Raw genomic sequence first — 72,089 nt, forward strand, 5'->3', positions numbered from 1 at the left:
TCTTCGTTCATTGGTAACTTTACTTGGAGCTATATTTTTATTCGCTACATGATATGTGTTTTGCTTGGAGCGTCGTGTATTATATTAGTGTTTGCTTTTTAGTTTGCCACAACCATCCTTGTTGTACACACCTTTTGGGAGAAGCCTATTTGATTAGAATTTTCTAGAATACTCTATGTGTTTCACTTATATCTTTTGAGCTTGAAAGTTTTTGCTCTAGTGCTTCACTTATATCTTTTACAGCAAGGCGGTGGAATAATTTTGAAGAAATTGCTAGTCTCTCATGCTTCACTTATATTATTTTGAGAGTCTTTTAGAACAGCATGGTATTTGCTATGGTTACATAGTTGGTCTTAGAATGATGAGCATCCAAGTTGGGTATAATAAAAACTATCATAGAAAAAGAATTTGATGCTATGATCAACTTGATGCTTGATAATTGTTTTGAGATATAAAGGTAGTAATGTTAGGGTCATGCTAGTGCGTAATTCTGAAATTGAGAAATACTTTTGTTGAAGTTGGCAAGTCCCGTGGCATGCACGTATGGTAAAAGTTGTGTGACAAATTTGTTGCATGAGGTGTTCTTTTGATTGTCTTCCTTATGAGTGGCAGTCGGGGACGAGCGATGATCTTTTCCTACCAATCTATCCCTCTTGGGGCATGCGTAGTAGTACTTTGCTTCGAGGGCGAAGTAGACTTTTGCAATAAATATATGAGTTCTTTTTGACTAATGTGAGTCCATGGACATATGCACATTCATCCTTTTACTTTCCTAGCCTTTATTATTACCATGCAACTTTTGCCGGTATCATAAACCCTTTATTTACCTTCCTCAAAACAGCCACCATACCTACCTATTATGGCATTTCCATAGCCATTCCGAGATATATTGCCATGCAACTTTCCACCATTCCGTTCATATGACACACATTACTTTTGTCATATTGCTCTTTGCATGATCATGTAGTTGACATCGTATTTGTGGCAAGGCCACCTTCATAATTTTCATACATGTCACTCTTGATTCATTGCATATCCCGGTACACCGCCGGAGGCATTCATATAGAGTCATATCTTGTTCTAGCTTTGAGTTGTAATTCTTGAGTTGTAAATCCATAAAAGTGTGATGATATTCATTATTAGAGCATTGTCCTAGTGAGGAAAGGATGATGAAGGCTATGATTCCCCCACAAGCCGGGATGAGACTTCGGACTTTACAAAAAGAAAAAAATGAGAAAAGAAAAAAAAGAAAGGCCAAAAAGAAAAAAAAAAGAGGCCAAAGAAAAGAAGAAGAAAAAAGAGAAAAACAAAAAGAAAAAAATAAAATGAGAGAAAAAGAGAGAAGGGACAATGCTACTATCTCTTTTTCCACGCTTGTGCTTCAAAATAGCACCATGATCTTCATGATAGAGAGTCTCCTATGTCGTCATTTTCATATACTAAGTTGGAACTTTTCATTATAGAACTTGGCTGGTATATTCCAATGATGGGCTTCCTCAAAATGCTCTAGGTCTTCGTGAGCAAGCAAGTTGGATGCACACCCACTTAGTTTCTTTTGTTGAGCTTTCATATATTTATAGCTCTAGTGCATCCATTGCATGGCAATCCCTACTCACTCACATTGATATCTATTAATGGGCATCTCCTTATAGCCCGTTAGTACGCCTAGTTGATGTGAGACTATCTTCTCCCTCTTTTTGTCCTCACAACCACCATATACCACCATAGTGTTATGTCCATGGTTTACGCTCATGTATTGTGTAAGAGTTGAAAAAGCTAAAGCGCGTTAAAAATTATGAAACAATTGCTCGGCTCGTCATCGGGGTTGTGCATGAAGGGAGTATTTTGTGTAATGAAAATGAAGCATGGCCTAAATATATGATTTTGTAGGGATAAGCTTTCTTTGGCTATGCTATTTTGATAGGACATGATTATTTGTTAGTATGCTTTGAAGCATTATTATTTTTATGTTTTATAAGCTTTTATTTTGAATCATTTGGATCTGAACATTCATGCCACAATAAAGAAAATCACATTATGAATTATGCTAGGTAGCATTCCACATCAAAAATTTCTTTTTTATCATTTACCTACTTGAGGACGAGCAGGAATTAAGCTTGGGGATGCTTGATACATCTCCAACGTATCTATAATTTTTTATTGTTCCATGCTATTATATTACCCCTTTTGGATGTTTATGGGCTTTATTTTACACTTTTATATCATTTTTGGGACTAACCTACTAACCGGAGGCCCAGCCCGTATTGCTTTTTTTGCCTATTTCAGTATTTCGAAGAAAAGGAATATCAAATGGAGTCCAAACAGAATGAAACCTTCGGGGGCGTGCTTTTTGGAACTAACATGATCCGGAGAGCTAGGAGTGCAAGTCAAGAAGCTTCCGAGGGCCCCACGAGATAGGGGGACGCGCCCCCCTTTAGGGCACGCCCCCCTGTCTCGTGGGCCCCTCGGGCGGCCACCGACGTACTTCTTCCTCCTATATATACCTACGGACCCCGAAAACATCCAGGAGCACCACGAAACATAATTTGCACTGCCGTAACCTCCTGTATCCGCGACATCCCATCTTGGAGCCATCATCGGCACTCTGCCGGAGGGGGAATCAACCACGGAGGGCTTATACATCAACATCCTTGCCCCTCCGATGAGTTGTGAGTAGTTTACCACAGACCTACGGGTCCATAGTTATTAGCTAGATGGCTTCTTCTCTCTTTTTGGATCTCCATACAATGTTCTCCCCCTCTCTTGTGGAGATCTATTCGATGTAATCTCTTTTTGCGGTGTGTTTATCGAGATCCAATGAATTGTGGGTTTATGATCAAGTTTATCTATGAATAGTATTTGAATCTTCTCTGAATTCTTTTATGTATGATTGAGTTATCTTTGCAAGTCTCTTTGAATTATCAGTTTGGTTTGGCCTACTAGATTGCTCTTTCTTGCCATGGGAGAAGTGCTTAGCTTTGGGTTCAATCTTGCGGTGTTCTTACCCAGTGACAGAAAGGGTTGCAAGACATGTATTGTATTGTTGCCATCGAGGATAACAAGATGGGGTTTATATCATATTGCATGAGTTTATCCCTCTACATCATGTCATATTGCTTAATGCGTTACTCTGTTCTTATGAAATTAATACTCTAGATGCAGGCAGGAGTCGGTCGATGTGTGGAGTAATAGTAGTAGATGCAGGCAGGAGTCGGTCTACTTGTTATGGACGTGATGCCTATATACATGATCATGCCTAGATAATCTCATAACTATGCGCTTTTCTATCAATTGCTCGACAGTAATTTGTTCACCCACCGTAGTACTTATGCTATCTCGAGAGAAGCCTCTAGTGAAACCTATGGCCCCGGGGTCTATCTCTTATCGTATTTGCTTTCAATCTACTTTTATTTGCATCTTTACTTTTTTGCATCTATATTACAAAATACCAAAAATATATTACTATCTCTATTAGATCTCACTTTTGTAAGTGGTCGTGAAGGGATTGACAACCCCTTTATTGCGTTGGTTGCGAGTTCTCAGTTTGTTTGTGTAGGTGCATGGGACTTTTTAGGAGCCTCCTACTAGATTGATACCTTGGTTCTCAAAACTGAGGGAAATACTTACGCTACACTTGCTGCATCACCCTCTCCTCTTCGGGGAAAACCAATGCTAGCTCAAGACGTAGCAGAGCTCCCTTGCGGCTCACGTCCTGGCCCAAGAAGGGCCTGAACTGGTCGTCGCCCGACGAGTTGTCGGTGCTCCAGACACGCGTCAAGGATATGGAAGACAAGAATATCAAACTTGTCAATGTAGTCCAGGTGATGTTAGTTTGCCGGATTCTCCCTTGTCAACACAGGGCCTGCAATTTATGGGAATTCGACCTGGCCAAGCACCAGACCCTACTAGGGTTCTTTGGCTCATCACACAAAGACATCTGGAAGGTGCTCTTTAACTCCAGCAAATCGTGGCCGGACTCAACCGAGGACCATGGGTATCAATTGTCCCACCCTGCAAGTTCGGTAAGTCATTGTACGTTGGCAAGTCATACGTTTTATTTGCATAATCCATGGGAAATGCTTAATGTGTTTTTCCATAACTCTCCTAGGGCTAGACGAAGAAGGCAGGGCGGATCTACTATCCGGCCCCACTGCCAGAAGAACCAGCCGGCCCACTTCTGACGAAGATGCTGGTCCCGACGCCTTATAAGGTGCCTAAGAAGAAAGCCGAGAAGGAGGCCAAAGAGACCTGGGGCGGCCTTCGTTGCCGCGGCACTTCGGCCATAATATCTGAAGACTCCGATACCCGCTCTTCCTCCAAGGAGGACGAGGAAGAGGAGGAAAACCAATCCTCCCCAGCGGGGGGAGAAAAGAAAAGGACGGCCTCCACACACTTGGAGGCCGAGTCACCTAAGAAGGGAAGAACTCCCCTCCCGGAGGAATGCGCCACCGCTACCAACAGCAGCCCGGAGTCGGATCCCAGGGTCCTTCCCCTGGTGAATTCGTGAGTATATAAAATCCGAACACACTTGCGCATCCAGACTCACTATTGTATGATGTTTTAATCATTGAGCCACACTTTTTTGCAGTCCGGCGAGGTCCCGCACCGAACAATCCTCATCGGAGGATTTACTGGGCTCGGATGCCATGGACATCGGGACACCCCCGAAGGCCCCCTCCCCAAAACATGTGAATGACACCGAGGCATCGTCCCAGGGGGACCGAGGCCGAGGAGGGGGTGAAACCTCGGTGGCCGGACACACGGGAGAAAAGTCTCCCATGGACATCGACGACGAGGGCTATCTCAAATTCGGCCCCCAGCCAGACACAATTCTGGAACCAATACGGCTCCGGAATCAGGCAGGTAGCCTCCCTCGATAGGAGGGGGTGCGCATGTTCCACCGGAAACCTCTGCCCAACCATGGGTGCCAGATACCTTATTAGCGGCACTAAAGAGCGCCTCCATCATTGAAGAACACTGTGCCCTTATGGGTGTGGTGATTGAGAAGATTCACTCCACTGAGAGCGGGTTGAATGAAGCTTGCATCAGCCTTATAACGGGCTTTGAGGTATGTTGTGAGGTTTCAAAGAGTGTTACAGTATAGGTAGTAGCCCCTGATACACTGTTCGGTGTTCGAAAGAAAGAACCGGACAGAGGATCAAATACATGTTCGCAGGAGACTCACCTTGTGGCACCTCTCCCTTGTTTTCTATAAGCAGGCGTCTGTAGCGACTACTGCCTCTCACACTACGGAAGTCTCTGGACTAAAGCAGAGTCTGGAGCGGGCCGAAGAAGAACTCGACCGGGTATAGAAGCAGTTGGAGGATAACCAAGGTATGTAAAAAACCTTGCTCACGTTCAGCGCAATTGAAGAATTCAGTATCATAAAAATATGTTCATGGTGTGCTCTAGGGGCGATGACCGAAGTCGAGGATCTTAAGAAGGACGAGGCCGAGGCCGAGTAAATGGAAGCCGCAGAGCAGGCTCTTCGTGAGAAGCACGAGGCCAGGGTTATGGAAGCTGAGCAAGAGCTCCAAGAGGCTGTGAACAAATGCGAGACCTTGGAGCAGAGTTTAACGGAGAAAGAATCCGAACTCACCAAGGCTCGTCAGGCCGCACGCGATGCCCGAGGGGAAGCCCAAGGCGCCCTGCAGGAAATCCAGGAGGCGAGGAAGATCGCGGCGGGCAAGGCTTTTTCTATACAAAGCAATTATTTGAGGAGAAAATCACATTGCTAATTTGAATTCAGATTTCTCCAGAGATATTTGCGGAGCTGCCACGTAGCATATCTGATGCCGCACAATTCTATTGAGCCGAAGAAAGGAGCACTGCGGAGAAGCTCTTCTGGTCGTAGTATCTGGCGCCGCAATATCCAGTGCCCTTTGCTGATCAACTGAAATAGCTAATCGAACTGCGTAAGGCGGCCAAACTAGCCATGAAGGATTTAGTTATCCGGCTATGGCCTGCCGAGCCGATTCCCAGTAGTTACTTCAGGCTCGTAAAGCGGCTTGTGAGTGCCTGCCCTCGACTTGAAGTCATCAAGCGGTTGGTCTGTATGGAGGGTGCGCGAATGGCCTTCGCTTGCGCGAAGGTGCACTGGGCGAAGATGGATGCTGAAAAGCTGATGACCGAAGGACCGCCGGAGAAGGAGCACTGCAAGCCCGAGTTATATTATGATAGTGTCCTTAAAGGATCCTGCCTTGTGGCGGAGAAATGCACCAAGGACATTATATTTCCATGCATACAGTCATGTTGTCCTTTGTAAAGTTAAACAAGGTCATTTCTACTATTTATTGCCTGTTATTTGAAAGTTTTTCCTCCTGTGTGGTTGTTTTATATATTAATCCTGAGAGTTGGCCAGTCGTTGGCTTCTGCCCCCATGTAGGAAGTACGGGGGTGTTCGGGATAAACCTGAGCACTCTTTACCCCAATTTTGGGTCCTTGAAGGAGGTGTTCAGCACAACGAACCAGGCAATCAGACTATAAGGCTTTATCACTCTCATTTAGCCATAGGAGTGTGACAAAAGAAAGGTAGACGCAGCCCCTGGTGTTCGGAAGACCACACTAGGGGCTCTTTACACACCTGGTCGGAAGAAAAGCCGATCCATCGCATGCTGCATTAGTTATCGCATAATGTGGAAGAAATTCTTAAAGATTTTTCAACCTCTCGAATAGCTGACCAGCTCTCGCCGTATCATGATAGTCAGTTTTTTGCTTTCTCTACCGAGGTGCTCGTCCGGAAGAACCGGGACACAATCGCAGTAGTTCTCCCTTTACTACCCTAGCCGATATAGCGGAACGTAGGGTAGCAAGCACAGGAGCCGGGTAACCCAACTATTGACCCAAGACATGATTCAGAGCCGATGCATATAACGCTATAAGTTCGGGGTGTCGAACGACCATGAAGGTATTCGGACTTTATTGTCATATTATGGGTACAACGAGGCCCCTGGCATATTAAGGCATATCGCGGTGTACGGATGCCATTTAACAGAGAGTGACCATAAGAAACAACAGCAGATAAGTGTCATATAAAGCTACATGTTGTAATTGAATAACACATCGATGCGTACGAGTACAGGTAATGTGATAAAAAGGAATATGACTTCGGAACCTGCTGAGACCAGGCGGGGGTAGGCTGTGTGCGAATCTGGATTGTAATCGGATTGTCATCAAGGGAAATATCTAAGGATTCCCTTATGCGTTCAAGTTGTTTCCCTTCTTGGTATATTTGTCCATTCATGGGTCAGATCTCCATGTCGCCAGTCCTGGCCTACACAAAAGTGGGCCTGCATAGAAAATGTAAATACGTTTGTGTTCCACGGAGCGGTTAAGCCGCATTGTGTGGCCTAGCTTTGTCTCCGTTTACTGCCAGAGTGTTTTAATTGAGTTCCTAACGAGCCGGGCTATCCTGCCGCGAAGTAGTTCAGACTCCTTTGATGGTGTCCGGAAGCTTGGTCGTCGACTCAGGGTTCGATTGAAAGATGCCCCTCGTTGCTTCTACTGTGAAGGCGGCGGTGTGCTCTTCAGCATAGAGGGAGCGTTCGGCCTTGCCATTAACTGTTATGATGCCACGCGGACCAGGCATCTTGAGCTTAAGGTAGGCATAATGTGGCACCAGTTGAATCGAGCAAATGCAGTTCGTCCGAGCAGTGCACGATAGTTACTACGAAAAGGGACGATGTCGAAGATTAACTCTTCGGTACGGTAATTATTCGGTGGTCCAAAGACTACCTCCAGAGTGATGGAGCCTGTACAACGGGCCTCCACACCTGGTATAACACCCTTAAAGCTGGTTTTAGTGGGTTTGATCATTGAAGGATCGATACCCATCTTACGCATTGTGTCCTGATATAGCAGGTTCAGACTGCTACCTCCGTCCATAAGGACTCGTGTGAGGTGGAATCCGTCAATTATTGGGTCCAGGACTAGTGCGGCCGAATTGCCTTGACTAGCATTGGCCGGGCGATCCTTATTGTCAAAGGTGATCGGGCCGGACAACCATAGGTTGTATTTTGGGGCAACTGGCTCAGTTGCGTCGCCATCCCTGAGAGTGCACATCCGCTCCCACTTGGGAATATGGGTGGCGTTTATCATGTTCACTGTTTTGATTTGCGAGGGAAATTTCTTTTGTCCTCCTGTGTTCGGTGGTCGGGGCTCTTCGTCATCGTCAATGCTTTGTGACCCCTTCTCCTTGTTTTCTGCACCTGACCTGCCGGCTTGTTTGAAGACCCAGCATTCTCTGTTAGTATGATTGGCTGGTGTTCCTGGGGTGCCATGAATTTGGCATGGACGATCGAGTATACGGTCCAGACTGGACTTGCCCAGACTGTTTCTTTTAAATGGCTTCTTCTGTTGACCGGGCTTGGAGCCACTGAATCCATCATTAACGGCCGTGTCTTCGGTGTTATCGCTGTTATTCCGCCGCTCATGTTTGCTGCGTTGGGGCTTGCTGTTGCTTCTTGCTTCAGAAGCCCCCAGTTTGCTTGAGGTGTTGTTGTTACGAGCCAACCAGCTATCTTCACCCACACAAAATCGGGTCATGGGTGTCGTGAGGGCTGCCATAGATTTCGGCTTCTCTTGGCCGAGGTGTCGGGCAAGCCATTCATCGCGGGATGTTATGCTTAAAGGCCGCTAGGGCTTCGCCATCCGGACAATCGACAATTTGGTTCTTTTTAGTTAGGAACGAAGTCCAGAATTTCCTAGGTGACTCTCTAGGCGGTTGGGTTATATGACTTAAATCATTAGCATCTGGTGGCCGCACACAAGTGCCCTGGAAGTAATCCAGGAATGCGTCTTCCAGGTTCTCCCAACTTCCAATAGAGTTTGCCAGCAAACTATTCAGCCAATGCCGAACTGGTCCTTTGAGTTTTAGTGGGAGGTACTTGATGGCATGCAGATCATCGCCGCGAGCCATGTGAATGTGGAGAAGAAATCTTCTATCCATACCGCGGGGTCTGTAGTCCCATCGTAGGGCTCGATATTCACGGGCTTAAACCCTTCTGGGAATTCATGCTCCATTACTTCGTCAGTGAAGCATACGGGGTCTGCGGCGCCTCTATGCCGGGCTATATCAAGATGCATTTCAGATGAGTCTGGTCTTTTGTATTCGGCCCGGCCAGATTTATATTTAGTGTATCCGGCATGGCGGTCATCGTCACGTGTTGTGGCGCGCCCCCGTGATCCGTAGATCGATCTTGACTATCCTGCTTTGTTTTCCAGTCGTCTCGTAGGTCATGCGTGTAGCCCCGGGCCTTCATGTTTTTATTTGTTTGGCGACGGGGTGCGGGTTGGTGTTCGGGCTGATACGCTGCTTTGTCTTGTCCACGAGGTGGCCGGTCAGCCGCATCCTGCGCTGGTAGTGTAGGCTCTAGTGACCCCTCCTCGAATTGAGGTAACAACCTGCGCTTCGGGTAACTTTTGGTTGGGCGCTCGAGTCTGTATTCCTCGGCTGCCAAGACTTCAGTCCGTCTATCAGTTAGCAGATCTTGATCAGCTTGAAGCTACTGTTGTTTTTTCTTTAGGCTTTTTGCAGTGGCTATAAGCCGGCGTTTGAAGCGCTCCTGCTCGACGGGATCCTCTGGCACGATAAATTCTTCATCGCCGAGGCTCACCTCGTCTTCGGAGAGAGGCATGTAATTGTCATCCTCCGAGTCTCCATCCACTGCCTGTTCGTCAGGTCTAGCTTGCCCCTCCTCCCGTCCGGCTTGCTCCAAGCTTGGCTGGGCGGGATTGTTTTCGTCTTTGGCATCATCCGAAGTGCTATTGTCTCTTGTGTCGGTATCACTATTCTTGCTATGGCGGGGCTTAGAGTGGCGCCGCTGACACCGGCGCTTAGATTGCTTTTCGAGGGGATTATCCTCCGTTGCCTCGTCGCCATTGCTTTCTTTGGGTGTGTCCACCATATATATATATATATATATATATATATATATATATATATATATATATATATATCATATGACGAGGTGGCTGTCCAGCGCCCTGCGGGCGGTGGTTCCTATTCTTCTCCGGCATCGTCGTCCATACCGTGGATGTCTTCGGAGTCGAAATCAAGCACGTCGGTTAAGTCGTCGACAGTGGCTATTAAGTGGGTGGTGGGTGGGTAACAAATTTCTTCGTCGTCCACTTCCCACTCAAGCCGGACATAGTTCGGCCAAGAGTCTCCTGATAGGGAGAGAGATTTTAACGAGTTCAGCATGTCGCCCAAGGGCGAGTGCCGAAAAATATCCGCGGAGGTAAACTCCATGATCGGTGCCCAATCAGGTTTGATAGGCACGGATGTGCGCGGTTCGGAGCCTATGGCCGGAGACGAGTTTGAGGGTCCGATGACACAGACCTCATTGGAGGCAAAGTCTGTGTTCGTCTCTATCGCCAATGAGTATGCGGCCTCCGTGGCGGGGTCCATCCACCCATCCTCGGATGGCACGATCTGCTCCGGATTTAGAGTCGGGGCAGCTGCAGGTGTGATCTCCTGAACACCGTTCGATGGCAGATCTAAGTCATGCTCATCGTGACTGTACGGCGCACCTGCTATGGGCTCGAATCCGTCAAAGATCAAGTCTTCGCGGATATCGGCAGTGTAGTTCAGACTACCATACCTGATCTGATGGCCAGGGGCATAGCTATCGATCTGCTCCAGATGGCCAAGCGAGTTGGCCCGCAGTGCAAAGCCGCCGAATACGAAGATCTGTCCGGGGAGGAAGACCTCACCCTGGATTGCATCGCTGCGGATGATTGAAGGAGCCATCAAGCCTTACCGTGACGTCACAGTGGAACTCTCAATGAAAGCACCAATGTCGGTGTCAAAACCGGCGAATCTCGGGTAGGGGGTCCCGAACTGTTTGTCTAAGGCTAATGGTAACATGAGGCGGGGGACACAATGTTTACCCAGGTTCGGGCCCTCTCTATGGAGGTAATACCCTACTTCCTGCTTGATTGATCTTGATGATATGAGTATTACAAGAGTTGATCTACCACGAGATCGTAGAGGCTAAACCCTAGAAGCTAGCCTATGATTATGATTGTTGTTGTCCTACGAACTAAACCCTTCGATTTATAAAGACACCGGAGGGGGTTAGGGTTACACAGAGTCGGTTACAGAGAAGGAAATCTACATATCCGAATTGCCAAGCTTGCCTTCCACGCAAAGGAGAGTCCCACCCGGACACGGGACGAAGTCTTCAATCTTGTATCTTCATAGTCCAACAGTCCGGCATAAGCATATAGTCCGGCTATCCGAGGACCCCCTAATCCAGGACTCCCTCACTCGTGGAGCTCATCCCAAGAGGAGATCGACCCCACCAGAAGGTTTAGGAGCCAAGAGTGTGCACCGTCCTTGAGGGCCATGGGGAACCAGTTCGAAATGACTTTGTCATTGGCGTTCGCCGCCTTGATACTCAGCTCATAGAGCTGGAGGAACTCAGCGGGGTCGGGGGTGCCGTCGTAGCGCGGGGGCAAATCTGGCTTGAACTTGTCGGGCCAGATGACGATGCGCAGCTCTAGGGTGAAAGCACGGCAACCTGCCGCGCTCACTGGAGCCAACTGCGGGGGAGGATCCTGATCTTGATGTACGCACGTCGCCGCCTCCAGCGGCACGTGATCTTGACGCGGTGGCGCTGGAAGCGCATGCGCTTCTCCTCTGGGTCGCTGCACCACCTGGCAGCTTGCTTCATCACGCGTTGGCGCCCTGCATGGTGAGTCATGTTGGGATGCTTCATCCTGGGGCTTGGGGACGACGTCGCACCGAGGAGGTGGAGGAAGCGCGCCGTGGGCCACCTCGCCCTCCTGGGATGGGTGAGGCAGAGGAGAGACGGCGCAGGGGCCTCCCTAGCGGCGCTGATGAGCTCAGCGATCGGTCGAGCCAATCCTCGTAGAGGTCGTCAGCCGGGCGATAGCGCAGAAGCTCACGCGCCATGAGCAGCGCCGCCTGCGTGTTCGCTAGCTCGTGATGAGCATGAGAAGACAATGCAGCGACTGATGTAAGCGACAGAGTTGTGGTGCAACCATCATGTTGCACGGAAGGTGGCATCGATGAGTCCTGCTGCTCATGTGCAGCGGGACCGGTGGTGGTGTTGGCCACGGGAGAAGGGGAGCGGTGAGGGGCGTCGTTGCCCGCGGGCGCCGTCTGAGTGACGCGAGCGGCGAGAGCTGCCCGGCACTCGGCATGAACACGGGGAGCATCGGCCACCGGATTGACGGACCGGGAGCTGAGCGAATCATGGAGAAGAGGCGTCGACACGTCCCTACCCGATGCGCCAAATGTCGGATCCAGGGCTCCGCAGACCTAAGAAAAGGTTTGAACTCCGGGGCGTGTGCGAAGAACTCAACTCCTTCAGCCAACCAGTTCATCGCCCCCACGGCCTAGCTCGATGAACAAGGAAGAAGATGGACACATCAGTTTACCCAGGTTCAGGCCACCTTGCGGTTTAAAACCCCACTCCTGCTTTGTGGTGGATTAGCCTCGCAAGGGGCTAAGGATGAACTAGTACAAGGGAAGAACAACCTCAGGAGGTCTGTACTAGTGTGGGTGTGAGACGAAGGGATCCGAATGGTCTCCCTTTGCTATGGTGGTGGCTAACCTATATTTATAGTGGCCTTGGTCCTCTTCCCCCAAAACATAGGTGGGAAGGGATCCCAAAGTGGCCAATTTGAAAGGGAACAAGTAGTACATCTTATCTTGACAAAAGGTGGTCTTCTCCTGCAAAGCTCCTGGTCGTGATGTTGTGGTGGGCTCGGCGATGACATCCGTCCTGCTGTCCTGGCGGTCTTGATCTTGTTGCACGGGAATGGAAACCCTTAGGCGATTCCTCGGGGCCCCGCGCCTGCGCTTGCCTCCTTAGCACAAAAGAGGAAACCTGCCGCTCTGCGCCCGCTGGCGCCCGCCTGGCCTTGGTCGTCATGGCTTGCATCACCGGAACATCATGATGTTGAGAACCAGCATAGAAATCTCCACTCCTTAGGAGGCAGCCTAGGAAGGCCGCTCCCTCTGGAGGTCTTGATGTTACCCACCTCGCGAGGCTTGGCCCCTCGTGAGGGTCTCGTCTTGTTGGTCTTGTAGATGGGTTGTACCATATCGTTGATGGAGCCACGCCGTGGGCCGCAGGTAGGCAAGTCTGAGTACCCTGGTTCCTAGAACGCCGACAACAATGATCTCCAATTTTAACTAAGACAACAGGCATGCCAACAACAGGTCTATGTTTATCTTTTTCATCAGGCTTTAGCAATTCTAGCAGCTTCATCATAGAAGTAAATAACATGCCCATTAATATTTTCTACCAGGAGATCTTTAACCATAGCAACACTGGGTTCCACTTTAACTTGTTCAGCAGGTTTAGGTGCTCTAATATTACTTTTGCGAACCACGGTTAAAACTTTAGCATGTTCCTTTATCCTAACAGGGAAAGTTGGTTTTTCAATATAAGTAGTAGGAACAACCAGGTCAATATTGTAAATAATAGTTTCATCTTTACCTATGATCGGTTCTTTAGTTTCTTATTTAATAGGTGGGTGATATTTGAGCCACTTCTACTTAGGGAGATCAACGCGAGTAGCAAATGATTCACAGAAATAGGCTACTATCTCAAAGTCATGTCCATATTTAGTGCTAAATTTCTGAAAAGCATCGGTATTCATAAAAGATTTAACACAATCAAACTTAAGCTTGACACCTGACTCTTTACCTTCATCGAGTTCCCAATCTTTAGAGTTGCGTTTAATTCTTTCTAAAAGATCCCACTTGAATTCAATAGTCTTCTTCATAAAAGAAATAGTACAAGAAGTATCGAGCATGGATTGATCATCAGGAGAAAGCCGAGCATAAAAATTCTAAATGTTAATTTCTCTCAAGAGCTCATGATTGGGGCATGAATATAACATTGACTTAAGCCTCCCCCAAGCTAGAGCGATACTTTCTCCTTCACGAGGCCAAAAATTATATATATAATTTCGATTATGATGAACTAGATGCATAGGCTAATTTTTTTTGTGAAACTCCAATTTCAATCGATTCCAGTTCCAAGATCCAATACCATCGCATAGCCTATACCATGCAAATGCTTTTCCCTTCAAATATAAAGGGAAAACTTTCTTCTTGGCTTCATCTCTGGGCAATCCTGCAAGCTTAAATAATCCACAAATTTCATCCACATATATCAAATACATATCAGGATGTTCAGTTCCATCTCCTGCATAAGGATTAGCTAGCAGTTGTTCTATCATACCCGAAGGAATTTCATAACCAATATTTTCAGTAGGTGCAGTAGGTTGAGGGTCAACTAATTGTGGTTCCGGTCAAGGTGAAGATACCCTGAACAAACCCCTCAAAGGATGATTCTCCATAGCAACAAGTGACAATAAATTTCAGCACGTAGTAATAATTTTTCCTTACCAATTTCCACTTACCAATAGTGCTTCACTCCCCGACAATGGCACCAAAAAAGAGCCTTGATGACCCACAAGTATTGGGGATCAACTGTAGTCCTTTCAATAAGTAAGATATCGAACCCAACGAGTTGTAGAAGGAAATGACAAGTGGTTTTCAGCAAGGTATTTTCTGCAAGCACTGAAATAGTCGGTAACAGGTAGTTTGGTAGCAAGATAATTTGTAACGAGCAAGTGACGGTAAAGATAAATAAAGTGCAGCAAGGTATCCCAATCCTTTTGGGGCAAAGGACAGGCCAAAGCGGTCTCTTATAATAAGAAAAGCGTTCTTGAGGGTACACGGGAATTTCACCATGCTACTTTCATCATGTTGGTTTAATTCGTGTTCGCTACTCTGACAATTTGATATGTGGGTGGACCGGTGCTTAGGTGTTGTTCTTACTTAAACAAATCTCCTACTTATTATTAACCCCCTCGCAAGCATCCGCAACTACGAGAAAAGTATTAAGATAAATTGAACCATAGCATTAAACTTTTCGATCCAAATTGTTCCCTTACGAAGTGTGCATAAACTAGGGTTTAAGCTTCTGTCACTCTAGCAACCCATCATCTAATAACTACTCCACAATGCATTCCCTTAGGCCCAAATATGGTGAAGTGTCATGTAGTCGATGTTCACATGACACCACTAAGGGAATCACAACATACATATCATCAAAATATCGAACACATATCAAGTTCACATGATTACTTGCAACATGACTTCTCCTGTGACCTCAAGAACAATAGTAACTACTCCCAAATAATAATCATGCTCAAGATCAGAGGGGTATTAAATATCATAATCAATTTGAACATAGAATCTTTCACCAAATAAACCATATAGTAATCAACTACAAGATGTAATCAACACTACTAGTCACCCACAAGCACCAATCTAGGGTTCCAGTATAAAGATTGAACACAAGAAATGAACTAGGATTTGATAGAAGATGGTGTTGTTGAAGATGCTGATGGAGATGGCCCATGGGAGAGTTGTTGGTGATGACAATGACGATGACGATGATCCCCCCCCCTCGGGAGGGAAGTTTCCCCAACAGAATCGTTTTGCCGGAGGGCAAAACTGCTTTTCCCAAGTTCCGCCTCAAGACGGTGGTGTTTCATCCCGAAAGTCCTCTCTTATTTTTTTCTAGGTCACAATGACTTATATAGCAGAAGAGGGGCACCAGAGGTGGGCCGAGGAGGGTACAACCCACCAGGGCACGCCTGGGCTCGCTGGCGTGCCCAGGTGGGTTCTGCCCACCTGGTGGGCCCCCTCTGGTAGTTATTTGCTCCAATATTCTTCATATATTGCAAAACAGTTCTCCATAAATTTTCAGATCATTTGGAGATTTGCAGAATAGGTAACTCTGATGTAGCTTTTTCAAGTCCAGAATTCCAGCTGCCGATATTCTCCCTCTTTGTGCAAACCTTGCATATTATGATAGAAAAGGCATTAGAATTACTCCCAAAAGCATTATTATGCATAAAAACTTTATAAATAACAGTAGGAAATCATGATGCAAAATGGACATATCAGAGGTGACAACGGAGCTCGGGGAGGTGGCGGTGGCGAATAAGATGTCGCGCAACCAAGAGGGAGGCAGCAACGGAGCTCGGGGAGGCGGCGGTGTTGGACGAGGAAGACATCCGAAGGCATGAAGGGCGGTCGTGGCCCGCGTGTGCACCATTGACGGTGCCGGGGAGGTAGCGCGGGGCTTGACCGTCAGCCGCGACCTTGAGCTCGAGGAAGGAGGTGGTTGCGGCCCGAACAAGCAGCGAGAAAGGCCTGAATCGGGAGCGACAATGGTGACAATGGACGCGCAGCGGGGTGGGATAGAGCTCGGGGCGGCGGTGGCGGGTTTTATAGCCGGAGCGAAGCGAATCAGTCGGCACCTCGGTTGCCATGCCATGAATGCGGGAGGGGCAGACTCCCCATTTTAGTGTCTACTTCTCTCGAAACAGGCTTGTGCCCCGCTATATTAATATAACAAACACTCGATACAGCCAACAATAGGTGTTGGGGCAATATCAACACAATCACGCCCAAAAGAAAACAAAGAGAAAATACAAAAGAAACAAATGCCGACAACGGCGGATGAACAAAAACGAAGAAGCCCCGCGACCGCTGCGCCCACTGGATATCTCCCACGAAGCTCCTAGACTCCAAAGTGCCGATACCAAACAACACCTCCAAGAAGGGACATGACGATGACGATACTGCTGCCAAGGGTTTCCCCCGATATGCAGCGAGGAGAGAGGAAGGGTAGCACCCGACGCCCTTCAGGAAGGCTCGACGGCACCCTTAGGCGCCACTACGTCGGTGTCGTACATGCCGATAGGGATTTCTCCCGATCCCAACCATCACATCATGCGCTCCGAAGCACTACACCATACCGCCCGCCACCCTGCGCCAGCACGACCTTGAAGCCACCCACGCTATCTCACCACGACACCGAGAAGTGGGGCCTGCACAACAAGAAGAAGAGCCAGCACTAGGGGGCAGCAGCACCACCGACATGCGGGAGGGGACGACCTCCACCGTCAACGACGGTAGTCGACCGGACACAACCGAGGGAGCACACCAGGCCTGCGGGCCCACAGGTCCGCCCAGGCCTGAAATGCATGTAAAGCTCTCGCCGTTATGCTGCACAAGGCATGCCATTGGCGTCTCTGCCCCCATCCAAGATGTCCCTCCTCTTCACCGCGTAGAGAGAAGCGAGGCCACACCAGAGCCGGCCTGCCTAGATCCAGATGGGGTCCTAAGAGCCCAGATCTGGGTCGAGGCGCACCGACGGCCAGCCCCGCGCCACCAGGCCACCCCACCAACAAGAGGCGGCACCACCATCGCTCTAGCCGCCTACCATTGCCTCCAGGCCACCGACCGTCTCCTGCCGAGCCGCCCCGCCGCCGACCTCCTGCCCCGAGAAGATCCCGTTGCCACCGAGACCACCCGGGCCCAGACGAAATTGACACTCTTTGGCAAGAGGATTGTAATGAACACCTTGATTGAAAAAATGAACCACCTTGGTTGAAATGAAATTAATATTTTTCTCCCAAAAACCGAATAAATTGGTCGTCATGTGCCCCACGCCCCAGGGTTACATTGCGTTCGTATATGAGTGGCTTCCGAGTGAGGGCGCGAAATCAAGTTGATCAACTTGCGACGCAACCGTGGATAATGGCACTGAAAGCTGCGAGACGACAATACTCACAAATTAATGAGTGAGTGCAGGTGCATGCATGCATGCAAAGAGAAAAGTTCAAGGGCAATTTGATTGAATGGACAGTTGAAATATTCGCCAGGTTTAATACTGCAAGTTGAGGTTGGTCGTAAGGCTGGTCGTAATGAAAGTATCATAGGTAGTATCATGCATGCCAACTAAGCAATTTTGATGAGGTGACATAGAATTAAATGAAGAAAGTGATACTTGAGTATCATATCATGATACCGTATCATATTAAATGATGTGCTACTTTCTGTCATGCATGACAATAAATATAGTTTTATATGATACCAACATATGATACCATGCATTACGGATGTAGTATCATATGGTAATATCATACACATGATACTAGTATATGATACTCCCCATTACAACCAGCCTAACGAGAAGTATCACATATTAGTATCATGTACTCCCTCTGTTCACTTTTATAAGTCCGTGAAGACATTTCAGACAGTGTGCAAAGCAGTCTATTTTCAGTTGTCTGAAACGACTTACAAAAGTGAATGGAGGGAGTATATGAGATTAGAATATGATACTACTTTCGTAATGCATAGTACTCATTCCGTTTCAATTTATAAGTCATGCGTGTATAAATAGGTTGCCAATTTTATCATCCTAATGTAAATTATAACACAAAAATTATACCGTTTAAAAATAGAACATCTGAAGTTTATATTGGTATATTTTTGGTAATATATGACTTGTATTAGGTTGGTAATATTGACAACCTAGGGGTACACGCACGCCCTGTAAACTGAGAGAGAGGGAGTATCATAAATTAGTATCTTATGTTGCCTTAATAATTGCCATGCATGACACAAAGTAACACAATATTTAATATGATACGATATTATGATCTGATAACACATCCCATCTTTACTCATTTAATTATGTGCCACATTATTAAAAAAAATTAGTTATCATGCATGATACCGCTTATGATACTCCTATTATGACCAGATGTGATGAGATACTTCAAAATTAATTACATGGAAAACCGACTGCTGTGCCATGCAGTCAGCCATTGCACTCTCAGTGAATGGAGAGCGAATTAAGGCTCTACTAACACTATTAGATTTGGCACTAAGAAAAGACTACTCCCTCCGTCTAGGTGTATAAGTCACCTTACGAAAACCAAATAATCCCAAAATACTTAGGCGTGGTGCATTAACTTCCACCTTGTTTTTTATTTCTTTACATAAATAAATAAATCAACCAATAAGATATGTGAGGCGTGTATGCTTTCAATGACTTGAGACTACCAAACACGACATGCAGTGACCAGTTTATTGCATGACATGCTACTAATTAGCAAGTAAATATTAAGTTCTCTCGTCTTTCCCTCCGCCTTGGTCGCGGTGTACAACCTAAGATGACTTATTCACCTAGACGGAGGGAGTAGTATATACTAGATTTTTCAAAAAATAATATTTAATTATGTACTTCATCTGCTCTTATTTACTTTGAATATTAGTTCTATCTTAAGTGAAACCTTGTAGACTTTGGCTATGTTTAAAGGAAAACAAACTTATTAACGTCCATGACACCAATTCACCATTGAATATATTTTCACATTACGGTGGCGGTGAGTGTTGGGCGGGGTGAAAAGTTGCTCTATCTTCAGACGGACCGGCAGCGGCGTAACTCAATCCCTTCTTGAAGGCGTCCTTGCGGCTCTCATTGCCCGTCATGTGGTTTCAGGGAAAACTCTGATCCTCGGATCAGGCGGTGTTGGCGTTCCGGTGTCGTGATCTTTCCGAAGGCACCCACTTGGAGCCCACGGTTTGTCATATGCGGCTTCATATCTTCGTGGTGGCGTGTTCACTGTTGGAGCCCCCGGTTGCTCTTGTAGTGCTAGGGGTCGTGTTGCTGCGCTCAACGCCTATGTATCCTGCCTTGGATGTGTGTGTGTGTTATGGTGGAGTGCATTTATACCGGGTTGTTATTGATCGTTGCTTTATATATAAAGCGGGGCGAAATACTTTTTCAGTAATATATTTTCACATCATACATACTGCTCCCTCCATTCCCAAAAAGTTTGTATTAAATTTATCTAGATATAGATGTATCTAATTTAACAATAAAACGTGTTAGATACATCCATATCTAGATAAATCTAAAACAAGCTTTTTAGGACATAGATAATACTTGTTATGGTATACTAGAACATGCTACAACACTGGCTAGGGCAAAGTTCTAGTTTCAACCTACTGCTCTCGGCGCCTCATCTCTAGCTAGTAATTTAGGATAAGGCTTTTTAGTTCTTGCAAGCGTGGTGCTCGAATGGATGGCGGCGTTTCATATTCAAGTTGGTTTTCTAGGCTTTGATCATCATCAAATACGTCAAGATGATATTTCACAAGTCACGCAAAAGGGAACAATGTGTTGATGCCAGCTTTTATGTCAAGTCACGGCAGAAGAAACCGTTGTCTTCGTTGCACCATTATGGCCCTGTTTGGATTCTCTAACTCAGTTAGAGGTTAGAGTTAGATTCTAACTCTGAACTAACCTTGAACTAACTCTAACCAAAGAGGTGTTTGGATGGCAGGGTTAGATGGAGCGCGGATACGGCGATGCGCCTTCACGGGCGGTGCGAGAGGGAGGGAGGAAGAGGACGAGAAGCTTCGAGGAAGTGGGAGGGATCTGCTGCGGGAGAGCGAGAGAAAAAAGTGTTTTTTTTAGTGGTCCGGAGAAGAACTAACCCAAATAAGCACTTCTTGGGTGGGGTTAGATTTTTTGGATGAGTTAGATGCATCTAACTCAAACTAACCCCCATGTTTAGATATTTCTGGATTAGTTGAATCTAAACTAACCCAAACTAACTCTAATCTATGGATCTAAATAGGGCATATGTGAAGAGGAGCTGAGAGCTGGATGTTTCAAATGAAACATAACAAATCCCCAGACCTGATGGCTTCCTAGCAAAATTCTATAAGAATATCATCAAGACTAGCCTATAGAAGTTCTTCAATTGTCTTTATGCTGGCCAATATCCAGACTTGGACCCTGTTCGAAATCCCACCAGTTCCGTGAAATCCTGGGAGCTGCGGAGCCAGGAGCTCTGCGTTTTTCAACTGTAGCTGCTCCGGGAGTGGAGGTGGAGGTCTCCGAACAGGGCGTTAGTTTTGGCTCTAGCAATATAGACTCAACCCATAGCACTGGTCAGTGCTCAGTGCCACTGGCACTCATCATTGTTTGGAGTAGATACGTCAGTTTTCTCAACACTACAAGGGACATATATACCGCTCTTCAGATGCGGTAACTTATTATCAGATTCAGATGTACTCCCTCCATTTCAAATTACTCATGGTTTTAGTTTAAATTTGAACTAAAACCACGACAAGTAATTTGGAACGGAGGGAGTACAAACCAATTTATTCCTCTACTCGTCAAATGGTAAAAAAATTATTCTATACGGTTACCGGATCTCCACTTGCACCTAGCTACATTATTGTACAGAAATACACTATCCCGCAAGCGAGTTAATTGTACAGAAATACCACAACTGAGGCATTGAAAGCAGATTGATATCAAATTTGGTAGTTTTTACGTGTCAGTATCAAGTCTGGGGTTGATCGTTACAAAAAGGTCTAAATCGCGTATAAACTCGTATTGACGGTGTATCTGACCGGTGGGGTCCCGCCTATCAGGTGCCGACGTGGCATGTTTTTTTGCTAAAAACCCCCTTGCTTTAAATGCCCTCCCATCCCCATCCCCATTTCGATCCAATCGAAACAGAGAGGGCTACGGTTCATCGCCGCCGCCGTCTCGGGACTACGCTGCCGCCCCCCATGACGCATCCACTGTCGTCGCTGGCTCCCTCCATCGCCGGCCTGAGCTCCCCTGCCACCACCGCCTCCATCCATCCCCCAACTCCTCCGGTGCCCGTGTGCCCCTCCGTCGCCGGCCCCTCCGCGCCGACCCGTCCCCGCCGGCTTTCTCCTGCCTGACGCCAATGACGAGGACACGAGCGCGAGTGGCGACGCCGCTGAGCAGTCCTTCCCGCCCGCCATGCGGTGGCTCGACGCGCAGCCGAGGAGGTCGGCCATCTACGTGGCGCTCAGGAGCAAGGCGCCGGTGAGGGTGGAGCACCTGGGCGAGCTCGCGCTCAGGCTGGAGTTCTCCAGGACATGGTTCCTCTAGGCGCCGGTGACGGCGGATCACCTGGGCGAGCTCGCGCTCGGGCTGGAGCTCTCCGGGCACGCTTCTTCGAGCTCGTGGCCATGGTGGCCACGGCCGGCCGACAACGGTTCGCTCAAGTACGACAGCTGCGGCAGCAAGAAAAGAGGAAAAAGAGAGGGGAATGGAGGAGGGCTCACTGGGGAGCTCGAATTCGAGCTCAGGGAAGCCTGGGGCGGACTGTGGCGATAGGAGTCGACGGCGGACGGTGGTGACACGAGGCGAGGATGGAGAGGAAGAGGAACCTTCTCGTGGCGCCCATGGATCCGGGACAGAAGGAGGAGAAAGGGAAGAGAAGAGGGTGTTGCGGGGTTGTTGCCGTCGTCGGCCGGCGGCGCTTCAGTGGCGATGTCGCCGGTGCTGCTGATGCCGTTGCCGCTACTCTGCTATGCTCTACTGCTGTTGCTGCTAGCCGCTGCTGCCACTGCTATGCAGAGTGAAAGGGAGAAAGCAAGGGGGTTTTCAGCAAAAAACATGCCACGCCGGCACCTGACATGCGGGCCTCGCCGGTCAGATACACCGTCAATACACGTTTATACGCGGTTTAGACCTTTTTGTAACGCTAGCCTTAGACTTGATACTGACACGTAAAAATTACCAAACTTGGTGCCAATTTACTACCAATGCCCCAATTATGATACTTTCATACAATTAACTCCAGCAAGCCAAAGAGAAGGAAGATGGTAGATTGGTAGTGGTACTATTTCTTGCCCGCGTCCAAAACTCGGCAGTGGTACTCGCTGAGCGCCCAGACAGGGAAGATGTTCCCGTACTCGTTCTGGGAGTAACTAATCATGCAGTTCTTGTTGAATACTCCCATGATCTCCTGTTAAATGCGGCAAAAAAAATCAGATGATATAACGCTTGAGCTTCCCTAGTACTCCCTCCATCCCAAAATAAGTGTCGAGATTTTAGTTCAAATTTAAACTAAAATCATCACACTTATACTGGGCGGGAGTACCAAATATCTATCAAGTTCATATGTATATCTTCATGCAACCTAAGCCCCAAGGTTTTCTCTGGTACCCTCTGTTTGGAATTGCTTGACGCAAAGATTCTGAAAGATCTGTCGTGCGTAGCACCTGCCGACCAGGCATGACATAGCATAGCACCTGTCGGCTAGGCATAACTTAACATCTCCACCGAAAGCTCCGTGCAAGACGAAGCCACTCCACCTCCTACCTCTGTCTTCCAGCTCTTCTTCATAAACGAAGCTCCCAAGAGAGAAAATGACACTGCAGTACCGCCATCGTCCGATCTGAAAAGTCAGATCTTAGAGTTTTTCTCGAAGCAGCACGAATGGGTCGACAGTAGTTACACGACGATACCTTTATCAAGGTAGCGATACAGAACGCCGCGGTCGGCTTGGTAAAATGCATTGTAAAAATGTATATACATTCGTCCCAGGCAACACTGCCGTGTTCTGTCCACTGTACGCATGTGCAGGTAATTATGCCAAGCTAGCTCTTTTAGCCATAAATTATTGTCAGGCCAATGCAAAAATGTAATCTCAGTTCAAGTTTTAAATTCTACTCCCTCCGTTCGGAAATACTTGTCGGAGAAATATATAAAAATGGATGTATCTAGAACAAAAATACGTCTAGGTACATTCATTCTTCCGACGATTATTTCCGGACGGAGGAAGTACCAGATATGCATTGGGATTGAAAATGAAAAAATGAATCAAAAAATTGCCATTCAGTTTCTACCTTTACAAAAGAATTAATGGAACTATGCAGATTAGACGAGTTCATCTGTCAGCTATGCTAGAGTGAGTAGTGAGTGAGTGAGTTGATCAAAAGAGTTTGCCGGCAAATTCCTCGATGTCCTCGTCTCTGATGGACGGCGACGCCATCTTCCTGAACTGCTTGAGGTCCGACAGGCTCCGGCCGAGCTTCAGCGCCACCTTGGTCGCGAACACCTCGCCGCCCTCCCTCCGCTCCAGGTCGGGCTCGCCGAGGTTGGCCTCGATGTCCTCCTGGATCTTGCGGTAGAACCCGGCGCAGTTGCGGAGCAGCTCGAACAGCATGCCCATCTGCCCGCCGTGCTCCATCGTGTTCACCGCCGCCGCCAGCGCCCCGCCGAAGACGGCCGCGCCGGACGCCCACGCTCCGGCCTCGCCGGACCCGATGAACACCGAGGCGAGCGCCGCCGTGCCGGCCAGCGCCGGGCCGGCCACGGCGAGGCCCCTGTTCAGGTTCAGCACCAGCTTGCCCACCGTCAGGAACTCCTGCTCGTCCTTGGCCTTGATGACCCTGAGGATGCCCCGCATCTCTTCCTCGAGATCCTGAGTCCAGCCGTTGTTGCCGGAAGCGGAGCCACGGCGGCCGAAGCTCCTTGACCTCTTGGGCTGCGCGGCGCGGCGGCGCGGCCACCAGCGCGCGGGCTCGACGGCCTTGGGGAACTTCTCGAGCATGCCGGGGAGCAGCGGTAGCGGATAGGCGGCGTCGAGCGCGAGCACCCGGTCCATGGCCTCCTGCACGTCGTCCTTGGTCGTGGTCGTGGGCGCGCCGAGCGCGAGCGCGGCGCGGAGGTCGCGCTCCAGCTCCCTCCACAGCCTCGTGGCGTTGCGCTGCTCCTCGGCGAGCTGCGAGGGCTGGATCTTGTTGACAGCCGCCATGGTGACGGCCGCGGAGGCCAGGAGGACCCCGGCGGACGCCTTGAGCGCGACCACGCCGGGCGCGGCGGGCGCGAGCGCGGCCATGACGGAGGCGGCGAGCGTGAGGGAGTTGGTGGAGTGGAGCAGCAGGTGGTTCCAGTTGTCGCGCTGCCTGCCGATGATATCGTGCATCTCGGCCCGGTCCGCTGCCGCGTCCGCGATGGCGCGGAGCTTCTCGACGGAGACGGAGCCGCCGTCGACGTCCACCGACGGGGAGGCCGGGACGTCGATCCAGTCGAGCTTGAGGCTGACGCTGTCCTGCGCCGTGTGAATGCCAGAAGGCACACGCAGGGCGGTGCGGCAGGTGGCAACGCCGCTCCGGCGCGGCCGTGGCCGTGGCCGCGCGGCGGAGGTGGAAGGGGCAAAGGAAGACGACTGGGCCAAGAAGAGGCGCTGGGCCGGGAGTGCCGCCATGTTCGGTGGTGTTGTAATAGCTTCGTTAGCTTCGCTGGAGACTGGAGCGGGTCTCGAAGGCGATCGAAGTAGTAGCTCTCAAGCTTTTGCTGCGTCCGTGTAGATGAATGAACCGATGAAGAGGGGATATGGGATTGGGATGGAGGCGAGGAGGTATTTATAGGGGATGATGGAAAAAGTTTGACCCGGGGTGGGGTGGGGGTGGGTTGGGCTGGGTCCGGGTCAAATTCGCTTCTTGGAACCTGTGGTTTGAATTGAAATTAGAGACCGTTTCTATTGCCTTAAAAAAAATTAGAGACCGTTTCTGGCAACTGTCCAGGAGATGTATGGATTAGTTTAAGCCAAGTAGTAGGCGATTCACACTCACACTCCACATGTTCAGAGGGCACCCTGCTCCATCACACACACACACACTTACACATCATTCGTTCATTTCTTTTTCGTTCAGTTTTAGATTAAACCCGGAAATGTGATGAGAGAAAGAGAATACCACACACGCACGCTCTCTCACCTCGCTAGGCCGGGCCCAGGCGAATGCCGCGAGCATGCAACATCCGCAATGGTCCGCCGTATAATCCAGTCTATGACCATGTGTAGTAGCGCAACTTTTTTTTGTTGTTTTATTCTTTGATTTCTTGGTCAGTAAGTTTACGAGTTGAAAACCTAGTCGGTTTAAATCGTGATCACGAAACGAGACCGTCCGATTCTCCTATATACACGGCATTGCCGTCCACCGTCAAAGACACACCAAATCAAGCCAGGGTTTTTGCCCCCTCTCGTCATTTGCGTCATCATCGTAGTCTACTTCGCCCCAAACGCCGTGCACCAGCGAGCGGTAGAGCAGGTCTCAGGAACCTCATATATCATAATGGTTTAGCGCTCCTAACTATATTTGATTCTATATTGCGCCTCTGTGCAGTGAGCTTTACATGTAGAAACACCTTTTCCCTTTGGCAAGTGTTTCCACGTACTCCTACATCGTACGGATGAGATGTGAAGGTAGACTGGAGCCACTAGTGATTTCGGCTGGCCGGATCAAAGCTGCACACGGACGGACGGATGCGGTTAGTGTTTGTTGGACCGACACATGCATGCCGTCTCCAGTATGGAACAGCGCTGGCCTGGTAGGCAGGTTAATAGTACTCCCGTGCCGTTCCGACAACACTGCCGTGTTCTCTCCTGCATGCATGTGCAGTGCACTTGCCGCTGTACTACGTGGCTCATTAGCAACACCTTCTTTCGGGAAATTCTCCGAACCTTCTCCACTACTTGCATTTCTTATCGATATTACTATCGGAGATCGGGCCCTATCTGTAGTATTACAATTGGAGTAATAATGAAATTTTAATGTTTCAAAAATTATGTAAAAAAACTAGTAATTTTAGCATGTACTGTACCTCATGCTGAAACACGTTAAAGTATGAGCTACAAAAAAGCAAAATCATGAATATTCTAGCGCCCGCATTTTCACTATAAAAGTTCATGATGTTTTACGTGTAGCTCACATCGTTATATATTTCATCATGAAAATTTACAAACATGAGTATACATCCCTATGTATGTGCGTATTTTTTTTAGAATTGTGTGAAACTTTAAATTTTGATTATCATTATAATTTTGTAAGAAAATTGGCTCCATGAGCCAATAATCTGCGGACCCTTACATTGCCACTCCTTATTTACTACTCCCTCCGTTCTCAAATATAAGTCTTTTTGGATAATCCAACAAGTGACTATATACGGAGCAAAATGAGTGAAACTACATTCTAAAATATGTCTACATACATCCATATATTATAGTCCATTTGAAATATCTAAAAAGACTTACATTTAAAAACGGAGGGAGTAGTACACTTGAGTAGTAAAGATACCGATTCTCCCCACACAAAGAAAAAGTAAAGATACCGATTAACCAAAAAAAATAGTAAAGATACCTATAGCTTTTCTATAGCTTTTCTGAGAACATGCTGAAGATCTACATGTCTTAGAGCATCTCTAGCAGATTATGTAAAATGTCTACCCGCATAAGGCGTTTACAGTTTGACAAAATCTGTTTTGCGGGTCGAAATCGTGCGTGGCAGAGCAGATCCCATATATGAATTTTAAAATAAAGTTTCGCGGGAGAAATTGCAACCACACTAGTTCATCATATACTACATGATCACACAATAGTTCATCACATACTACATGGTCTACATACTACATTCTATTACTACTACTAGAGGGGTGTGGGGGATCTCACGGCGGCGAGCTCGCGGCCGTGGACGAGGCTGTGGAGGAGCTCAGTCCTCCTCGTCGGAGCTGACGAGATTGATGAACTTTTGCCTCTGCTCCTCGCGGATGCACCGCCACTCGTCGCCCTTCTCCTTCGCGGCAAGGTTCGTCGCGACCGTCTGCTGGAGCATGAGGTCTTCGAGCTATTCGTCGTGGCGCCGACGCTCCACCTCCTCGCGCAAGCTCCGTTCCGCAATGGCGGCCGCGACCGCGTCGACATCGGGCACAAAGTCTTCGGGCCCGACGACGCCTCGGCGCTCGATCTTCTCGGGCTCCTGCTTGACGGCGACGAGCTCGCGGTCCTCCGGCTCCTCCGACCACTCCCTCTTCACGGGGAGAAGTGCCGCGCCGGAAGAGGAAGAGCTCGCGCCGGTGGTGAGCCACGCGGCAGATGAAGATCTTGCGGCGGAGGAAGAGCCCACGGTGGAGGAGGGCATACGCCTGTGCCGACGGTCGTACTCCTCCGTCTCGCGACAGAGGAGCCTCGCCGGCGGCTCAAGGCCCTTGTTCATCCACTTCCTCTCTGCGCGCTTCCTCGCGCCGTCCGAGCGGACACGTCACTCGCGCTCAGGGTCGCCGCCCCCACCAGAACTGCGGCCGGAGCTCCACATGCGGCCCCACATGGCGTCTGGAGGAGGAAGGGGGCTCACCGGCGGCGATAAATATGAGGGAGGGAGTGGAGAATTGCGGTGAAACGCGGCAGAGGGGGGGTAGGGTTTCGACCCATATCTGCCCCGCAAATCCGTAGATATACGGCTTCCGGGGGGGCGGTTTGCGGGCCACGGTAAAAACTTTGACGGGCCGGCCGAGTATACTGGCTCTGTTCTGGACAGAAAATTTGGCCGAGCCCGTATACTCGTTGGAATTATGCGGGTCCGCCCGTTATACGGGGTCTGCTAGAGATGCTCTTATATTACAACAAGAACATTGTTTTCCCCATAAAAGAAAAAAGACCTTACTCAGAAAGGAATTAGCTTACATACTCCAGTTAAGTGAAAAACTAATGATTCTCGAAGTGATGGAAGTTAGCTTGTACACATACACTCCTAGCTGTCCGCCAAGCCAATGCATCATTGCCATCTCAAACATCTCCATGTACGGACGCTTTACATCTAGCACCTCTTTAACCAAACATCCTGTTCGTTGACATTGCAAGCCTCTTAGCTATTGACTTCGGGAAAGAACTTAAGAAAGGGGTGTGATCGCAAGAGGAAATACTGCTGTGTGCTGGAGCACTTTTCCCCCGTTGAAACACTACGTACTTTTCTGCACTTTGAATTATTTTATTCAAAGGGAATGAATTCTGTTCTATAGCCGTGTCAACCGTCTCTGCGCAGTTGGTACCAGTTTACACATAAATAATTTTGGGGGGCGGCCGTATAGGTGCATCGACCTCCTCCTAATCTTCGCCTTCGCGTAATCGATTTTTTTCTCTCTTTGATTGACTGACTTCTTCAATCAACGAAATCCACGCCAACTACTCCCGTTTTGAAAATGATGAAGAACTGACAATAATCAACGCCAACTCGGTCTAGCTTCACTCCGCGGTTTGTGGCCAGATCTGATAATGTATGTGTACAGTCGGCAAACAGATCGACGTCATGCCATGCGCCATAGAGTTGAGAACTTTTTTTTGTAGAGTTGAGAACTTACTTGGATTAACTATGTGGTTTTTCCATGCAAAAAAAACACTGTTAAACATTGAGAACAGTGGATCTGCTAGAGAACTCCCTGGAGAAGCTAACACTGTTGCACATGAGTTTGAGTTAGCTCAAATCGCCAAAGATTCATCATCTTATAATGCTTGGTTAGACGAAGCCCCTCGTGACCTTAGGGCATCTCTAGCAAAACCCCTGAACTTTAATCCCCTATTCTAACCCCCATCAAACAAAGCTACTAATTTAGGCATTAACTTTTTTTTCATTAGCAGATACTATAAAACTTAACCCCAAAAAAAACTCAAACACATTTTTTTGTACACAAACTCAAATTCAAACTAGTTCATTGCATAACTAGGCACTACATGGGCCATACATTGCCTACTACATTAGTCGTTGGGTATCACATTAACATCATACATAGCATAATTAAAACAGTCCATTGCCTACTACATTAACACTACATCGACATCAAACAACGCCTGATGTCATTGACTATTATATTAACACTACATCGACATCAAACAAATTTAATCTAGCTACGACGATGAGGCTGCAATGGAGCTGGGGCAGGTGGGGGAGAAGATGGCGCGCGACCAAGAGGGGGGCGGCGTGTTGGAGTTGAGGAAGATGACAATGGGGCGAGGAGGGCAGCCGCAGCCCGCCTGCGGAGCTTCGGCGGCGTCAGAGAGGCGGCGTGGTGCTCAGGAGGTGGCGGAGCTCGACCGGCGGCCGCGACCTTCAGCTCGAGGAAGGAGGCGGCGGCGGCCCGAATCGGCGGCTGTAGAGGCTCGAATCGGGGGCGACGGTGGCGAAAATGGATATGTGGCGGGGTGGTCTAGGGTTCGAGGCGATGACACCAGGCTTTATTGCTGGGGCCAGGCAAATCGTTTGGTGTGTCGGTCGACACGCCAAGAATGCAGGAGGGGAGGAGTCTCCCCATTTTAGTACCTACTTGCACAGCAAAAATATGTTAAAAGTACAAAGTTTGAGGGTTCAAAAGCAACTTTTGTGAGGCACTAAACTTTTTAGGGGGTCTGCGGGTTCAAATTTTTAAAAAATCTCACAAAAATAGTGTTTGGGGATCTGGTAGAGTGTAGAGGTACGCTTATTCTATATCTGGTCGATGATGTTACTATTCAATAAATAAACCCTAGCCTCACAAAGTTTAGACGCAGCCATGGTCTTCTCCAAGAAAAAAACTTAGGGTTTATTCGCCTCCCTTCGGTGCCGTTATCAGTCCGCCTCCTCTTTGGTGGATCTACTTGGGTCCTGTCTTTGTTCATGTGTCTACAGATTGGATCATTTAGATCTATACTTCTTTTCATCTGCGACAGTTGTTGTTCTCGTGCGCTCGTCCTGTGGGGCCTTCCCATGACGACGTCTTGACTATCTATTACAACAAGTTTGGCCTGACTTCGGTGAGTGAGGGGCGATGATGACGACGCGTCTTCGGCTTGCTCCGATGCTTGTAGGGTGTTTGGTTCAAGAATGAAGTGAAATAGAATGTCATGGTTCAAGAGGAAGGTAGATTATGGGCGAAGGCCGGAATGTTCAAAGGTGACACTGTAGGATTCGAAGTAGAGCAGGTAGCGCGGGGCAGTAGCGAGTAGTCCTTGGTAAATTTGGGGTGGTGTCGGACGAAGTCCGCATGTAATTATTCGTGTAATTGTGGACTCGTGGATTCGGGGTTCTTTCCCCCTCCCTTCTTTAATGAATGATATGCACACTCGTGCATATTCGAGAAAAAAAGAATGTCATGGTTCCATTCCATCGGAGTGGGTCAGTTCCGTTCCCGTGTTTCGTTGGGGATAAAACGTGGAATGTAATGGTTATATTTCAGCGTTTGGTTTGGAGAAATGAAACGGAATCATTTTGAGATTACCTGTAACATGCAAATGTACAATATAACAATTACACCATTTTTATGTTTAACAGAAAATTATACGAAAATACATTTTAATTGCACAATGATTTCTCATTCAGATGTAATTTGATACCTATACAAAATTTATCATCACTACATTTTTTCTAAGAATTGACAACAAATATTAATTAAGTCTCAAAATCTAGATTACACAAGTACTAATGACAGCAAAATTTATCAGTTATCTCAGCACAGAGCATAGTGATTGCTAGATGACCTATGGATATGAATGTAACTTTTTGTTATTTATGTGTTCTTTGTACTAACATGGCCTAATGAATAGATTGAAAGTTTTCTGGAAAAAAAAGCTATTACTATTATCCAATGAAAAGGAGAGTTTTCTAATGTAAGAAAGACATTCCACATGACAAAGTGTCGCCGTCGCGTACATACCACAGATATCTGCGTGCTATGAACTTGATCATCGACCGTGTCAACTAAGAGCAACTCCAACGGGCCGTCCGTTTGGGTCGGCCAAGCGGACACAGACATCCGCTTTCGCGTTTGGGTCCGCGTATGCGTCCAACGCGCGTCCGACCCATTTTGACGGCGCCGACAAAAAAAATTTGTGCAGACATATTTTAACTGAAAATAACTTAATTAAACATTAAAACCGGCCAGGAAGGCCGGCGAGGGTCCACGCGTCCACATTAGCATTAAAAAGAAATTAAAAACAACCTAACTACGAGGCGGCGCGGTGCCCAGCGCACCCTAGGCGGCGGCGGCGGCGGCGTTCTCAGGGTCGATGAGCGTCGGCGGAGGGCCGGCCCAGGGGAACGCCGTGGCCCATGCGGCGGCGACATAGTCCGGGTCAGCTGTTCCGGCGCGGGTAGTGCCGGCACGGGGGGCTGTGCCGCCGCCTGTGCAGCCGCCGCCTGGCGCGCCTCCTCCTTGAGGTTGCGCTCGAGCATCTCCTCGTACTCGCCTTAACGCCGCTCCTCGGCCAGCCGTCGTTGGCGCCAGTGCTCGAGGTAGGCCGCCTCCTGCGCCTGGGTCGCCTCCATCCAAAGCGGTGGCGTGGACACCCACTCGCACACCACTACCGTCCAAGAGAAGCTCGCGATGGATCCCGGCTCCGGCTTCGGCTACGGCTGCGGCTCCGGGTCGGCCTTGACGAGGCATCGGGAAGGGGACGGCGGGGCCACCGGCGGCAGCACGCAGTCGCCGGCCGCGGAGAGGGCCATGGCCGCCTCGTACCGAGCTTCTTCTTCTTCTGCCGCCTCCGCCCTGCGCCGCTCGTCCTTCTCGCTCTTCCGGTAGACCGCCGCAAGGGCCGCCTGGTAGGCGTCCTCTGTCGTCTGGTCTTCCTTCCTGACAACGAGCGGCGGCAGCGGCACGCTGTGATCGACCTCCCGCACGCCGCGCCGCCTTGCCTCCTCTTGCTCGAAGGCGAACCAGCGCGCCCAGTTGGGTGAGTCGAAGGCGTATGCCTCGTCGCGGCGCTGCTCCGGCGTCAGGAGCGCCCGCCGGCGACGCACCTCCTCTGCATGCGCCCTAGCCGACCGCGGCGCCGCCGGCACTGGGATCCTTTCCGGATCCAGATGCCAGTCGTGCGGCAGCGTCACGTCGGGGTACGGCAGCGGCACGCGGTGGCGCTAGTGCCACTCCGCCTGGTGCACGGGCACGTTCACCCGCTGCCTCTGTCGGCGAGCCGACGCAGGCGGAGGCGGGGTGAACTCCACGGGGAAGGGGACGACGGGGGCCTTGCCCTTCGACTTGTTGCTGCCGCAGAAGAGCCCCATTTGGGCGGCTGGGTGGCTAGGGTTTGCTTGCCGGCGATGGGAGAGCGAGCGTGGCCTAGATGGGACGGGAAGTGGATGAGGACGGCCCCGCCACACGGTCGGCTTAAAAAAAGGATGACCGTCGTCGCTGACGCGTGGGTCCGGGGTCATAATTAAGCTGACCGGCGAGGGGGCGGGTGGTTGGGCGACCGCCAGGTGGAGCCGCGACGGACGTCGAGAAGGCGCGCGTGGTGTCCGTTTCGCGTCCGCGCCGACGCATTTGGAACGCAAATTTGGGCCGCAAATACGTCGGCGCGGACGCGAAGCGAACGCGTTTTGGGTTTGGATCGGCGCGTTGAGCCTCCATTTTTATCCGTGCCGATCCAAACGAACTGCGGCGGATGAAATAGGTTACCCTGTTAGAGTTGCTCTAATGAATTGGTCGTCCTGTGTCCAGGGATGCGTTGCGTTGAGCGGCGTGTGAGTGAGGGCGCGAAATCAAGTTGATCAACTTGCGACGCAACGGTCGATAATGGCACTGAGAGAAGCGACACGCAGCACTCATAAATTAATGAGTGAGTGTATGTGCATGCATGCAAGGAGAAAGTTTGAGGGCAATTTAATTGAATGGACAGTTGGAATATTCTCCAGGTTTTGTACTGCAAGTTGATGCAAGTTGAACAATAATTGTATAGCCAGCAGCCGGCTATACGAAATTGTCGTGTCATTCAAAGGCCGTAACCGACTTAATAATCCACTTGTACAATAGTTAGTCGTTACGACTCGGGATAAGGTGTGTTGGTTGAAATTTGATGCAACATCCTTTCATTTCATTTGTACCATCGTACAAAAATCGAATTTGACATGTCTTATAGCCCGTCTATATCACCCTACCTATCATATTTGCTCTAAGGAGATATACTTCACAATTAATTACATGAAAAACGGACCACTGCAGCATGCTGCCAGACATGTAAAGGTTGCACTCTCAATGAATGGAGAGTGAATTAAGGTTCTTAACACTACTAGATTTTAATATTTTTTTTGCGGGTGAACGCTACTAGATTTGACCCTAAGAAAACACTACCAGATGTGCCAAGGACAATATTTAATTATATACTTTATTCGCTTTTATTTACTCTTAATATTAGTACTGTCTTAAGTTAAACTTTGGTTGTATTTATATAAAATTTTCTGGAAACGTGAACATTTTCCGAAATCATGAATTTTTTTTCTAATTGTGAGCATTTATCGAATACCCTAAAAAATGAAATCATGAATACTTTTCACAAATTTGCTACTTTTTTTTGAAATTGTCAACATTTTTCGAGTCCATGAACATTTTTTAAAATTTGAGATTTTTTTTGGAAATTCACAAAGATTGGTTTTCTGTTTTCACAAACATTTTTTGAATTCATTATTTTTTTTGAATCTGCCAACATCATTTGGATCGGTGAACTTTTTTTATTTGGGAACATTTTTTGAAATTTTCGAACATTTAAAAAAACATGAACAGTTGTTGATTTATGAACATTTTATGGAATTCCAAACTTTTTTGTTTTTGTGAACATTTTTCAAATTGATGAATAATTTCTAATATTAATAACCCTTTTGAAATCCTGATCATTTTACTTAATTTGAGACAAAAGAACAGGGGTGCATGCGCACATGGGCTGGCCAAATTGAGCGCTGAGGTAGGGGAGCGCGCAGGTCGCTGAATAGGGGCACCCGCAGGGACAGTGAAATCAGTAAAATAGATAGTCCCTTTCTACTCCCAAGCTCAAATGCTCCCTAATGAACAGTAAAATCAGAAGAAAAATAGTAAAATAAATAAAAATGATTTGTTTTTGTTGCAAACTTTGACAACTGTGCTTGCAGAAATTTATCATAAAATGACATTCCTTAAAGTCATGATAAAAAAATCAAAACCGTTGCTCCAAAAATGATATATTTGAAAGAATTTTTGGAGTGCTGATTTTGTTTCTTTTGTCATGTCTTACATGAATGTTGTTTCGAGATGAAAATTTCCAAGCACTGAGAATATTTGTCAAATTTGCACCCTAAAAATTCAGAATATTTCTAAACTTTCTACTACTCCCTCTGTTCCACTTTATAATGCGCCTTTGTGTGTAGCATTTATACCAACTAGATGATACCCCGCGCGTTGCTGCGGGAACGGCTAAATAATATTTGATGTTTAAAAACATGAGATTTTAAGAAAACATTGTATATGAAAATGACATGGAAATTTTTTAAGGAAATATTATTTAAAGTATCTTGAGAAAATGTGACGAAAAGCCAGACAATGTGTGTATCTGAATTTTTTTCTTTAACTCCTTACCTTCAGAGCTTATCATCAAGGTGATCAGGAAAAAAACGTGAAGTAGAGCTAATAGAGACATCTCATCCATTTGTAGAACCTAAAACAATGATAGCATCATAGTAGAAACTATTGTTGTGCATTCCATTGAAAAATTATATAAAACGTGGGTTTACACATAATCTGATTTTCTATAATAAAAGGGTCACCTATAAATCAAGAGACTCACTTTTTAGTCTTCTCAGCGGAACAATTTTGTGCAACATACTGCTATTTATTTTGGGTTGTCTTTCACGATAGTATACCTAGGCACCTCTGATTATTATTACTTTTGCCTTCTCTGATGCGCAACTATGCATGCTTCTGCATTATGTAAAGCTTAGGCTGCAAGCTGGCAGCGAGATGGAGAAACAGAAAACATCGTAATAACCGTAGAGCCAGCTGTGTGATGCATCAGATGGAGATGAAGGGAGACTTCAACATCACCATGACCGCAAGGTTGATTTATCTGCTAGCCAGTATAAGATTGAGATTCAAAAAATAATAATAAGGGGCCATTAGAGTTTAAATTAGAACTAAATTAACCGACACATGTTTATGCGTGGGTCTACCTGTGATTGCTGCAATGAATCCAATATAATTTGTTGTACAAAAGGGTCAACCATAACTAAGAACCAGTACATTTGAAGGCGAGGTAGCAATTATGAGCTAATGAAATTGAGATAGAAGAAATAGCAACTGAGGAAGGTCGGGAAGAGAGTATGGATGTAAGTGGCAGATAAATGGCGTCCACAATCCTGTTTAGTTAATTTTTGCTAGCTTGATAGTTCATTTTCCTCAAACAAACAAAAAACCTTTTTAAACTATCATACCATAAGTGGACTTTAAACGGGATTAAACGGGACCGGTTGACATGAGGAGAAGAGAGGAGGTAGCAATTATGAGCAAATGAAATTGAGATAGAAAAAATAGCAACTGAGGAAGGTCGGGAAGAGAGGTTGACTCCATCGAGATTGCTATGAGAGAGCGCGCGGAGGCTGTACCTTGAAGCATGCACCTCGATCAGGAGGCTTCGACCCCATGATGCGCAGTCCGACGGAAGCACCGATGAGCATGTGCTGTAAAATCAGGTTTTGCACAAACGCAATGTATTAAGGAAAATTAGATCAATCGATAGACCTTAATTGATTTTTTTGGATCTTGCTGTGTACCTAGATAGTCTTTACACACTTGTATATGTGATATTTGGAGTAAGCTTGTGACACCAGGAAACTCTTCACTGTGCCTAAAAGCAAATAAAATGGGAAAAGTAGCATGAAAAGTTTATCTTCACAATTTCTATCTATTCGTAATCTCCAGCACACTATTAAGTTTCAGTGATTCTTTGTCGACCAAACAAAAGAAACTCGAGAATAATCGATTAATGCATCCATAGTTTGTGTTCTTTACCTAAAATCTACATGGAACAATTACACAGAGGGAAGTGTAGAAGAACTATTGTGGAACCTCAATAAAAAAGGAAGCGAGCCAACATGCTTCGCCATAAAACATTTGAATTTGCATATACCTTCAGATTGGAGCGTGCCTGGGAAGTACTCTTCATCAGTAAGAAAATATAATTAGAAAAAGGTTCCAGTATGAAACATGAATTTGCATATGGTTAGAAACTGAATAGTAATATTCCCACAAAAACTCAGAAACTGAAACATAAATTTGCATGTAGCCACAAACTGAAAAGTAATCTTCCCACAAACGCTCAGAAACGCATATAGTCAGAAACTAAATAGTAATCTTCCCATGTGTATACCGTAATAAAATTACTCAGAAACTGTAACTTGCATCTACCTTCATATTGGAGAGTGTGTGGGGAGTAATCTTCAGTAAGAAAACAGCAGCTCGATCCCAAGGCAGCCGAGAAGAAACCCGAAGGATTTAAATGGAAGGCTACATATTGAATCAAGCAAAAATTAAATTCAGAATTGGAATAGGGAAAGAATTAAAATGCAAGGTTGTGTATTCAATCAAACAAATGAGCATATCAATCAAACATCCGGAATAGAGAAAGAACAGAAATTGAAAGCTATGTATTCAATCAACCAAAATTATATGTACATATCAACGAAACACACAAAAATTCAGAATTAGTGATGGATGGGGACATTATGTGCCAATAGGACCCATAAACCTGAGGCGCAATAACCAAGATGACTGACATAGGGAATGGCTAGGAGAGAGGAAGAATAACCAAGATGACTGACATAGGGAATGGCTAGGAGAGAGGAGAGAGTTGCTGACCACTGGCAGCAGTATGAGCGTCGTATGGCAGACATCCATCCATATGGGAGGACGATGGGAATAAAATGAGTGGGGCAGCAACTTTAAAAGGGAACCCGTCAGTTTCTTGTGGACATCGTGGGGAGAGGAAGCGGAGCGTCGACCATCAATTACCTGCAGCAGATTTTTTTCTTTTTAGGAGGTAGTTATGGAAACGGAGAAGATAAACAGTGTGGGCCATTTCAAGCATTGGGCTGCACAGCAGTTGAAGCAACGGGCTATGTACGGCTCGTGTGAGCAAAGGGAAAAAAAAGAGTGAAGAACAACAGGAGAACATGAGCTTCAGCTGTACTCCGTAGATCGCCGTCCTCTTCCTTCCCGATCCCGCTGGAACTGGGGACGCGTCGTGTCCGAATGTCCGATCTGTCCATGGCGGCCGCCGACGCAGAACGGCATGGAGCAGAGCAATGCCATGAGGGAGGTCCTCTGGCTCTGACCGCCATCGTGGGAAGGCCGCTGGAGCGAGCAGGGCTCAGACAGATCAACGTCGTGAGGGCCTATGGATCTGACCGCCGACGTGGGGAATAATCGGGGGAAAGATGAATACAGGAAAGACTGGTCCTTTTTTCAGGAGAAATAATCTTGGTGGGTTCACAACTTTTTTTTTGAGACACGGTGGGTTCACAACTGAGAGAGAGAGAGCAGGTGGGTGGGCTGACTCGAGGGAGAATGACGTCCGTGTGTGGCGCTGATGGGCCGATGGTCCATCCTCCCAACCGGTAACTGAACGCTGATGTGGCCATTTTTTACGCTGGTGAACTCATGGTCGGTCCCTCCTGTAAGCCAGTAGTCAAATGATGATGTGGCTGGCTTGCTGATGTGGACAGGCTGCATGTCAAGAGAAATAGGATAGTGGGGATAAACTATTTAGGTATTATAGATGCGTGAGCTGGCGTTCTCATTTGGACAGGAATTGCCCTCCGACTGCTTGGGCTACTTTTGTCCAAAGCAGCTTATCCGCACTATATTTCGGAATCTATGCAAAAATCTATGCGCATTATAATATGGAATGGAGGGAGTATTTTTCTGGAATTTGCTGTTCATTCCAAGCTCATATGAGCTTTGGAGTAGAAAGGGACTTTCACACCCGCAGGGTACTCATGCTTCCTATTCCTTATTCCTACAGCAGCAGCCCGGCTGTATTTAAATGATTTAAGTACTCTGACGCACAGGGGACGCACATCGTCAGTCCAAGGACATCAACCAAACGCACATAGCCTCGCCAGGCAATATTTTCAATCATCTCAGGCTCAATCCAGGCAGTCCATTTCTCCAGGCACGGTGTTTAGGTATCCAACCAAACAGGCCCTACAGGCGACATATATACCCCTCTCCAGACCAGATTTAGATGTACAAACCAGTTTATTCCTCTACTCATCAAATGGTTAAAGAAAATCTATATGGCTACCAGATCTCCACCACGTAACCCGGCCAAAGAGAAGGAAGATGGTACTACTTCTTGCCCGCGCCCAGCACTCGGCAGCGGTACTCGCCGAGCGCCCAGATGGGGAAGATGTTCCGATACTGGGAGTAGCTGATCATGCAGTTCTTGTTGAAGACTCCCATGATCTCCTGTTAAATGCGACAAAAAACAAATTTAGATCATATAACGCTTGAGCTTCCCTAGCACTGTATCAAATATCATGCAAAAAGACGAGCAATTCCTACCTATTCAATGGGATGTTTTAGACTGTCCAAAGAGACATGCAAAAAGATCACAAGTATTGTTGCGGATTCTGGTGGGGAGGTGATAAAAAGAAAATGCATTGGAAAAAGTGCAGGACATAGCTATCCCAAAATGTGAGGGGATTTTGGCCTAGTTAATCAAGCCATGTTGGCTAAACAAGGGTGGAGGCTATTGACCAACCCTGACTCGCTTTGTGCATAGGTGCTCAAAGGCCGATATTATCATGATTTAGATTTCTTGGCAGCAACAAAAAAGAGGAACTCCTCTCATACTTACATGGAAGAGAATCCCTGAAACTAGGGCTGATTAAACATGTGGGGGATGGTGCTAGTATTAACATATGGGAGGACCCTTGGATACCCTCTATGGCTATCGTCCAATTATTCGGTTACCAGGGGATACAGTCACTAAGGTGGAGGAGCTTATTGATCTTCAGAATAATAGTTTGGATCTTAATGTCTTCGAAGCAAACTTTGCAGCACCTGATGTTCAGGCTATTGCTAAAACACCAATAGTGACTGGGGTGAAGATTGTTCGGCCTGGGCGTTGGTGAGGAATGCTAATTTTTCTGTTCGGTCGGTGTATAAAATTCTGAGCACAAGTATGACACATTCCTATGAACCATCTTCTTCAGGCACGGCAGGAAATGTCTTCTGGAACAAACTATGGAAACTGTCGGTACCACCAAGAGTCAGGAACTTTTGGTGGAGAGTTATAAGAGGATTTGTGCCATGTAAATCTGTTCTGCTCACCAGATACATAGAAAAAATCCCATTCTGCGACCTATGTTGCAAGGAGGAAACTATAACCCATGCTCTGTTAGAATGCACGGGCGAGACTCTTCTGGAAGGAGATGAAGACCATGATGCATATACAAATCCCAGTGCTACATCCGCAATCGTGAGCTTCAGATTTGATTGAAGACAACTGGGATCAGACCAATTTGTATGCATTGTATTGTGCGGCTGCTGGGAGGTTTGGTCTGAAAGGAATGCTCGTACTCACGACGAGAAGGGCCGATCAGTTCAAGCTTCTGTTCAGTGGGCACTTGGTAATGCCGTTGATTTAAAACAGCAGGTGAAGTTACTCGCCCTGCGGTGACAGGGAGGAAGCTTGCTGGCAAGCACCGGAACAAGGGACACTGAAAATCAATGTGGATGCGGCATTTCTTGAGCAGGCAGGCTGTGGAAGCACAGGGCTGGTGGTCCGAGATTCAGAGGGCAACCTAATTCGAGCGCAGGCCTTGTGGTATCGATTTGCATCAAGTGTTCAAACTATGGAGCTATACACTATCCAGGACGGGATTCAACTAGCCAAAGAATGGGCCACTCCAGGATATGTGTTGAAATTGATACTAAAGAGATGGTTAAGATGTACAACTCTGAATTTTCAGAGAGAGCAGCGGATGCAGCTGTTTGCCATGAAATCAAAGAGCTTTTGGGAGGGTTTATGAGCCATGGTCTGGTGTTTGTGCAAAGGGAAGCCAATGAAGCAGCCCACCGGTGTGCAAAGCAAGCCACAGAAGAGAGGAAATGTTTGTGGATTAACTATATGTCTTCTTTCTTAGTTGTATTCAGCTACCGTGTAATCCTCCTAATTGAGTAATAAAGCTCTTGATTCGCAAAAGGAAAGGTTTTCTCTGGTCAAATAGTAGTTACGTTTCGCTGCACTGGTTTGAACTGCCTTCACATGCACAGCTGTGTTTATTACTAAAATGTTTTCCTTTGGATCTAGAGAAATTTTGTATGTTGAGAAACCATGAGATGGTGGTGAAGCATTTATGACTTACTTGCTGAGGAAATTCCCCATCCTCTGATTGTAAGTTTATCAAAACCTTCGCTGCTCGATGCAGAGGCGTCGGATCTCTCTCAGCCTGTACCCAAACAAGATTTTAAGAACCATCGTGAATGAACACATCATATGGTACTACCACAATCCACAGGTAACTGTAAACACACCTGTCCTGCGTCAATTAGAGTCAGCATGGCCCAGCCAGTGTTGACAGCGTGAGTATGCTTCCCTTCAAGATTGGTGTAAACCTAATTGAATGGAAGTCAAAACATGATTATTGGTTAGTAAAACTTCCTTATGGTCCCCAGGAAGACGATGTGCATCTAAAGATCAAGATGCAAGAATACCATGCTTTACAGGGCATGCAGTCGTGAACGGTGAAAGCAGGAAAAAGAGCAAATGACTCTTTAGATGAAAAAGAGAGTTTTATATCAGGTTGTCGTCCATTACGTTGACTCATATGTAACAGTATTAACATTAATTCTAATAGAATGGCATACAATATTTATCACAGCACACTGACGATGAAGATTGGAATATAGAGATGCAATCCAGTATTCCAGTAAACAAGATTGCAAGTATATACAAAACTAGGTAGAAATGAATCTACCTGATCTTGAGATGACAGATAGCTTTCTCCCCAGCCACCGAAAGGAAGCTCTTTTGACATCAGAAAGTCACATGCCTTTCTGATTGCAGGACTGCTCTTGAAGGTTCGACCTGCAGCTATTAGGCCCTTCACTCCGAACCATGTGCCATAGGTGAAGCACACAGCCCAAGAGCCATACCTGTAGGAAAACGGATATAGAACGACGCAGTGTTATATGCATGTATTACTTGTATTCTTCTACATGGTGTCTGAAAACTAACCAGGAACCGTCTTTTCTTTGAATGCTCTCAATGTAACAAGCAGCTTTGTTGATACAGTTATCTACATCTTTCCTGCGGTGCCCAGGATAGAGCTTTTTAAATGATGTCAGGGCCTGAATTGCGGCTGAGGTACATTCCACATACCTGACACCAATAGAGTATTATTTTTTTTTCAGTTTGTCTCTCTATGGCAAGCAGCATAAAAATTGACAAGTTATTGCATCTTACGGGTAATCAATCACAATATCTCCGAAGGTCTCGGCAGGGTTGATAAGCTGAACAGTTTAACAAACAATCAGATGGAAGAATTTTCGTAAATCAATAAGAAAGATTATATGACTAATGATTGGTTGTAGTTTTCAAACAAAGGAAACATCGGTCCAGTAAACCTGTATTAATTCAATATGGATTTTTTAATGGATGTACCTGTCCTCTTTGACTTGATATTTAATGGTTCAAATGAGGCAATTACTTCATGAAGCACGCAACTTAAGAGCAACCTCCTAGTTGTAATGGTAGCACAACAACAAACAAATGAGGCAGGTACATACCTCAAGCCAGGCATAAGACCTTTGGAGTTCATATGTTGCCAAGCCACCATTTTCATTCTGTAAAGATTAAAACAAATTTGTTAAAATGGCACGTCTCAAAATAATGTTTTACATATAATGCAAAAAAAAATACATAGAAGAGAACTGCTGGGAACAAAACTTTGGAGACTTTGAAATACAGGTTTCTTCCTTTTGAAGGAGTCTAGTCCACAACAGTTTTATATACGTTATCCCTGGGGCAATAATCTGGTGGAGCTACCAGGGCAACCAAAATTTTCATAGCAAAGTCCAATTTGCAACTACACAGTATCCATTAATCCACTGCTCCACTTTGGTTTTGAAGTGAATACAGCAAGGGAGAGCCCTGGTGTTCAGTAAATAACACCACTTTACTAATACAGTGTTGCCTTATGATCTGTGCAATTTAGCAGAAGATAGAAATACTACCCGATATTAATCAACAGCTTAGCAGTACTTATCCTGAAGGCCGAAAGCACTTGCAGATAAAATACCTTCTGCGATATAACCAAACTGCAGCTTTGTAAAATATCAAAATTTTACCATTTCACAGTAATGTACTGATAGCAAAAAAGCACTTGCAGATAGAATTATCCTATATGACAAAACCTATCTGATGCTTTATAGTATATACTAGCAACCATCCACATGCAATGCACATTTCTAGCCATATATATTACAAAAATAGGGCGTACCCAGTGCTGAAAGCTCCCACAAAAGGTGGGAAGTGGGGAAGGGAATTTCTAGACAGCCTTACCCTTGCATAATAATTCTGCAGGGAATTTCTTGCCATATATATTGCATAGAATAAAATATATCCATATATGTAGAAACCCAAATTTATAATGTAAGTGTACAGTATTGAAATTATTTTTCACCATGTACATTACTCAAAGGAAGAAAGGCTAAGCACTAACCATACACTAAACGGTAAGCTACAAACGTACAACTAAAATAGACGATCCATTATTATTTATGAACTATCGATCAAATAGACCATTATTAGAGGAGAGAATAAGGGATAAGGTTCCAAGTAAAATTCTCAACCCTTGGATCTGTGAGATGAAGATCATAAATATTAAGAATGGCTAAGATTGTTTGGATCAAACTCTAACTCATACTTTTCATATTTGCATAGATATCTCTACTATTAAAGGAGAACCTGCCGTCGTCGTGATGGTTCGACCTCCTGCCCCACGAGCGATAACCATCTACAAAAAAAACTCTCTGGCGAGGGCCACGATCGCTCCCCCATTCAACACGCAAATGAAAAAAAAAGAGCAGCGCTAAAATAGCCGCCACGAGCCATCTTTGTAAACAAACCCACGCACGCACGATCCTCTCATACGGGGCTCCCACGATCCCCTCCATCGTGACCCCCTTCCTCCACCCTCTCTGCCCTTTCATGTGGTTGCTCCCCCAGACCCCCATCCCCACCCATGACGCGTCCGGAGGAGATGGTGGAGAAAGAGAGGGAGGAAGAGTAGGTACAGGGCGGCGGCGGCGGCAGTGGGAATCCCACCTTCTCAAGAGCGGGCGTCCACGAGCGCCTCAACACGCTCCAAGCCGTGTAGGTAGCCAACGTCGAGCGCCTTCGCCTCATGGCCGCCGTGCCCTAGGGCGTGAGCAAGCACGATCCCGATCTCCGCGTGGAACTGGTCGTCTTTCGGCATCACGGACATCGCGCCAATGGCGACGACGCCGTGGAAGACGCCGCCTACGAAGACAGTAGGTGTTACCTGACCTAGCTTCTCATATGAATTCATCTCTTTTCTTTTTGTTCCCAGGTTGTGTTTCTCCGTGAAAGTAGAGGGTTGATTTATGACCCTGATAGTGGTTCCTGTTTCAGATCCTTAACATCCTAAAAGCAGCATCAACCTGGACTGGATGTGCATCTTTCTAATTTACGTGGTATACAAAATTGGCATCTGGATGGTTCATGATTCCATGGAGTAGTATATAATTGGTCATTTCATATATTTATTCACTCCACCCAGCCACATCCTGGACAACTTCTGTAGGGAAGCAGCTACATATATACCGGCTGCAGCGGCAACGCATGATGGAAAGGACGAGCTAGCATACCAGGGGTAATCATGGACTGTGTGGACGACACCAAGGCCTAACAGCTGCGAACGCATGCAGGAACAAATGCGGACGACATGATGCTGGTCAAGGACAAGCACATCAAGGAGCTCGTTCCCATGAAGTACATCAAGAAGGCAAGAACGTATGTGTGTCCTGTTTTTTTTGCTTCTTTCCCGTTGTGCTTAGTTTTAGGATTTGGTCATCGCGGGTTCAGCAAATCATCCTGCTGGTGGAGTTGGTTCCTTAGTGATAAATTAATCCTCGACTGAAGCGTGGTGACTATTGCTACATGATTTTCTTACTGGATGGATAATTTTGGGGTTTGTTTCTCTGTGTGTGTGGATTGATGAGAATGTGCAGAGGGAGATTATCAATCACTTGTCTGCTCCAGGAACCTAATATATAATAAAACTGAGTGAGGTAAAATTACCAAATCCTGATTCATCGGATGCTTGATAAGTTTGTTGATTCTCAATTACATTAGATCAGTGAAATTGAAGGTTAATGGTACTCCTGTTTTTTGAAATAAATGACGACTGGAATTTAAACGTTTGCATCAGGGCTGGAGCTGCAAAGATGCATGTAGATATGGATGCGGATTGCCAATAGTTTTACTTCAGCAGAGTTTCCTTACATTCAACGTAAAATGTGTTGTGTTGTTAAATTAGCAGCATGTATGTAGAGGTATGTTTATATTCTAGAAATTTGCAGCTCACACATATGTTTATTTTATTATCTGCACAAATTTACCAGCTCATATTTAGTGTCCAGGTATTGATATTTCATACACCAACATTGACCCTGCAAAAAGGTACAAAAGACCTTGTATTTTGACTGTCAAATACCATATGCATCATTTCACTGTCAAATTGACCAGGCATCTTTTATCATGTTCTCATTATTATTTGTACACTAATGCAATTCTATCTCGTTTCGGTAAGGATCTGGAGGTGGAGGGCAGCATCGACAGCCATGTTTTGGTTTCAAGTAGCCACTGAGCCTTGCTAGAAGATGGATGTACCTCATGCAATTAACTGGCTCTTAGTATCCAAAGCTACATATTGTGGTTCACAAATAATAAATCTTTTAATCTGTAGTATTGTGTTATCCCTGCAGGTTAGGCAGTTAATTGTTTGTAGTTGCCTTGAAGAACTATCCATCTTCTTCATAGCTATACTCAGGACCTTACCTTCTCCCCTAACATATGTGTCAATAGTTTGAGCATTATTTCACATCATAGCCATTGAGAGAGGAGAAAGAAAAAAATATGTCTGAATTAGTTTTTTTTATTATTAGTGTCATTTATATTGTCAGCAGTTTTCGTATTATGTTTGACGCCCTCTTCGATTGGTTCCCTGCTTCGTTTCTGTGGTGATGGACATGCTATGCATTTCATATACTCTGTTCTGATTTTGAATGTGAGCACTGCATGTTGCTCTATTGAAATACTAATGGAAACATTTCAAAGACACTCTCTTGAAAACCTGGATGTGAGGCTTCTATACCTTCTTTTGGGTTTTCCCTTTTTGCTTCCCACCTCCCATTATATTAAGATACAGAGCTAGCTCAAAATTTGGTTTATCTATCTGTCTCATTTTCCTCTGAAGATACTGGGGGAAAAAGCAAGCAAATGACTGGTTTAATATTAGTTCTAATTGTTTGATCCCGTAGCATGTACCACTTTTGATGTATTATACTCCATATTTCTTACAAATTTGTGAGCTGCAATTTGCATTGTTTTGTGCTTGGATATAAATATTTATTTCAGCATAAATTTATACAACACGTGATTGGAGCTAGGATGGTTCCACCCTATTTGTCGATAAAAAACAAGCTAGGATAAAATAGAGGCGCGCGACCTACATTTATCCCTTACCATTTGCTACACTTGCATGTAAGTATCTGATTGCAAGATGTTAGTTAAGGAGATACAAATGGCTACTAAGGAGTTCTATTGGTGTGTATATTATTTGCCATTCCGTGGCAACGCACGGGCATCTAGCTAGTAGATATATAAAAAAGTAACAATTCACTACTCCTAGACTGAGTGGTCACATGACATGAGAGAGAGATATCGACCCTCTTCTAGGCAAACTGATACAATAGTTACAACTAACACAATCTAAAAGTTTGAATGCATTTACCATCCAAGACATCAAACAATTGACAGCATCATATAGTCTGTTAACTTCCACTGGTTCGCCCACTATTTCTGGAGAAATCTTTGATAGCAATAATGAGGCCTGAAGGTAAAAGAAAATTCAACAATTAAACTATTTAAAACAAATGGTTATGCATATGAGAACTTGGCAATTGACACAACATACCAGCAGCTAAAAACCAAATCTTATACATATGAGAGCCAGAATGATTCTTATTCCGTATGGTGCAAGAATAAAAATTCCTAGATTTCAAACAGGACAAAGTTTTAACTTTGAAGGTAGCTCCTTGTTGGTAATACTGACGGCCTAACTCACCTTTAGTCCTTCTGCAGTGCAATCTGATATAGGCCAACCATGATCAGCTGTAGAAAAGGGCCATGCACCTTTAGATATGTGACGGTACCAGTAACTCAGATCTCCAGGGCAGTCATCAACAACCTTTCATATAATAGCAACAGGTAAGTACTAAGTACTGAAATGTACTTAAACGTTTCTTTTTTGTTAAGTAAAATGCACTTCAAGTGTTGACTGATAAACAAATAGCCATGTGACATGTACCTGAGAGTTCTTAATGTAATCATGTGCCAGCTTAAGAGTGGGAGCAAACTCTTCAATGAGGTCAGTGGCCGCAATAGCTTGAACTGCAAAAGCTGTGTCCCAGAGCTGGCTGCCATTATAACCCTACAGTGGACAGAAATTGGATCAATTATGATCAAAGAGAAAGAAAAGCTAATGATGGACTGGTATAAGCAGGAAATCCGGTTACTAACCGAGTACAAAAAAACAACTTTCCAGTTCCATGTAAAGACAGTAAGACATAGACAAATAGCTGTCTCCTATCGTAGCAGCTGCCTTAGTGAAAAGTAAATGAATGAAGTAAATAAAAACTCATTACCTGCATCTTCATGCCATCTTCAGCAACCCATAAGTAATCATATATTCTTGGAATGTGTAGCTTGAATGCTTCTGAGTTTGGATCTTCAATCCAGCAAGCAAGCATATTTAATACCTGCACATAAATTTATTCAATAATCAGTTGAACAGTATGATTTTTTTTGAGAATATATTAAACTTATCTAGACATTATTAAGGTTTAAACTCCTGGTATGTAAGTTCACAAGCTTTGAACAAGAAATCATAGAATATGAGGATTCTTTCTCCACTAAATCAGCAAGATAGGGAGAAGTGAACAAAATGAACACATGTCCCAAACTAAAGAAATCGTCATATATATTAAGGTACTAAGAACAATTTCCGATTTAAAAATATTATGAATTGGAGCAGAAATGAAATAAACCCCTGTAAAGCTTCACAAACCATTCAAATAATGCTTGTTTGTAACTTCTGTGCGCTTTACAGAGGATTATGGTTTAGCATTACTGAACACTATGGTTTGCATTAGGGGACACTAGCTTGGCATTAGAGGATACTGTCCACAAGTCCTTCAGCCCTTGTGACATAGAAGTGTACATGTTTTAAAACCAAAGGGCAAACCCGCAATATATAATCGTGGCATATGGTATTACATGAAGTAACAATAGGTGAACTTGCTGCTGCAATTGTGGTCAATTACAAGGCTGTAGATAGAAATATCTTTAGTTCTCACATGCGATTTGGGCACAGGTACTGCTACAGTACAGTGGCTGGACAATCAGGCCAGCAAAACCAGAAAGTTTAAAGAGGCATGCATGAAATAAAGCACTGCAGTTATTATGTTTCAATCTTACAAGACGAAAGGATCATCCTGATGCTTGAAGCAAGAAAAAGACAAAAGGCGGATCAGCAGGCAAGCATATTCTTCAAATTACCTTGTTCACAGGACCAATGCAAATGTATCGAGTGTTCTCATCTTCATAATGAACATGCTGCATGACATGGTTCAAAGATTTCTCTCTCAGTTTGTTCCCAGGCCAGTGCATCATAACAGGTTCGACAAATTTATGGAGAGTGGCCCATAAGATATCTTGTATGAGTGGATGTGGGTAGTACAGATCTTCCTACAATAAAGCGCAAGAAAAACCCTTCAAAGAACAATCTTAATCATTAGATCCTAAATAGACATCATGCAGATAAAGAAAGATAAATAGGGCAGCTTAGGCTTCTATAAATTTCAAAGATTAACTATATATCTATAATTACTTCCCTTCCGCTAAGACCAGTAATCTATGATCTATTCTTTGAAGGAAAAGGGAATACTCTCAATGGTGAAGATGCTATTGATTGCGAACCCATATAGGCTATTTGTAAAGAGGAATGGGAAAAAAATCACGGAAAACCGGACTATTATACAATACTTACTATCTTATGTAACACAGCGGGATTATTTCGCTACTATGTTTACACAAGCAATAACGGTAAATGCACCAGAATTCTTGAAGAATATTCAAATACCACAAAGAGCCAGCTACATTAAGATAATTATGTTAATTGAGTCTGCAATTATGAAGCAAGCACAAATGAGAGGGAACCGTGCTCTTCAGGCGGCTATGGTATCCCAATCTATTGTGTTTTCAGATGTTATCACCTATTGAATCATGAGTTATAACTAGCACAACAAAACGCTTTGACCACATTCACATGGAAGATGCACCGCAATCAGTCTTTCTCCTGCACCAGGCAGTGTACGATAGCAACTTACAAGCATGAAAATCTGGGAATACAAGGCAATCCCCATCAAGCTTGCAGGCTGCTTATATCAAAGCCTCCGAACCAAGGACTAGTAAACTATTCAGTGGTACAACGAATATTTCTGAAACTGTATTTCATATTCATGGCCCATACTGCTATTCAAATCAAAATGGCTATGTCAACTCATTATGTTGGCAATGGGACTTCTTAAAGACCCTGTACTTTGGCAATGAGGTTTCTTAAAGACTTTGTACCTTGGCTATGGGTCATCTTAAAGACTCTTTCCTAGAGTGAGGACCACATTGGCACAAGTAGATCTACTTAGGATTTTTCCATTAACTCTGATTCATCCTGGCCCATAAGAAATTTGCCTCGCACACATCAACATTACTAAGAAAGATTGAGATAAGCAAACCTTAGCACAGAGATTGCGAGCACTGTCCCAATCAACCTCGCTGTAGGGGACTTTGAAGAGTTCATTTCTTAGTTCCAATATAATTGGTGTAATTTGGCCGACAAACCTCTTTCCATAAACGTAGCACATGGGTAGATAGACCATTCTGCAGTGACACCACATTCGACCTGCACGATAGCGTCAGGCATATCAGCAAGACATAACCAACATCGAAGATCAAAGCAATTAATGCTGGCATAGTGCAAAAAAGAACCTGGGTGGACTGGCAGGCAATACGGCAACATCCATATTTCCGGTGGCAGTGGATTGTTACCAGACCAATCAAATACACCAAGTACCTTAAATAAGTCAGGGAATTAGGAGGAATTCCTTAGGCCATAGCCAGATTGTGCAAAATGGAAGCAGCCTTCATAGAGAGGAAAAAATGTTAATTCCATACCGCAAGCCAAAACTTTCCCCATGATGTTATATAAGTTGCTCCCCCATGGTCTAAAATCCAGTTTCGACCTTTCTCCATAGCTCCATCTCCACTATCTGGGCCCTCACCAAGCAATCTCAAAGAAACATAGGTCAAGGCTGAGCCAAACATGGTGCTTGGACCCTCAATGTGTAATCCCCAACCTCCATCTTCATTCTACACACAATCACCAAAAAAATTATTTACTTTATCCACTGTGAGATGGCACAGTTGGCAAATAGATCCTTGCCTGATGATTATAGAGATATCGACGGATCTCCTTTTGATGTTCTGATGATAAAACAGTGTTCAGTGCTCCAGTAACATGTAGCATTATAAGCTGAATAGAAGATAAAATGCAGTGAGTAAGTTTCCATATGACATAAACAAGTTTTTAAATGAAATGTCAAGCCAGGGGAAGTACCAATCCTGGCATAAGGAACATAGGACCCCCATAATCCCCAGGCCAGTGTCCATCGTGTGCCTGGAGAGTAGAAAAGGTGCTGAGCGCCCTTTTCAAAGTGGTCGATACGGCTTCCTCCGTGACATCTTCATTCTCCCCCAGCTTGATAGCAGGAAGATCCAACTTAAGTGGATTTTCTTTTGCAAGCTGCAGTACATACAAGAGCACGAACGCTTTAGAAGCTACGGAGATATTCCAAGTAGAAAAACACCCTAGTTTTAGTAGTACAAAGAATCCACAGGCAAGTTGAACTGAAGTGGTAGAACAAAAAGGAAAAGACTCAGGAAAATATCACTATTCCAGCGTCAAGAATTGGTCTGCCCTGTTGCTAAATAGTACTGTTAGAGCACTATAAATTGTGCTTCTGGTCTTAACTCTTAACCCAGTCCTGAAAAGTATCGACCATCTCTGTGGTAATTGGGTTAAAAACCTTTTAACCTGAAGGTAAGGGAAATGACTCTAGTGGAGATAACAGCGATACCGTGTCCTTCCTTCTACCACACGCAACACAAGCATGTCATCAATCAACATCATAGACCTTCTGATCACAAGTGCTGTTATAAATGGCGATAGCTACCGTTCAGCTGAACGTTGCTTAAATCGAGTCTGCTACAGGATACACTCTCCTCGCTTGCTCTTTGGGGTTGCTTGGTAGTACACAGCTGTAGTACACCTGGAAATTTCCTGGTTCCTATTAACGGAAAGAAAGAACTGCAGGAGTCATGCCTCTCGTTCAGAGAACCAAGCGCCCAGCGTCAGTCAGCACACTTGCCGATCGCGTGCACTGTACTGTGCTTCTGGTGGGCATTAAAAGCTGAAGTAGGAGCAGTTGGCAACGGGAAAGGGGGGCCGTGCCCGTGCCCATCCGGAGAGTGGCTCTTGCGTCTCGGATATTCATCGTAGTATATACGTATGCAAGATCGGATCTCAGCATACTCGCTGCGCATTAAAACCTTTGCCAAGTGGTGTAGGAGAGACTTGACAGTATGATGCCGCAATCTTCCTTTCCTTAGAAAGGTTGCAGCATATAGTATATTATACTGTACTCTCGCTGCGCATTAAACTCGTTTTGAAGGGTAAGGCGGCTCGCTGCTGCCTTGATTGAGCAGTACGCGACGACTAGTCGTCGGGAATTTCGGGCGGCCTCGTCCAGGTGAGAAAAATGTAGCTACGGTAGGAAAAAAAAACTGCGGGGCTTCGCCGTCACGGAGCCAGCCGGAATCGTGGCATGCAGGGCAGGGCAGCGGCGACCGAGGGGGAGGGGCGGGAGGGGGCATTGGATTCGTCGGGTCACCTGGATGCGCATGGGGAGGTCGGCGCTGTGCTTGAGCTGGTGGCGGCGCGCGGTGAACTCCCGGCGCGCGGCGTCGACGGCGGCGAGGGCGTCGGGGTCGTCGGCGGCGGCGTCGAACTCCCAGACCTGGCGGCCGACGTGCGCGTTCTTGGTGGGCAGCCAGGGGTCGGCCCCGCCCTCCGCGATCTTCAGCCGCCACATCCCTCCGGCCCCGGCGACCAACCGAACAGTACTGCGCAACCGCCGCCGGCACTAGCAGCAGGAGGAGCAGAGGGTGAGGGCGGAGCAGGACAAATGGGCAATGGCGAGATCTGCCGGCCCGATCCGGCGAAGGATTTGTTAGTGGGGGTTTCGGATCGCGCGGGGCGGGGCGGGGCTGGAGTGGGGTTTGGACGGGAGCGCGCGGTGCGGCGACGTGGCGTGGGACGTCTCTCGCCCCCTCTATCTCTTTCTCGGCAGTGGCTTTTTGGCTCAACGCCTGCAGGCTCTCTGACCCGCTCGTGGAGGGGAGAGAGGGGAGAGGGGGGTTGGGGTTTTGTGGGCAGGTGGTGGAGCGTGATAGGTGTCAGCGTCCTGGTAGTACCGTGATGCCGTCCGATCTGTTCCGCGTCGACGACGTCCAGCTCATCGTCCAACCAGTACCACTAGTCTCTCTCCTCTCTTTTTTTGTGCGGAGACGCATCGCTGCCCATCCTTGGGCATCCCGGTATCCCCTCCTTTGCTAGCTGGTCATAGCGGGGAGTGTGAAACATGACAAAGCTGACTCTTTAGGCCAACTCCACCGCGCGACCTCAAACAGACGTCCGTTTTATCCGGATTCTATCCGTTTGGGCATGGGGATGGGGTCATGTCCGGGTCTGTCCTGAGATGTGGTGGCCGTGCGCCCAGCGCGCCACCACATCCTTTTACCCCATCCTGTCCGCGTCCATTTAAGGCCAACTCCACCGCGCGACCCTATCTTGTCCGGCCTCATCCGTTTGGGGCAAAACGGACAAAGCAGGCGGCCCAGCGCGCGACGGCCCGGACCCATCTGGTCCGTTTTGTTTTCGGGTCGACCCATTTCGAGCGCAAACTTGTGCCGGGTTTGGGTCGCGGCGGACAGCGAACGGACGCTTCGAGCGTCCGCGTCGGGGCCGCGTGGTAGGCGGCCACCTACCTCCCACCCGCCAACATAAATGTGCACGGGCGGGTGGCCCCACCTGTCATCCGCGCAGCTCCTGGTCGTCGTCCTTCTTAAATGGGAAGCCGTGGACCGGTCGTCGTCCACACTTCCCACTCCGGCCCCTCTCTGCCCCCTCGAAACCCGACACCCTCAAAACCCTAAACCGCTCCCTGTCAGGTGGTAGGTGCGACATATGCCAACGGATGGCTTATCATTGTGGGAGCCAGTAAGACATCGCCGGTGCCTGGAAACGGGATGAGGCGAAGACATGCACGCCGACGGATCTTACCCAGGTTGGGGGCTCTCCGTGGAGATAATACCCCTACTCTTGCTTTGCGGGGTCTCCGCATGATCACTAGATCGATAAGAAGCTACAAGAGGCTCCTTGAGCTGTTCGGTGGGAGGAGGAAGAAGGGCAAGGCTAGCTCTCTTCTCTCCCTATGGTAGTGTCTAGAACTCTATCAGATCAACCCTTTGCATGGGTGCCCCGGGGGGTTTATATAGGCCTACCCCCCGGGGGTACAATGGTAATCCGGCTGGGCGCGGGCCCTAGCCGTCAGTGTCTGTGGCCGCCGGCTTCTCCGCCGGCCGCTGGGGTCCGCCGACTGGTGGGTCCCGCCGGCTGCCGGGTCATTGAACGACAGGCCGGCCCCACCGCTTGGGGGTCTTGCCGGGGGCTGGTTACTGTTGCCTTGCCTCTGATGACGAGGGCTTTGTCGTGGTAAGCATGGCTATAGTGCCGCCGCCATGCGGGCTCTCACTGTAGCCTTACCTCGTCTTGTCTCCTTAATGGTGCGCGCGCCCCGAGGAGGGGAGCAAGCCGGCCATAGGAAGCCGGCCATGCCTCAGGCCGGTTGGGGGAGGCTGTTGGGGAACGTAGTAATTTCAAAAATTTCCTACGCACACGCAAGATCATGGTGATGTATAGCAACGAGAGGGGAGAGTGTGTCCACGTACCCTCGTAGACCGTAAGCGGAAGTGTTATGACAACGCGGTTGATGTAGTCGTACGTCTTCACGATCCGACCGATCCAAGCACCGAACGTACGGCACCTCTGAGTTCAGCACACGTTCAGCTCGATGACGATCCCCGGACTCCGATCCAGCAGGGTGTTGGGGATGAGTTCCGTCAGCACGACGGCGTGGTGACGATGATGATGTTCTACCAACGCAGGGCTTCGCCTAAACACTGCAACGATATGACCGAGGTGGAATATGGTGGAGGGGGGCACCGCACACGGCTAAGGAATGATCACGAAGATCAACTTGTGTCTATAGAGGTGCCCCCTGCCCCCGTATATAAAGGAGGGAGGGGGAGGTGCGGCCGGCCCCCTAGGGGTGCGCCTGGAGGAGTCCTACTCCCACCGGGAGTAGGACTCCCCCTCTTGCCTTGGTGGAGAAGGAAAGGGGGGAGGGGAAAGAGGAAAGGGGGGCGCCGCCCCCCCCTCCTTGTCCTATTCGGACTAGGGGGGAGGGGGCGCGCGGCCTGCCCTGGCCGGCCCTCCTCTTCTCCCTCATGGCCCATGTAGGCCCATTAACCCCCGGGGGGTTCCGGTAACCCCCCGGTACTCCGGAAAAATCCCGATTTCTCCCGGAACGATTCCGTTATCCAAATATAGGCTTCCAATATATCAATCTTTATGTCTCGACCATTTCGAGACTCCTCGTCATGTCCGTGATCACATCCGGGACTCCGAACAACCTTCGGTACATCAAAACATATAAACTCATAATAAAATGTCATCGTAACTTTAAGCGTGCGGACCCTACGGGTTCGAGAACTATGTAGACATGACCTAGAACTGTTTCCGGTCAATAACCAATAGCGGAACCTGGATGCTCATATTGGCTCCTACATATTCTACGAAGATCTTTATCGGTCAAACCGCATAACAACATACGTTGTTCCCTTTGTCATCGGTATGTTACTTGCCCGAGGTTCGATCGTCGGTATCCAATACCTAGTTCAATCTCGTTACCGGCAAGTCTCTTTACTCGTTACGTAATGCATCATTCCGTAACCAACTCATTGGCCACATTGCTTGCAAGGCTTATAGTGATGTGCATTACCGAGAGGGCCCAGAGATACCTCTCCGACAATCGGAGTGACAAAACCTAATCTCGAAATACGCCAACTCAACATCTATCTTTGGAGACACCTGTAGAGCTCCTTTATAATCACCCAGTTACGTTGTGACGTTTGGTAGCACACAAAGTGTTCCTCCGGTAAACGGGAGTTGCATAATCTCATAGTTGTAGGAACTTTGTATAAGTCATGAAGAAAGCAATAGCAACATACTAAACGATCAAGTGCTAGGCTAACGGAATGGGTCAAGTCAATCACATCATTCTCCTAATGATGTGATCTCTTTAATCAAATAACAACACATGTCTATGGTTAGGAAACATAACCATCTTTGATTAATGAGCTAGTCAAGTAGAGGCATACTAGTGACATTAAGTTTGTCTATGTATTCACACATGTATCATGTTTCCGGTTAATACAATTCTAGCATGAATAATAAACATTTATCATGATATGAGGAAATAAATAATAACTTTATTATTGCCTCTAGGGCATATTTCCTTCAGTCTCCCACTTGCACTAGAGTCAATAATCTAGATTACACAGTAATGATTCTAACACCCATGGAGTCTTGGTGTTGATCATGTTTTGCTCGTGGAAGAGGCTTAGTCAATGGGTCTGCAACATTCAGATCCGTATGTATCTTGCAAATCTCTATGTCTCCCACCTGGACTTGGTCCCGGATGGAATTGAAGCGTCTCTTGATGTGCTTGGTCCTCTTGTGAAATCTGGATTCCTTTGCCAAGGCAATTGCACCAGTATTGTCACAGAAGATCTTCATTGGTCCCGATGCACTAGGTATGACACCTAGATCGGAAATGAACTCCTTCATCCAGACTCCTTCATTTGCTGCTTCCGAAGCAGCTATGTACTCCGCTTCGCATGTAGATCCCGCCACGACGCTTTGTTTAGAACTGCACCAACTTACAGCTCCACCGTTTAATAAAAACACGTATCCGGTTTGCGATTTAGAATCGTTCGGATCAGTGTCAAAGCTTGCATCGATGTAACCATTTACGACTAGCTCTTTGTCACCTCCATAAACGAGAAACATATCCTTAGTCCTTTTCAGGTATTTCAGGATGTTCTTGACCGCTGTCCAGTGATCCACTCCTGGATTACTTTGGTACCTCCCTGCTAAACTTATTGCTAAGCATACATCAGGTCTGGTACACAGCATTGCATACATGATAGAGCCTATGGCTGAAGCATAGGGAACATCTTTCATTTTCTCTCTATCTTCTGCTGTGGTCGGGCATTGAGTCTGACTCAACTTCACACCTTGTAATACAGGCAAGAACCCTTTCTTTGCCTGATCCATTTTGAACTTTTTCAAAACTTTATCAAGGTATGTGCTTTGTGAAAGTCCAATTAAACGTCTTGATCTATCTCTATAGATCTTGATGCCCAATATGTAAGCAGCTTCACCGAGGTCTTTCATTGAAAAACTTTTATTCAAGTATCCCTTTATGCTATCCAGAAATTCTATATCATTTCCAATTAACAATATGTCATCTACATATAATATCAGAAATGCTACAGAGCTCCCACTCACTTTCTTGTAAATACAGGCTTCTCCAAAAGTCTGTATAAAACCATATGCTTTGATCACACTATCAAAGCGTTTATTCCAACTCCGAGATGCTTGCACCAGTCCATAAATGGATCGCTGGAGCTTGCACACTTTGTTAGCACCTTTTGGATCGACAAAACCTTCCGGTTGCATCATATACAACTCTTCTTCCAGAAATCCATTCAGGAATGCAGTTTTTACATCCATTTGCCAAATTTCATAATCATAAAATGCGGCAATTGCTAACATGATTCGGACAGACTTAAGCATCGCTACGGGTGAGAAAGTCTCATCGTAGTCAACCCCTTGAACTTGTCGAAAACCTTTTGCAACAAGTCGAGCTTTGTAGACAGTTATATTACCATCAGCGTCAGTCTTCTTCTTGAAGATCCATTTATTCTCAATGGCTTGCCGATCATCGGGCAAGTCAACCAAAGTCCATACTTTGTTCTCATACATGGATCCTATCTCAGATTTCATGGCTTCAAGCCATTTTGCGGAATCTGGGCTCATCATCGCTTCCTCATAGTTCGCAGGTTCGCCATGGTCAAGTAACATGACTTTCAGAACAGGATTACCGTACCACTCTGGTGCGGATCTTACTCTGGTAGACCTACGAGGTTCAGTAGAAACTTGATCTGAAGATTCATGATCAATATCATTAGCTTCGTCACTAATTGGTGTAGTTGTCACAGGAACCGGTTCTTGTGATGAACTACTTTCCAATAAGGGAGCAGGTACAGTTACCTCATCAAGTTCTACTTTCCTCCCACTCACTTCTTTCGAGAGAAACTCCTTCTCTAGAAAGGATCCGAATTTAGCAACGAAAATCTTGCCCTCAGATCTGTGATAGAAGGTGTACCCAATTGTCTCTTTTGGGTATCCTATGAAGACACATTTCTCCGATTTGGGTTCGAGCTTATCTGGTTGAAGTTTCTTCACATAAGCATCGCAGCCCCAAACTTTAAGAAACGACAACTTTGGTTTCTTGCCAAACCACAGTTCATAAGGCGTCGTCTCAACGGATTTTGATGGTGCCCTATTTAACGTGAATGCGGCCGTCTCTAAAGCATAACCCCAAAACGATAGCGGTAAATCAGTAAGAGACATCATAGATCGCACCATATCCAGTAAAGTACGATTACGACGTTCGGACACACCATTTCGTTGTGGTGTTCCGGGTGGCGTGAGTTGCGAAACTATTCCGCATTGTTTCAAATGTAAACCAAACTCGTAACTCAAATATTCTCCTCCACGATCAGATCGTAGAAATTTTATTTTCTTGTTACGATGATTTTCTACTTCACTCTGAAACTCTTTGAACTTTTCAAATGTTTCAGACTTGTGTTTCATCAAGTAGATATACCCATATCTGCTCAAATCATCTATGAAGGTGAGAAAATAACGATACCCGCCGCGAGCTTCGACATTCATTGGACCGCATACATCGGTATGTATGATTTCTAACAAATCAGTTGCTCGCTCCATAGTTTCCGGAGAACGGCGTTTTAGTCATCTTGCCCATGAGGCACGGTTCGCAAGTACCAAGTGATTCATAATCAAGTGATTCCAAAAGTCCATCAGTATGGAGTTTCTTCATGCGCTTTACACCGATATGACCTAAACGGCAGTGCCACAAATAAGTTGCACTATCATTATTAACTCTGCATCTTTTGGCTTCAACATTATGAATATGTGTATCACTACTATCGAGATTTAATAAAAATAGACCACTCTGTAAGTGTGCATGACCATAAAAGATATTACTCATATAAATAGAACAACCATTATTCTCTGATTTAAATGAATAACCGTCTCGCATCAAACAAGATCCAGATATAATGTTCATGCTCAACGCTGGCACAAAATAACAATTATTTAGGTCTAAAACTAATCCCGATGGTAGATGTAGAGGTAGCGTGCCGACCGCGATCACATCGACTTTGGAACCATTTCCCACGCGCATCGTCACCTCGTCCTTAGCCAATCTTCGCCTATTCCGTAGTCCCTGTTTCGAGTTGCAAATATTAGCAACAGAACCAGTATCAAATACCCAGGTGCTACTGCGAGCATTAGTAAGGTACACATCAATAACATGTATATCACATATACCTTTGTTCACTTTGCCATCCTTCTTATCCGCCAAATACTTGGGGCAGTTCCGCTTCCAGTGTCCAGTCTGCTTGCAGTAGAAGCACTCAGTCTCAGGCTTAGGTCCAGACTTGGGTTTCTTCTCTTGAGCAGCAACTTGTTTGCTGTTCTTCTTGAAGTTCCCCTTCTTCTTCCCTTTCCCCTTTTTCTTGAAACTGGTGGTCTTATTGACCATCAACACTTGATGCTCCTTCTTGATTTCTACCTCCGCAGCCTTTAGCATTGCGAAGAGCTCGGGTATAGTCTTGTCCATCCCTTGCATATTATAGTTCATCACGAAGCTCTTGTAGCTTGGTGGCAGTGATTGAAGAATTCTGTCAATGACACTATCGTCAGGAAGATTAACTCCCAATTGAATCAAGTGATTATTATACCCAGACATTCTGAGTATGTGTTCACTGACAGAACTATTCTCCTCCATCTTATAGCTATAGAACTTATTGGAGACTTCATATCTCTCAATCCGGGCATTTGCTTGAAATATTAACTTCAACTCCTGGAACATCTCATATGCTCCATGACGTTCAAAACGTCGTTGAAGACCCGGTTCCAAGCCGTAAAGCATGGCACACTGAACTATCAAGTAGTCATCAGCTTTGCTCTGGAGACGTTCTTAACATCGTCAGTTGCATCTGCAGCAGGCCTGACACCCAGCGGTGCTTCCAGGACGTAATTCTTCTGGGCAGCAATGAGGATAATCCTCAGGTTACGGACCCAGTCCGTGTAATTGCTACCATCATCTTTCAACTTAGCTTTCTCAAGGAATGCATCAAAATTCAACGGAACAACAGCACGAGCCATCTATCTACAATAAACATAGACAAGCAAAAATACTATCAGGTACTAAGTTCATGATAAATTTAAGTTCAATTAATCATATTACTTAAGAACTCCCACTTAGACAGACATCTCTCTAGTCATCTAAGTGATTACGTGATCCAAATCAACTAAACCATGTCCGATCATCACGTGAGATGGAGAAGTTTTCAATGGTGAACATCACTATGTTGATCATATCTACTATATGATTCATGCTCGACCTTTCGGTCTCTGTGTTCCGAGGCCATATCTGTATATGCTAGGCTCGTCAAGTTTTAACCTGAGTATTTTGCGTGTGCGACTGTTTTGCACCCGTTGTATTTGAACGTAGAGCCTATCACACCCGATCATCATGTGGTGTCTCAGCACGAAGAACTTTCACAACGGTGCATACTCAGGGAGAATACTTCTTGATAATTTAATGAGAGATCATCTTAAAATGCTACCGTCAATCAAAGCAAGATAAGATGCAAAAAGGATAAACATCACATGCAATCAATATAAGTGATATGATATGGCCATCATCATCTTGTGCTTGTGATCTCCATCTCCGAAGCACCGTCGTGATCACCATTGTCACCGGCGCGACACCTTGATCTCCATCGTAGCATTGTTGTTGTTACGCCATCTATTGCTTCTACGACTATCGCTACCGCTTAGTGATAAAGTAAAGCAATTACAGGGCGTTTGTATTTCATACAATAAAGCGACAACCATATGGCTCCTGCCAGTTGCCAATAACTTCGGTTACAAAACATGATCATCTCATACAATAAAATATAGCATCACGTCTTGACCATATCACATCACAACATGCCCTGCAAAAACAAGTTAGACGTCCTCTACTTTGTTGTTGCAAATTTTACGTGGCTGCTACGGGCTGAGCAAGAACCGTTCTTACCTACGCATCAAAACCACAACGATAGTTCGTCAAGTTAGTGTTGTTTTAACCTTCGCAAGGATCGGGCGTAGCCACACTCGGTTCAACTAAAGTTGGAGAAACAGACACCCGCCAGTCACCTGTGTGCGAAGCACGGCGGTAAAACCAGTCTCGTGTAAGCGTACGCGTAATGTCGGTCCGGGCCGCTTCATCCAACAATACCGCTGAACCAAAGTATGACATGATGGTAAGCAGTATGACTTGTATCGCCCACAACTCACTTGTGTTCTACTCGTGCAAATAACATCAACGCATAAAACCTAGGCTCGGATGCCACTGTTGGGGAACGTAGTAATTTCAAAAATTTCCTACGCACACGCAAGAACATGTGATGTATAGCAACGAGAGGGGAGAGTGTATCCACGTACCCTCGTAGACCGTAAGCAGAAGTGTTATGACAACGCAGTTGATGTAGTCGTACGTCTTCACGATCCGACCGATCCAAGCACCGAACGTACGGCACCTCCGAGTTCAGCACACGTTCAGCTCGATGACGATCCCCGGACTCCGATCCAGCAGGGTGTCGGGGATGAGTTCCGTCAGCACGACGGCGTGGTGACGATGATGATGTTCTACCGACGCAGAGCTTCGCCTAAACACTGCAACAATATGACCGAGGTGGAATATGGTGGAGGGGGGCACCGCACACGGCTAAGGAACGATCACGAAGATCAACTTGTGTCTATAGAGGTGCCCCCCTGCCCCCGTATATAAAGGAGGGAGGGGGGAGGTGCGGCCGGCCCCCTAGGGGTGCGCCTGGAGGAGTCCTACTCCCACCGAGAGTAGGACTCCCCCCTCTTGCCTTGGTGGAGAAGGAAAGGGGGGAGGGGAAAGAGGAAAGGGGGGGTGCTGCCCCCCCCCTCCTTGTCCTATTCGGACTAGGGGGGAAGGGGGCGCGCGGCCTGCCCTGGCCGGCCCTCCTCTTCTCCCTCATGGCCCATGTAGGCCCATTAACCCCCGGGGGGGTTCCGGTAACCCCCTGGTACTCCAGAAAAATCCTGATTTCTCCCGGAGCGATTCCGTTATCCAAATATAGGCTTCCAATATATCAATCTTTATGTCTCGACCATTTCGAGACCCCGAACAACCTTCGGTACATCAAAACATATAAACTCATAATAAAAATGTCATCATAACTTTAAGCGTGCGGACCCTACGGGTTCGAGAACTATGTAGACATGACCTAGAACTGTTTCCGGTCAATAACCAATAGCGGAACCTGGATGCTCATATTGGCTCCTACATATTCTATGAAGGTCTTTATCGGTCAAACCGCATAACAACATACGTTGTTCCCTTTGTCATTGGTATGTTACTTGCTCGAGGTTCGATCGTCGGTATCCAATACCTAGTTCAATCTTGTTACCGGCAAGTCTCTTTACTCGTTACGTAATGCATCATCCCGTAACCAACTCATTGGCCACATTGCTTGCAAGGCTTATAGTGATGTGCATTACCGAGAGGGCCCAGAGATACCTCTCCGACAATCGGAGTGACAAAACCTAATCTCGAAATACGCCAACTCAACATCTATCTTTGGAGACACCTGTAGAGCTCCTTTATAATCATCCAGTTACGTTGTGAAGTTTGGTAGCACACAAAGTGTTCCTCCGGTAAACGGGAGTTTCATAATCTCATAGTTGTAGGAACTTTGTATAAGTCATGAAGAAAGCAATAGCAACATACTAAACGATCAAGTGCTAGGCTAACGGAATGGGTCAAGTCAATCACATCATTCTCCTAATGATGTGATCTCTTTAATCAAATGACAACACATGTCTATGGTTAGGAAACATAACCATCTTTGATTAATGAGCTAGTCAAGTAGAGGCATACTAGTGACATTAAGTTTGTCTATGTATTCACACATGTATCATGTTTCCGGTTAATACAATTCTAGCATGAATAATAAACATTTATCATGATATGAGGAAATAAATAATAACTTTATTATTGCCTCTAGGGCATATTTCCTTCAGAGGCCAGGCCGCCTTAGGGTGTCTCTCTGACCGAAGGGGGCCCGCCACCTACAGGCCGTACTGGCAGCCCGTCGTGGAGGGCGTCATGATCAACATGGCAACAGTGCCACGCCGGACGAATGATGGCTGTCCCGTACGGCATACTGTAGCCATGCGTGCTCCGGGATTCGGGGGTGGCAGGGTCCACTGTTGCCATGCCCCATCCCATCATCATTATGGGGGTGCAGACTTTTAGGGCACGGCCCCTGGCCGCCTGCCAGGAGCCGGCCTCTTGGAGCCGGTCTTCTTGGGCCGGCTTCTTGGAGTCGGTCTTTTCGTGGCCGTCTTCTTGGAGTCGGCCCTATCGTGGCGTCCTCCAAGAGAGTTTAGGGCCGGGCCGCCGTCCGGTAGCCGGCCTATGAGACAGCCGGCCGGAGGAAGGCGGCCCCGCGTCTTTGGTGCTTCAAGGCTTGGTCGGCCTGTTGTTTTTTCTAAGGGCCAAAGGGAGCCGGCTAGGCTACCCGTGGTCATTTACTCCGACAGTAGTCCCCGAAGCTGGTTGGGCTTCATGGCTGAAAGGGGAATCGAGAAGCTCGGCCAGCTTCCTATCCCGAAGAGCCAGGAGCTAGGAGCCGGCTTCTCTTATGCATGCCTTCTCGGTGAAGTCTCTTCAAAATCTGAAGGCGGGAACCAGCTGGTGCGCTAGCCAGGCAGCGGGCTGGCCACCCGCCGCCTGCGCGCCACGTGGCACCCTTCGGCTGGAAGGGCCTGCCAGCCCACGCGCATGACAGGACGCCGCCGCAGGCCGGGGCCCGCCACTTCCATGCCTCGGCTCGTGCGCGGATCTTCTGCAGCCTGAATCGACCGCACGTCTTCCAACAGCGGTTCCCACTCGTCGTAAAGGCGCAATAATCGCGGGACCTGGGGGAGTGGGCGCAGTTAATCCCCCGCCCCCCCGCGCCTCGCCTCCTCAGCTTCGCCGCACGAGGCTATAAGTAGGGGCGGGGAGGGGGAGCGGCAGTCGTTCGCACGCTCGCCCTCGCTCTGCCACCACCTTCTTCTTCCTCTCCGTCGCCGCAGCGGCTCTCCACAACGCCACCGTTCCGCCATTCTTCTTAGCGCGCCGCAATCTTGCCGCCGCCGCACCGCGCGCTCTCCGTCGTCGTGCTTTCCGTCGCCCTCGCATCGCCATGGCTCCGACGTCGAGCTCCTGGGACGGCTCTAATGTCCGCGACAACCACATCGACTTCCTCCGCAAGACGCGGCGATTGTCGGGCGAAGATCTCGTGCGGGTCCGCCTCGCGCTGGCGAGGGAGGTTTCGCCGGCGCCGGAGGAGGGCGAGCGAGTGATCTTCTACTCGCACTGCCTGCGCGGCGTCGGCCTTCCCGCGAGTGGCTTCTTCCACTCGTTTCTTGATTTTTACCATCTTCAGCCGCACCACCTCACCCCCAACACGGTGGTGCTGCTGTCGGCCTTCGTCACTCTGTGCGAAGGTTTCCTCGGCATCCTCCCCACCATCGAGCTCTCGGGGGAGTTCTTCCAGTCCAAGCTCAGTACGGTCGTTGCGGGCGTGCGGGCTCCATGCGGCGCCTTCATCGCCATCTAGAGATCGGCAGTCGACAACCCGTTTCCGCCCATCGCGCTGATCCAATCGATGAAGCTCTGGCAAAAATCCTATTTTTATGTGAAGAACGTCGCTCCGCACGGTGACTTCGTCAACTTGCCGGCTTACATAGCCGGCCCGCCGCCTGGGAGGCAGCCCTCGTGGTCCTTTCGGGCCAGGTCGCTGACGCCGGCTGGGGCTGGCGCCGTCGCCCGGCTTCGGGTGCTGATCCAGTCGGAGCGCCTGACTGGGTCCGACCTGATAGCCGCCTTCGTCGAGCGCCGGGTACTCCCGCTCCAAGGCCGCCCTCATTTGATCTGCCAGATGAGCGGCCGCTTTGACCCAAGCCGGCTGAGCACCAAAGAGATGCCTCACGACGAGGTATCTTATATGGTGAACTACATCGCCAACTGCAAGTTCACCGAGGAGTGGCAGTATGGCAAGGAGCCGTACTCTCGCGCCAATCCCTCGCCTATGGTAAGCTTTCCTTCTTTCCTTCTTCTTTTGTTGCCGAGTCCTTTCTGGCCGGCTTCTGACTAGTCAGCTTGTTTTTAATCAGAACCCCCTTCTTCATCCTTCGGCCGGGACCGCGGGGCCGGAACGTGAGTTCGCCCCCGACCGCGTGGCGGACAATCTTGATGACCCCGAATTGGGGGCGGCCGCCTTAGACGACAACGTCGTGGGGGGAGGCGGCAATGCAAGCGGCTCCAGGTTCACCGCCGGTTTCGACGACTGGCCTGACAATGACGAGGCCGAGCCTATTCCGCACTGCCAGCCGGCATCCGATCATCAAGGCGCCGGCCCTTCTGGTGGGCCGGCCGCATGGGGCGGCGCGCAGAAACGCCGGGCGGCGCCGACTCTCTTCGGCGGCCGACCGAAGAAGCCCAAGGGTTCTGCGGCGGCGACCAAGCGGGATGAGGTGGCCGCGAAGGCGGCCCGCTTCCACTAGGTGGTGAAGCAGCCGCAGGCGGTTTCGGCGTAAGCATTGACTCTCGCACGCCTTTCTTTCTTTTCTTCAGTCGGCGCTCTTCTAAGTCATTCCTTGTTTTATCAACCAGGGCTCCGCTCTCTCTAGAGAGGACTACCGCCGCCTCCATAGTCGGTGGGGCGGGAGGTTCTGCGAGTTCCTGCCGCGTAGACCCTCACGCCGAGCTCCAAGCGGCGACGGAGCAGAACGCACGGGAGGAAGGGGAGGCGGAGGAGCAGAGGGCAGCCGCCGCCGAGGCGGCTCAGGAGACGACGGCGGAGTCGGCCGAGGCGCAGGCTGACACGGCGGCCAAGGCCCAGGCGGAGGCCGAGGTCGTAGAGAGGGCGGCGGAGGCCCTGCGTAGCCAGCCTCCGCAACTCGTCATCCCCCTCCGCACCGTGGCCCCCGAAATCCCGGTGCCCCCGCCGGAGGAAGCCGGCCACAACCAGCCGGTGATGGAGAGGGAGGGGGCGACGTAGTCGTCCCGAAGGGAGAGGTGGTGCCGCCTCCATCGGCCGGAACAGGCCAAGGTGGCCAGCCTGAGGCACCGCCTGAGCAGCCAGCTGGAGGTGAGCCGACTGCAAGGGCGGATCTTGTGGTCTTGTCGCCGACTCGTCGGCGCGCAGGGAGGGAGGCTTCAGAGCCGAACCCGTAGAGGGCTGCGGGCTCCAGTTCCTTGTCTCACGACCTGGAGACGGCCAACATCAGCTCGCCAAGGTGGACGCCGGGCGGTGGGATAGCCGCGCTGAATCTGGCAGCGCAGGATGTCTGTAGCCGGCTTCAGGCTCAGGCCACCGCAATGAAGCAATGTACCCAAGAGTTCCTTACAACGCGGTCGGTCATCCGGGTGAGTCTTCTTGCTCTTGATTTCTTCCGTGGGGGTGCGTCAGCGCACCCACTGGGTGTAGTCCTCGAGTTCCAAGTCGGCTGCTGAGCAGGCGGCTTGGAACTTCTCAGAAGACTTTGATTTAATGATTTGCTCTTGCTCGCACCTTCGTCCTGTTTGCAGGATTATCACAACCTCCACACCGCTACCTTCAACTCCCAGGCCCGGGAGATGAATCAGAAGGCCGCCGATCTGACAGAGAGCCGACGTGAGTGCTTTGTCTTTTTATCTCATGTGGGGGCGCGTCAGCGCACCCACTAGGTGTAGTCCCCGAGATTGAGGCTGACTGCTGAGCAGTCGGGTCGGATCTTTCCTGACGACTTCTTCCTTAACTTATTCTTCTTCATATTGGCAAGAGCCAATGCCGACTTGAGGCAGCAGCTAGGCATGGGCCAGACCGCCCTTCGCACCCGGGAGGGCGAGCTCAATGCCTTGGTTCAGGAGCGTGATCGCCTAGCCAAGAAACTGGCCGACCAGGAGGAGAACCAGAAGGCGGCCTTGAAGGCGGCGCAGGACAGCGAAGCCGCCCTTAAAGCCGAGTACGAGACCAAGGCGGCGATCTGGGCCGAGGCGAGGCAGGCGCTGAGCGAAGGTTACGGCCGGGTTGAAGATTTAATTAACGATAGGCCGCCTTCTTCCTCACTTCTTTGCTCGTCCTTGTACTCTCGTTTATCTTCTGACTTGCTCTGCTTCTTTCTTCTTTGCGCAGAGTACTTCCCCGGCTACTCCGTCGCCGCCAACCAAGCCATCGAAGCTCACCGTGAGGCCCGGCGGTAGGATGGGGTTGAGATTGCACCGGACGCCAACCGTCACTTGAGGAGCAGCTTCTGGCGATCCAAGCCCGCCTCCAGCCGGCCTACCGCATGCTCCGCCGTCTCTAGCGTGCTGGAGCGCAAGTGCTAGCCGCCCTCTGGCCCGGCGAGCACTACAAAAAAAATACACTTCCGTGATGATACGTGTTTGTCACAGTAGGTCGCGTTTTTTGTCATGCATGTACATCCATGACAAATTTATGATAGAATCAAGATAGTCATACCTGTGTTGTCATAGAAGTGTTCCATGACATTACCAAAATTATCATCATGGAAGTGTCCACTTCCATGATGATAAATCGCGCATCACAGAACTGCTTTCGTCAAGGGTGATCGACACGTGGCATCCACCGTAATGGAACGCCATTAAGCTATCGGGTCGGGTTTTGGATCCGATAACCCGTTAACAGCCCCGACCAATGGGGATTTTCCACGTGTAAAATCATCATTGGCTGGAGGAAACACGTGTCGGCTCACCGTTGGGACATATGTCATCCACTCATTGGACAGAAGGCGCCTATGATACGTCGACACGTGTCACGGCCCAACAGAGGCCCATTCCTATGAAAAGGCCGGCCCGTTTGACTTGGTCAAAAGGTGGCGGGCCGGCCCACGGAAAGCCTGTTAACGGCCTGTTCGCATATAGCCCATTTACAGCCCGCTAACCAAGGGCCCATTACGCCCTATCCGAATTAGGCCCAGTAGCGTCATCTGGGCCATCCAATATGATTCAGCCCATTTTAACTTCCGGCCCATGTGTGGCCCATGACTTCTTTCGGCCCATATGAGGACCTTTGTAACTCTTGGCCCATTAATGACCCGTTGTGAAACTGGCCCGTAATGAACAGTGTATCACTTTATACCCATTAACGGCCCGTTATTCCGTTGGGCTGTTTCCAGCCCAAGTTATCTTTCGGCCTTCTCAGGGCCCATTGATTCTTGGGCTCATTTGCAGCATTCGGTTACATACAACCCGTTACTGTCATTTTCTGCTTGTGGGCCAAATTCAGCCCGTCGTTACAGTCGGCCCGTTTGCGGACCGTTAATACGTTGGGCCGTTTTCATGTCAAAAAAAACCCGTTGGGCTGTTTTCATAGAGTTATCAAATACGGCCTACTAACGGCCCGTTATGGTCCACGAATAGTACAGCCCATGATTGGTGAAATGATGATACGCCCCGTAGAAGGCCCATGGATCCTACGGCCTGTATGAGGCCCATGGATGGTACGGCCCGTAGAAGGCCCATGGACCCCTACGGCCCGTAGAAGGCCCATTGATCCCTAAGGCCCGTATAGAAGGCCGATGGATCCTATGGCCCGTATAGAAGGCCAATGGTCCTACGGCCAAATGAAGGCCCATGGATCATACGGCCTGTAGGAGGCCCATGGTTACAACAGTCCATGTGTTGCCATGATTATTTTGGCCTAGTTACCAAAAATAGGCTATTGTGGCCACTAGAAAAACACAGAAAAAGAACTGCAGTGACTACAAGCAAATAACTAAACAAGACAATAAGGAAATAAATAAGCAAGCAATTAAGGCTAGCCTATTACTGCTATTACACATATTACATCCACTGGGCATCAAAGTTCGCCACCAGTGCAAATATAAGGAACAAAGCAGCATATTACATACACTTGGCCGTCAAAATTGGCCACCAGTGCAAATAAACACGGCAGCAAAACAAGAGCATAACTGAAACAACTTCAGAAGAGCTCAAGAAATGTTATCCTGGGTATCCACCATGCTGGCAATAAGCTTAGCAAGCTGATTAGCTTTGTCCTGTTTGGCGCTAAAATCCTCCAACGCTTGTTGTTGCACCAGAAAGTATGCATCTGAATGCTCCAGGGACTTCTGCAGTCCTTCCGCTTCTTGTCGCAGCACAGCTGATCGATGTCTTTCAGCTTGTAGTTGAGACTCAAGAAACCGAACTGATTCAGACAGTGAGTTTGAATAGCTTGTGCATGCGGTAGTGGCCAGTAACTCGAACACTAAACCAAGAAATGACTTTGGGGTTGTCTCGCTGTCTTCAAGATAGTCTTTCTTAGCTGTTTTATCAGCTTTGTTGGAGACCAACAAGGATGTGTCACTATCCTTAACCTTATCTGCATTACTTCCTTTACCATTGCTTAATAAGGCACTCTTCCTCAATATTCTGTCAACATTCTAAAAGAAGAAACAAGCAGACACATAACAAGTTTATGTGTCTCCTTATCTGCATTACTTCCTTTACCATTGCTTAATAAGGCACTCTTCCCCAATATTATGTCAACATTCTAAAAGAAGAAACAAGCAGACACATAACAAGTTTAGCATGTACTAGTATATGAAACTCATTTCGGTGAACCAGTTCATTAGTAAGGTGGACAGGATTAAACTACCAAGTCTTCTATTGCCAAGTACTAGTACATAATAAAAGCATCAAACAAACATATATCTATGTCCTATGGTCACTGCATTGTCTTGCCAAATCAAAATAGAGACACGGTTCAAATCATATCAGTTTAAGACAAAGCAGCAGTGAAAGAATACAAAGCGTGGGAAACTACACGGCACAACAAGATTTCAGATGGGTACCACGGGTCTACATGTACAACAACACTATTGGCTCTGTTGTGATGCTATTTAATGTGCATGATATGAAAGTCAACTCTATACACAATTGAAATTGAAATCAACAGAGCTATTGATAAGAGCAAACCTGTTAAAGAAACATGCGTGAACATACTTGCTGTGCCATTGGAGTTTTGATTGGATCCTTCAATTTAAAAATAAGTTCGTATCATTAAATACAGTGATACAAGAGCAAAGCAATCATAGTTAAAAAATGCGCGCCTAAGCGAGCGCTTAAGCGCGCCTAGGCTCTAGGAGTTGGCAAAATGCATTGCGCATAACTACGCATAATCTGTGCATAACTACGCATAAGCATGCGCTTTGGTCAGTAAAGCGCAAGGCGGTGGCAAAACGCACAATTAACGCCTAACGCTTTTTTGAACTATGATAGCAATGGAATCTTAAATTAGAACAGTTGTTCTTCAGGTTTAGGCACTTGTTCTACATGAACAGAGTACAGTAAGACGCAAGAATAAAATAATTAAAAATAGAAAATGAGCTCATAGACCTTACCACATTCTTGGTTAGGGACCAGTACAGAACAAGGCGTTCCCAGTTATCGTCCAGTAAATGTGTCTCAGGAGAACGTAGCGGAATTTGATGAGTTTCTTTGCCGGTGAAGTACGTTTTCCTCAGGTAATTCCGATACTGCCACCAAGCATTCTTGAAGATAGCAGAGGTATTAGCACATGTTACCTCATCCTGAGTTTCCAAATCGGTCCTTCTCTATAGAGAAAAATGGGAAAATTTGCTGTATTATAACCATCATGGAGGTAGGATGTATGGGACGAAGCAAAGTAATTGCCATGAATAACATTACTTACACATAACTCCTGGACAAACACCTACAACTGTCATTTTCCTTCATCTTCAGTATAATATTTCCAAGATGGGAAGATACGCACATACAATTTAACAACATCAAATGCGATAGATGCTAAACTACGACTGGCTGGTTGTGCTTCCTCCACAGGAATAGGCGTACTAACTGGTGGAGTTGGGGTTCGCCGTGATAGTACTGGCCCTTTGGGCACTGGAGCTGCCTTACTAACTGCTGTTGTTTGGGAGCTCTGTGGTGGAGATGGTGCTGTGTCCACAGGAACTGGGTTACTATCGGCTGGGGTTGGGGTTAGATTGGGTGAAGCTGGTTCTCTGTCCATCGCAGTAGGGGTACAATCTGCAAGAGTTTGGGTTATGTGTGGTAGGGCTGGTTCTTGTGCATGTACAACCGGGGTGCTATCTCCACCAAGAGGTAGCACTGTTTTATTTGAAGACCATGTTTTTATTCCGCTAGATACTGGTATCACCCGCTCCAATTCAAATGGCTGATAAACAGGAAACATAGTTGAATGTACAGACATTTTATGAGAGACAGATGCAATAGATAGTGTGGAAAAAAGAGGGCATGAAATAGTTGACATGTATATTGTTTAACTAAAACAGATAGCATGACATAATTTCACATATATGATGTCTATCTAAACTGGATAACATAGCATAACATAATTCAAAGATATGATGAATAACTAAACAGGATCGCATGGCATAATTCACCTACATGTTATCTAAGTAATTAGGATCGCATCATTTAATTCACATATGTGATTTATATGCTAAACAAAGGGCATTCGATATGATGTCTGAACTAAGAACATGGTGTTGAATATTGTGTATATGATGTCTAAATTATGCAATGCAAGACACTGTATGCATGATATGAGCAGTATAACCGTGCCAAGTTAGAGCATACACCTCAGTGGGGGAATAGGACTGGTCATCTATCTGTGAATCCATCTCTGAGGAGCTATCGGGACCCAACAAGAGATCTGCTTCGACAGGTAGCACTGTCTGCTTTGAAGGCCTTGTTTCACTCCAGATTTTTCCATCTCCCACCCAAATGGCTGATTCACAGGAAGAGTAGTTTAATGTACAAACATTGTCGAGAAATGGAAATGTAATGAAGAAAAGGATGGACAAGATATCATTCAAATATATGATGCCTGGTTAAACAGGATGGCGTTGCACAATTCACATATATTATGGCTGGCTAAAAGGCACGAGACTGCATAATTCCCATATATGATATAGAAACTAAACAGGTGGCATTACAGAACATGTCTAAACTAAGCAGATGACATATATGATGTCAAAAGTAGGCACTGCAAGGCAACATATGCATGATATGACTAACATCATCATGCCAAGGTAGAGCAAACACCTTGGGGGGTAAATAGGAGTGGTCAGCGGCGTCTGAATACGCCTCAGAACAGATATCTTCCTCTGGATTACAATCTGGAGAGGGGTGGGGAGGGTTTGCCATTGAACCCACCATGGAGCGATGTCTGCATGACATTGTATTGCCGCGCAAAACTCTTCTGTTTTTCTCTACATGTTCAGCAGGACTATGTATCATATCTGACATGCATACGAAAAAAATATGGTGAGATTATGTAAGGAGAGCATGCAGAAATTTAGAGTGATGGTAACAACCAGTGGATCGACATTTCTCCGTTGAACCAAAATAGCCCTAATGGATCGACGTGAATGTATAGTAATAATTGACGCAACAAGTGTACAACCTCTTTGCCGTAGCCGTGTCGACCTTAGCATCATTGGGTTGGTCGCTGAAGCAGTTGAGGCAAAGGTGGCTGTCGGAGGTGTGGAGGAAGATCTGAGGAATCTGTAGACGGCGTCCAGGGCACTGCTCTGTTGTGATAGATCGTTCTGTCGTTGGAGTAGCTCCGGTGAGCCTTAAGACGTCAAGGCTGAAGCAGCACAAGACAGACATCATCAATCTCAAGTGGGATTCTAATAGCATCTCCAATAGATGATGAAAAATGGATGGAAAATTAACATCACCAAAAACCACCTGACTACAACAGATGAGGTAAAAACTGTTGACTCTGAACTTAACTGTCGAAACTGAAATTAACTGTGGAATCTGAATGCTACTGTC

At 47.1% G+C, this 72,089-nt stretch overlaps 1 protein-coding gene and 1 long non-coding RNA gene across 3 annotated transcripts; both read right to left on the reverse strand.

Moving 5' to 3' along the window:
* Positions 1-34,941: 34,941 nt before the first annotated feature.
* On the reverse strand, positions 34,942-37,700 carry LOC123136218 (uncharacterized). 2 transcript variants are annotated; one of them, XR_006466680.1, is made up of 6 exons: positions 37,101-37,700; positions 36,651-36,749; positions 36,373-36,402; positions 36,017-36,090; positions 35,849-35,923; positions 34,942-35,313 (listed from the first exon to the last, which is right to left on the reverse strand). It is a non-coding gene; the product is annotated as an uncharacterized lncRNA (long non-coding RNA). The 2 variants fall into 2 exon arrangements; XR_006466681.1 differs by lacking the exon at positions 36,373-36,402.
* Positions 37,701-38,321: 621 nt separating this feature from the next.
* Positions 38,322-52,070, reverse strand: LOC123136217 (cycloartenol synthase). The gene is made up of 18 exons (XM_044555548.1): positions 51,564-52,070; positions 50,231-50,416; positions 50,057-50,146; positions 49,789-49,983; positions 49,603-49,687; positions 49,350-49,516; positions 48,115-48,303; positions 47,202-47,315; positions 46,865-46,987; positions 46,622-46,744; positions 46,289-46,387; positions 42,039-42,095; positions 41,716-41,762; positions 41,488-41,631; positions 41,228-41,405; positions 40,785-40,865; positions 40,616-40,699; positions 38,322-38,711 (listed from the first exon to the last, which is right to left on the reverse strand). The coding sequence occupies exons 1-18, from the start codon at positions 51,762-51,764 to the stop codon at positions 38,592-38,594; spliced, it is 2,283 nt and encodes a 760-aa protein (XP_044411483.1). The 5' UTR covers positions 51,765-52,070; the 3' UTR covers positions 38,322-38,591.
* Positions 52,071-72,089: the final 20,019 nt, after the last annotated feature.

This window comes from Triticum aestivum, chromosome 6B (assembly GCF_018294505.1).
Source record: "Triticum aestivum cultivar Chinese Spring chromosome 6B, IWGSC CS RefSeq v2.1, whole genome shotgun sequence".
Lineage (NCBI taxonomy): Eukaryota > Viridiplantae > Streptophyta > Magnoliopsida > Poales > Poaceae > Triticum > Triticum aestivum.

Coding starts and splice junctions, on each gene's coding strand:
- LOC123136217 (XM_044555548.1), bottom strand. CDS start 51,764: ATGTGGCGGCTGAAGATCGCGGAGGGCGGGGCCGACCCCTGGCTGCCC. Junction 50,147..50,230: donor TGTTCCTTATGCCAGGATTG/GTACTTCCCCTG, acceptor TCTTCTATTCAG/CTTATAATGCTACATGTTAC. Junction 46,988..47,201: donor AAGATGGCATGAAGATGCAG/GTAATGAGTTTT, acceptor TGTCCACTGTAG/GGTTATAATGGCAGCCAGCT.